At 28.2% G+C, this 72,089-nt stretch overlaps 7 protein-coding genes, 2 long non-coding RNA genes and 1 pseudogene across 16 annotated transcripts; 4 read left to right on the top strand and 6 right to left on the bottom strand.

The window, feature by feature from the left end:
• Positions 1-1,221: 1,221 nt before the first annotated feature.
• LOC107173230 (Zinc/iron regulated transporter-related protein 89B) lies at positions 1,222-6,276 on the top strand. Its single transcript, XM_015523682.2, has 4 exons — positions 1,222-1,937; positions 1,997-2,615; positions 5,127-5,360; positions 5,426-6,276. Exons 1-4 carry the CDS (start codon positions 1,803-1,805, stop codon positions 5,509-5,511), a joined length of 1,074 nt encoding a protein of 357 aa, XP_015379168.2. The 5' UTR covers positions 1,222-1,802; the 3' UTR covers positions 5,512-6,276.
• Positions 6,277-6,994: 718 nt separating this feature from the next.
• Positions 6,995-8,485, top strand: LOC149057525 (uncharacterized). The gene is made up of 2 exons (XR_016190805.1): positions 6,995-7,247; positions 7,343-8,485. It is a non-coding gene; the product is annotated as an uncharacterized LOC149057525 (long non-coding RNA).
• An 85-nt stretch (positions 8,486-8,570) lies between these two features.
• On the bottom strand, positions 8,571-16,902 carry LOC149057524 (uncharacterized; annotated as a pseudogene). Its single transcript, XR_016190804.1, has 3 exons — positions 15,617-16,902; positions 10,519-10,872; positions 8,571-9,919 (listed from the first exon to the last, which is right to left on the bottom strand). The product of XR_016190804.1 is annotated as an uncharacterized LOC149057524 (transcript).
• Positions 16,903-21,036: 4,134 nt separating this feature from the next.
• Positions 21,037-24,138, bottom strand: LOC107173422 (m-AAA protease-interacting protein 1, mitochondrial). The gene is made up of 3 exons (XM_089222557.1): positions 23,618-24,138; positions 21,482-21,680; positions 21,037-21,373 (listed from the first exon to the last, which is right to left on the bottom strand). Exons 1-3 carry the CDS (start codon positions 24,062-24,064, stop codon positions 21,141-21,143), a joined length of 879 nt encoding a protein of 292 aa, XP_089078683.1. The 5' UTR covers positions 24,065-24,138; the 3' UTR covers positions 21,037-21,140.
• A 1,968-nt stretch (positions 24,139-26,106) lies between these two features.
• On the top strand, positions 26,107-28,736 carry LOC107173146 (trafficking protein particle complex subunit 13). 2 transcript variants are annotated; one of them, XM_089222624.1, is made up of 9 exons: positions 26,107-26,400; positions 26,471-26,639; positions 26,701-26,910; positions 26,977-27,082; positions 27,181-27,277; positions 27,336-27,562; positions 27,719-27,819; positions 28,288-28,441; positions 28,496-28,736. In XM_089222624.1, exons 1-9 carry the CDS (start codon positions 26,349-26,351, stop codon positions 28,589-28,591), a joined length of 1,212 nt encoding a protein of 403 aa, XP_089078750.1. In that variant the 5' UTR covers positions 26,107-26,348; the 3' UTR covers positions 28,592-28,736. The 2 variants fall into 2 exon arrangements, with proteins under 2 accessions (XP_089078750.1, XP_089078749.1); XM_089222623.1 differs by having other exon boundaries at positions 26,108-26,400; positions 26,974-27,082; positions 28,496-28,735.
• Positions 28,737-28,823: 87 nt separating this feature from the next.
• On the bottom strand, positions 28,824-39,279 carry Klp31E (kinesin-like protein 31E). 3 transcript variants are annotated; one of them, XM_015524173.2, is made up of 22 exons: positions 38,788-39,279; positions 37,988-38,210; positions 37,664-37,918; positions 37,384-37,602; positions 37,017-37,311; positions 36,744-36,946; positions 36,196-36,670; positions 35,882-36,121; positions 35,256-35,805; positions 34,996-35,200; positions 34,772-34,927; positions 33,870-34,036; positions 33,311-33,457; positions 33,093-33,230; positions 32,763-32,916; positions 32,587-32,692; positions 32,343-32,520; positions 31,609-31,755; positions 31,259-31,547; positions 30,994-31,193; positions 30,752-30,896; positions 28,824-29,449 (listed from the first exon to the last, which is right to left on the bottom strand). In XM_015524173.2, the coding sequence occupies exons 1-21, from the start codon at positions 38,829-38,831 to the stop codon at positions 30,800-30,802; spliced, it is 4,488 nt and encodes a 1,495-aa protein (XP_015379659.2). In that variant the 5' UTR covers positions 38,832-39,279; the 3' UTR covers positions 28,824-29,449; positions 30,752-30,799. The 3 variants fall into 3 exon arrangements, with proteins under 3 accessions (XP_015379659.2, XP_015379668.2, XP_015379684.2); XM_015524182.2 differs by having other exon boundaries at positions 30,775-30,896; XM_015524198.2 differs by lacking the exon at positions 30,752-30,896 and having other exon boundaries at positions 38,788-39,278.
• A 5,472-nt stretch (positions 39,280-44,751) lies between these two features.
• Positions 44,752-45,790, top strand: LOC107173416 (uncharacterized). The gene is made up of 2 exons (XM_089222990.1): positions 44,752-44,910; positions 45,265-45,790. The coding sequence occupies exon 2, from the start codon at positions 45,276-45,278 to the stop codon at positions 45,732-45,734; it is 459 nt and encodes a 152-aa protein (XP_089079116.1). The 5' UTR covers positions 44,752-44,910; positions 45,265-45,275; the 3' UTR covers positions 45,735-45,790.
• Positions 45,791-47,093: 1,303 nt separating this feature from the next.
• On the bottom strand, positions 47,094-53,561 carry Rab3-GAP (Rab3 GTPase activating protein). Of its 3 annotated transcripts, none has more exons than XM_089222987.1 (23): positions 53,260-53,561; positions 53,111-53,200; positions 52,963-53,050; positions 52,688-52,817; positions 52,416-52,620; positions 51,872-52,199; positions 51,735-51,809; positions 51,523-51,651; positions 51,287-51,466; positions 51,081-51,221; positions 50,767-51,005; positions 50,551-50,699; positions 50,288-50,486; positions 50,026-50,226; positions 49,850-49,963; positions 49,549-49,743; positions 49,058-49,444; positions 48,803-48,984; positions 48,510-48,743; positions 48,315-48,455; positions 47,670-47,822; positions 47,444-47,599; positions 47,094-47,389 (listed from the first exon to the last, which is right to left on the bottom strand). In XM_089222987.1, the coding sequence occupies exons 1-23, from the start codon at positions 53,342-53,344 to the stop codon at positions 47,246-47,248; spliced, it is 3,945 nt and encodes a 1,314-aa protein (XP_089079113.1). In that variant the 5' UTR covers positions 53,345-53,561; the 3' UTR covers positions 47,094-47,245. The 3 variants fall into 3 exon arrangements, with proteins under 3 accessions (XP_089079113.1, XP_089079115.1, XP_089079114.1); XM_089222989.1 differs by having other exon boundaries at positions 51,523-51,645; XM_089222988.1 differs by having other exon boundaries at positions 53,111-53,197.
• Positions 53,562-59,198: 5,637 nt separating this feature from the next.
• Positions 59,199-63,032, bottom strand: LOC107173258 (UDP-glycosyltransferase UGT4-like). Of its 2 annotated transcripts, none has more exons than XM_015523730.2 (5): positions 62,641-63,032; positions 61,390-61,976; positions 60,009-60,231; positions 59,555-59,774; positions 59,199-59,470 (listed from the first exon to the last, which is right to left on the bottom strand). In XM_015523730.2, exons 1-5 carry the CDS (start codon positions 62,876-62,878, stop codon positions 59,218-59,220), a joined length of 1,521 nt encoding a protein of 506 aa, XP_015379216.2. In that variant the 5' UTR covers positions 62,879-63,032; the 3' UTR covers positions 59,199-59,217. The 2 variants fall into 2 exon arrangements, with proteins under 2 accessions (XP_015379216.2, XP_089080019.1); XM_089223893.1 differs by lacking the exon at positions 62,641-63,032 and adding an exon at positions 62,141-62,541.
• A 460-nt stretch (positions 63,033-63,492) lies between these two features.
• Positions 63,493-63,916, bottom strand: LOC149057523 (uncharacterized). Its single transcript, XR_016190781.1, has 3 exons — positions 63,899-63,916; positions 63,793-63,826; positions 63,493-63,634 (listed from the first exon to the last, which is right to left on the bottom strand). It is a non-coding gene; the product is annotated as an uncharacterized LOC149057523 (long non-coding RNA).
• Between the last annotated feature and the right edge of the window lie 8,173 nt (positions 63,917-72,089).

Raw genomic sequence — 72,089 nt, 5'->3', positions numbered from 1 at the left:
ATTTTTATTATAAATATTTTAAATAACGACCTGTTGTTGCTACACTGGTATAAATGGTATAATAATACATTTATGTAATTGTAATATAATATGAACATTGCACATATTTTTGATTTTTTTTTATACTGCCAGCCTTCTCATTTTTCACTAGCAAAAAAAGATAATTGTGACGTTATTACTTATAAGTTATAAGCAAGTATCATCTCGTCCTAGCAATTAATTTTAATAATTATCAACTGTACCTACAGACTTAGTCTGTGGCGGACACTGGAGGGTTCAAGGGTAGCGGCTGCTACCCCTGATTTTTTTTTAGGTGGATGAGATAGGTGGGTGTCTCCAGCCCCCCAAAATATCCACAACGTTACAATTCTATTATGTATAAAAAAATTTAAAAAAACTATTAAATACTATAGGCATATAGGCTATAGTCATTAGACTATAAAAGCCAATATGATACACTTGTTTGTTTTTGAGTGTGCGCCACTGTGTAACTATATAGTAAATTTTTAATGCTAAAATAGACCTATTTAGTATTTATGATTTTAAATTTACAATTATATATGAGTATACGACGCATGCAACTATTGGCAATATCAGCACAACATCCTAGTAAATATCGAATTAAATTGTCGAATGCTGATCAATATTTTTTATTTGTACATTGCGTCTTCTCATTTAGTAACCATATGATAAATATTAATATATTGTATGCTCTTCAGTAGGTAGTAGGTACTAGGTAGTCAGTCCCCACAATATACTTAGCTATTCAATATAATATATATACTCGATATAATTTCTATTTGTAACGTAACGCTTAAAATAGTAACATTAAAATCGAAAATTGTTCTTTATTTTAAAACATAAAAAAACGAGTAAGTTTGTTGAATGTAGTTACGTAATATTAATTCAATTGTATGAAGCTACCTATCATCAACTCACATAATGTTATGGTTAAAAAGAAATACTAAAATATTGGCAAGCCTAGCACAACAAAAATAAAAATTCGTTAAATCTTAAATCCCTCCTTATTTATTTTTTTAACTAGGTATAAAATGTTATCACCAATCAGCCCTACTTTGTCCTCTGTACAGTCTGTAGTCTGTACTATGAAGGTATAGGTATCAGTAAATTACTAAAATACTAAACGATCACAACTACTATACTCTCAACTATAAATATGACGTGTCTCTGTTGAAGTCGTCTGTAGTGTTGTAGTCACCGTCCAGTCACGGTCTACTCCTCTACTCGGTCTAGAAGTTATAATTTTATGAGTCGTCCATCCGACCTTATCTTCCAAAACCGCGGTAGTAGTTGTAGTTGTTAATATCACGCACTCACCGCTGAGTGAATCGCGGCTATTTAGTGAAACCTTGCTATCAATCTTTGGGTGTATTGTGTATATTATAATATTTCGACATAACCTCAATCATTGAAAATGCCTTATTACATTTTTAGGAACACTGAATCCCGTATCTAATATCCGTTTGTAAATTGGTTGCATACATGCACTTGGACTGCACATGTACCTATAGTAGTTGTAGGTATACGTTTAGATAACTTTTCCGACACTCGGCAGAGTCGACAGTTCTGATAAATTTATTGCCACCGTTGGTCGGTTACTCGGGTGTGTGTAATTCGTTAATTTTTTTTTTTGTGAGCAATTTATTTGAATTTAGTCTAAATGTAACTAAAACTATTCGTCTGCGATGGTGGTGGCCGCTGGAGTTGGGGCTGTTTCCAAATGATGTCGAAGCTGAACAACAAGTAGAAGAATTTTAGTGACGATACATTAATAGATTAACATGAATCAGTACAGTGCTAAGGCACTGATCATTGCTTTGTCGATAATTTCGAGACTAATTTTTGGTTTCACCCCATTACTTGTATCCAGAAAACTGTTAACAAACAAATCTACAGATTCACTGACATCAAAAACCGTAAATATTCATGAAAATAACTGTAGATCAGTATATTTTATTTGAACTTTATGTTTCAGCTGGAGTATCTAGTTTCATTATGCTTAAGTTTGGGTGGAGGTGTGTTGCTAGCTACCTGTTTTGCTCACTTAATACCAGAAGTGAGGGAGAGCCTCTTTGAAAATTTGCCAGAAAAGTATCATCATTATCCAATTACTGAACTGGTTGTTTGTATGGGTTTTTTTCTTGTCTACTTTGTTGAAGAGTCTGTTAAGCATTTTGTTAAAAAACATAAAAAACGCAGTAAAGCAAAAACTACAAGACAATGTGATAGACTATTACAATGGACCAACAGTCAGTTGACAGCAGTCAAGTCTGCTGATGATGTTAATTCTGTTAGTGTAGATCAAGGAACAGGAACTCCAGATTGCCAAATTGAACAAAATAATAATGAAATGTCACATGTACATAATTTAAGAAGTCTATTAGTTGTACTGGCATTATCATTTCATTCTGTGATGGAAGGACTTGCTATTGGCTTGGAAGAAAATATGGAAAATATGGGTTTCCTGTTTTTAGCAGTTTCTATTCATGAATGTACTATATTATTTTGTATTGGCATTAAATTGGTGACTTCATGTTCGTCCTTGACAAATATTGTTTTAAATATTGTTGTTCTTACTCTGGTATCGCCCTTTGGTAAGTTAAAAAGTATTTATTTACCTATACTTAATTTATTATTAATTATCATCTCGTTTTAATATTTAATTTAAGTTTAAACAATACAATTAGATTGTTTAATATGCAGAATGTAAGTGTTATAACTGAAAATTGTTATTCAATAACTTGTTTCAGATAACATAGAAATATAAAGTATAAATATATTTTATTAATTGTTTTATACTGTGCTGATAATTAATGATTATAGGTAGAAAAAAGGTAGTTAAATAATTATAACCATTTAAGCAAAATCATTCTTTACACTGTTAATATAAATTATATAATTTTGTTACTTAATAGATGAATAAAAATATATTTTTAGATGTTCATTCATTTTTATATATGATAAAGTAATTACAAAGAAATGGAATATAGATGATTTAGTAATATTAATTACATTTTCAAATATTTTAGAGGTGAATTTTCTTAATTAATAGTTTCACTTAGCATAAAAAGAAACTGCTATAATATACATGTAAGCAAAGGTAGGTTAAATTAATTAATCTAAACTCAGGTTTTTTTTATTATTAATATTATTATAAATGAACATATTTTAGTTAATTTTAATTACTAGTAGAATTTTATTAGAAATAACTTATAACATAACATTTTAGATTCTAGCAAAAGCAATACCTTTTGAACTTACTGTGATAGTATTCAGTATTTACTTTTATCCTCTGTATGACTGTATTATAAATTTCATTCAGTCATTGCATCAGCATATATTTACAATTAAAAAGTCATTATTTATAAATACTTCACAAAATTTGATACGTTTGCATAGTATTTTGAAAATGTCCATATTATAATTCAAATATATTTGTACTGATTTAGTTTGTTTGTTTATTTTAAATGAAAAGTTTCTACTTTGTACTAAATTTAATATTTAAAACATAATTTACAACTCGGTTTATTTTATTGGGACATCCCTTTTTGTAGTTATAGTCAAATTGGTGACATTCTTCATATACAATCTTATTTCAAATTATATGTTGTTGTTTTTAGTTGATGTCCAAGTTATGAAATAAAAAGTTCTGTACCATGTTAAAACAATCTTTTAGATTATATATACAGGGTGTCCCATGAGGATTTACCCATTGCAATATCTCCCAAAATAATGGTGATATCGAAATCCTGGTTTTGTAATAAGACTCACAGGGATAAGAATTACAATTATTTCATATTTTAATTGATTTTAATGTTTTGGTAAAATAGTTATTATTTCCAAAAAAAATAAAGATAGCCATTTTGTAGAGTTTATTTTTCTGAAGATATTGACATTTCAAAATTTTATTTTCATTAATTTCCTGATTTTTAATATATTTTTTAGTTTCGAGAAAAATTGCAAATTATTTAACCCCGTAATGTTATCAAACATGTGACCTGCCATGCCGCGCACATTCCCATACAACCGGCTGAATTATACCTTTCGTGTTCCTAATAGTTATAATTTATAATCATATTTTATTTCTTCAAAACTAGAAAAAATATTAAAAATCAGGAAATTAATGAAAATAAAATTTTAAAACATCAATATTATCAGAAAAATAAACTCTACAAAATGGCAATCTTTATTTTTTTTGGAAATAATTAAATAAAAAAATATATCCTCGCGGGGCACCCTGTATATATCAATATTATGCTTAATTGGAATTTCTTGCGATTTTGTTTTTGTTAAATAATAAAAATTACCTCATAAATTAAATTTGTATTCATGCTGGTTGGTGGATTAAATAACTTTCTAAATATATATTTATTTAGTAATGTTGTATGTAATTAATTTTGTATGACCTTGTAAATAGTATTTGTTATGTTTTTATAATTAATCTTGATTTTTTATTTAAGTTTCATCTCAAATTTAATACTAATGCATAAGATGAAATTTTATTAGGAGGCGGCTACTTCACATTATAATATGCAGTGATATTCATATATATTTTAGAATTAGTGATTGTTATACAAATTAATTCTCTTTTAAGCAATACATTTAATAAAAACTTAGCTTCCTATATTCATCAGCGTGATATTTATTAAAATTTAGAATAAAATTAATTTCCCTAAAATTACAAGGCATTAAGTTAGTATTTCTTAAGCATTGACTATTGATTTTTAAATTTTAAAGTACATGCAGTTTATACTCACAGTATACATTTTCATATCTGGCATTAAAAATAAATCACAGATCTCTTATTATTTGATGATTGAAATACTTTTATTTTAACTTGAAACCCACTTATTGAAATATGGAGTAACATTTTTATTTATATTGCTCACAGTAAGATGAATATGATATTAAATATTGATGTAGCATCTTCTTAATCAATTATGTTAATATCTTGACTCCCAATTTATTTGGCTCTGTAATTATTTGTTATTACTTATGACCATGTAACAAATATAAAATTGGCTTAAAAATTATGTAGTTGTTCTCTAATTTGAAATCATTCTATGTATACTTATTTTATATTTAAATTAAATAATACATTTTAGGTATATTGTTGGGATTATTATTAACATTAAAAACAAATGATTCGAACCAAATAGTCCAGAATTATCATACAATTGGAAATGCAACTTTACAAGGCTTAGCTGCTGGTACAATCCTATATGTTACATTTTTTGAAGTATTAGATCGAGAAAGAAAAAAGGACACAGCGCCTGGTTTGCTCAAGTTACTGTTAACTATGATTGGATTTTTTTTTATGGTTTTATTAGACATTTATGGTAAATGAATGATACATTTTTACTTGTCTTAATTTATCAAATGTTAAAATTATTTTCAATTATAGGTGGACATAGCCATAAAGAATTAGAGCATTCAAGCCATGAACACTACAACTGCTCTACTATGTCACCTCACATTCATGGACCTTAACATGTATTATTATTGATCATTTCAGATATATTTGTTACCAAATGTCCAGATATTAAAATAATAATAATTCTGTTCTCCTTAAACATATCCAGTTTGCTTTTGAACTTTATAATAGTCCAAAAAATACTTCTGAAATGAATTTCACTCAATTACTCGCATGGCATTAAGATTAAACTAAGTTATAACACAAATCATTTTTAACGATCTTCCATTATATTAATTTTATGCATAAATAATGAATATAATATATAAAATAATATTCCATTATGGATTATTTATTTTGTTTTGATGAAATGTGAATTCTATACGATTTATCACACATAATATGTATTTGACTTGAAATTAGTTTTAACTCTGTTTTAGTGTTCCTCACAATTAACTAAAACAACCATGAATTTAGTTTATTCCTTTTTTAGTTAGGTAGTTTAGTTTCAATATTTTTATATTATTTGGGTCATGTTACAGCTGTATACTTTTAAATAATTATTTATTTACATTGTAAAAATTATTTATATAAAAAAAAAAAAACTTTTGTCAATTGAAACTAAACAAAATTGATCCTTAAATGGACTCAAAATATTTTGTTATAGCTCTTATACAAGGAATTAACATTTACACTTAAACTTGTTCAGTATTTTTTATTTGAAAAATAAATGTTGTAATTCATAATTCTGTTAAATTATACTATTTATACTTGTAACATTTTGTTATCAGAATCAATGAAATTGTATGGTAGATACCATGCCAATAAATTTTTTTTTTTAACTTGATGTTTTATTAATTAATTGTTAACTCCATGTCCTAAATTAAATTAAAATTTTTGACACATTGTGTCTTAATTATGTCTTTTCAGATAATGTAGATATGGTTTAAATGATAGTAATAATCCAATGTTGTTTTAAAATTTAGCAAAATATTAAAAATATATAACCTTTTACTTGCACATTTATCTTGGAAATGTTCTTTTAATTGTTTTAACTGAGATTTCAAGTTATTTTTTTCAATTCTATTAAAATGAACACGCATAAAAATATTTAATTGAACTTGAAGTAATTTTGAAATTATTTGTAATTTATTTTATAAAATCATAGAATCATTTGATTAGTTTATAATATTTTCTAAATGCTTGAATGTTATTCTAAAAATCGCAAGGTCAAATTTATTCATAGGAAATTGCTCAATATATAGGCAAGGTTGTTAATTTCAAATCTGCTAACAGATATTAAATTAAAACATTTTTCCATAATATTTTTAATGCTCCCAATGTCACTATCATAATTATGAGTGTTAAATTTGGTGTTTATTAAATTTTTTTTTGTAACTATTATTTTAAATAAGCATTGAATATAATATATTTTATGTGTTTATGAGTTAAACTTTTAAATCAATAATTGTGACGTTAATTTGACAACTAAAAATAATAATTTTTCTTGTTAATTATTAACTGTGACTTTGCAGGTGTAAGGTGTATTGCTAACACATATTATGTTATTAGTACTTATTACTAATTGATCTCATTTTTGGGTTATTAGTTTTAATTTTAAAATGAACTAAAATTAATGACAGATTAAATGATAAGCCTCAGCTATTTAATAATTTTACAAACGATTTCTGTTATTTTATTACATCATGAAGTAACAAACTTTAATCTTTAAATAATTTTATATTATTAAGTCAGTTGCGATTTGCTTGCTGAACGAGCAACACGTATGTTTCCGCTCTCGAGTGTCATACACGTACGTAGTGTTATTTTCAGTAATTCATATATCATCAAAAATACTTACCACGCAGACAAGACATTGATAAGTGTTTACATTGTATAATTTAATAGGTCACACGGGCAACGGCGTACCGGTGGTTCCCACCGTCGCGTGTCGTGCACCGTCATGAACTCCACATACAGCCGACGCATGAGCAAATGCAAAATGCAATTTCAGAATTAATGTGAACTAACAATGAACTCCGCCAAGAATTATCTTTAATGCAAATTATAAATTATTACAACTTAATAACGAAGAATTATTATTGGAAGCTAAAAAGTCGCAGTTAAGTAGGTACTACCATTTCTAATGCATCAGTGTCTAATAATGTTAACGTATAGTGAAAAACCTGCACAAAAAACATTAAAAACCAATTAAATGGAGATACTCTTAAAGTATATAAACCTCCGCCAATAACCATCAAAGATGTGAAACATTTTGATAAACTAATAAAATTACTAACGTGCGAGGAACCAGTAGGGCAAGAACAGAAATTCAAAATGTTATCTATAGATTATAATAATGAGACAAAAATACTGACAACAAACGAAAGTCAATTATTCAGAATCACAATAAAGACGTTAGAAGAAAATAATATTGAATACCATCGGTATCAACTGAAAAGTGAAAAACCGTTTCGAGTTGTGTTACGAGGTATAAATCATGACTCAGATCTGGGTCTAATAAAAATGAACTATTTGACCAAGGTCATGAAGTAATCAATTTGACTAATATTATGATAAAGAAAAAATCTGACCCTAAAAATAAAAACAGCGAATGGACTCATATAAATCTACCATTATTTTTCGTAGAATTACAGCCAAAGGAGAATAATAAAGACATATATAACATAAAATTGTCATGCCATCAGATTATAAAAATAGAACGACCGCGTAAAAATAAATAAGTGCCGCAGTGCAAAAATTGCGGGCACACACAAAATTACTGTCACAGAATAATGCGTTAAGTGTAGCGAGGGTCATAAAACCACAGACTGCCCTAAACCTAAAAAGATAAAAGCAAAATGTGCTAACTGAAGTGAAAATCACATGGCTAACTGGAAGGAATGTTCGGCCTATAGAAAGAGCACACCCGAAACAAGTCAATGCTGTGCAAAGGATGCAATAGAAACCAGCTCAGCCAGTCACAAATGTAGGGAAAAAAAGCCAAGAAAAAAAATCCAGGGAAAAATAATCCAGAGAAAAAAAAGCCAAATTACAATAATTAAACATATAACAATTAAAATTAAAGTATTAAATTAGGTATTATTTAAAAATTGTAATACATATATATATAAATAATACAATTTAAAGTATTATTCAAAATGTTTAAACATTGGTTACATTGTATACATAATACACATATATAATATAATTATTAATACACAGGGTATATGTTAATTAATTTAACATTTTTAACACAGTTGGTCTACTGTATTGTCCGTATTCATATTATATAAAAATAAAATTGTTTATATTATAATATTTATAAATTATAAGATTAGGTTATTATTTATTATACAAGTAATACGACATCACGTTTAAGTACAAACTACAAAGTCAAAACATTTTCCACAAACATTATAATATTGTAATGTCAATTTTCGAGTATGTAATAAAAGTATATGAAATATAAGTATAAAAGTATAATATATAGGTCAATAAAAACGTATTGTGTGTGCTATTGCAGTTAAAAATTCTGGTAAGCTTTTTGTTTCCTTCTTTGATTTCCAAACAAAGATTTTTTTAATAAGTTTTGGTTTTTTTCATAATATGGTAATTTTCTTTTGTTGCTTAATAAACCTAGACTTTGATGTGCCAACATCGTTTCATCTGTAGCAACTTCTAACCTCATTTTGGTTATTAAAACCCAAATACTTGGATGCTTGTGGCCGACCATTCTAGAAAAACGGTTATTCCAACCTTCAGTTTGGTTATTTGTACGATCACTATCTGCCAAAGTCAAATCATGAGTATTCCATTTTTCAAGTGAAAATAGTGGTGGACAGTTTCTAAAACGTATATTAGTCTCTCCTGGAATACCTATTTGTCTATAAGTCCCATTTACATAAGTTTTGTCAAAATAATCAACTATAGCTCATTGGCATGATCTGGCATTATGTTTTTTAAATGAGCCATCCCATCTTTAACTATTTCTAAAGGTGAAAATGACAACCCATCCAGTTTTCTACAAAACTCACTAAAACTTTCATCTTCTCTGTATATTTGTTCTAGGCTAAGTTTCTAAATCATTCTGTGTGTACACTTTGTGTAAGATGGTAAAAACAACCATTAATACACACATGGTCTCCCAACACAGATTTCACTGCGTTCATTACAGATTTTTCGAAATCTTTATGAAAGCTCGTTGGATCCGGATATAATTGCCGTTCAGAACATTTTTCTAGAATTTTGGTCATCATTTTTTCATACGTTTTCTGATTTGTATTTGTACTCTTACCACATACAGTTGAAGAAAATCTGTTGGGGCCAAACCAAAGTTCCCATCCATGTACCAACTTGAACCATTCGATAGATGTTGGAGACCTTCATCTGTAGCAAAAATTACCATACGGTCTTCCACATTCACACCGTCATCAAACAATAAAAATCTTTTATTATGGGGCTCACCCGTTTTACACCATTCATCTAAAAATATTGTATTTTAACCTATATGTATCAATATATATTTATGTATAAAATTATTATAGTTAACGATATAATGTTAGACAAAACTAAGTAATACGTATGAACCTATTAAATATTTTATTTTTATAAATACTAGATAAGTTTTCGAACAGTGGAAAAGCTAGATGACTAAAATTAACAATATGATTCAAATAATAATTTATTGTTTAAAAATTTTAAATATAGTTTTTTTATTCACTTATTTTACCTTTATTATTTTTTTGTAACTGATCAGCTCCCCCCCCCAAAAAAAAATAAAAAAAATAAAAAAATAATAATTCCTAGATACGCCACTGTTGTGCGTGTTCATTGTGTGCCGGTTAGGTATAGTGTTGTATTACGATAATAATTATTAATTAATAATAATACATTATGTAATTCATTTTTTTTTATATGTATCAGTAAAATTGTAAAATTCAATAAGTAAAATGCATTTTTATGTGAACCTCCATTAATCCGCCGTTTTCGTTAATCCGATAGTAGCGTGGCCTGATATATGTCGGATTACCGATATTGTACTGTATTTAATAATATATTTAATATACTATATTGATACTTACCCACGATTTCATCAAAGTGTAAGGGATTGTTTTTTGTTCTTTGGTTTCGTAGTGTGCGCTTGACTATGTTTTCGGGTGGCATCTGAATTTTGTCGTCTAATTTTGCAACACATTCTCCAAAAATATGTGCTGGGTTGTTTTTGGTAGTCTTCGCTTGAATTTTCTTTCATTATAACACTTACGTACTTCAACCTCTTTTATGTTTGGTCTACCTATGTGTTATAATATGAGTTGTTCCACTTTTGACATTTTAAGATCTGTATAAATGGTCCCTGGACATTTGAGCATGGTTGCTTTACTACAACGTCATGTAATACTACTTTTGCCGGTATGTTTGAGAACGTACATATAGCCCTGTAACAATTATGTAAGTACTCCGTTATCTAACGCAATTAAGCCGAATTGTGAATTCCAAATGTTTAAAAAGGGTAACACTATACCATCCAACTGTGAGGTTAAGACGATCAAAATGGTCCACGATATTTGGTACCACTTAAAAAATAATAACCAATGGTTATATGCCACTCCTGAACCGATGGAAATAGTAATTAGTTGTAACGGAAAACACGATTATTAATCAAACAGGCCTATTATCCCTAAAAACTAATTGCAAAGCATTTACAAAAAACACTCTCATAATTTCAAAATACAAAAACCAGTCATTTTTCAAAAGACTACTTATCTCCTTTCCATCTACCTAATTTTACCAAAAACTTAAATAAGATAAACCATAAACATGGAACAAAATGTACCACATGATAATGTAGATACGATTGAAATACACAGAAAATTCAATGACTTAAAACTTCATGCTAAATCACTTTCAGTTTTAAATAGAGAAATAGAAAATCTTTTAAGAGGACGCTTCGCCCGCATGTGTTGTCTCCGTCTTACAAGTACGTAACATTGCAAAAACTGTTTAGCGCGGGAAAGAACCGAGAAGGCTACAGTCATAACTAAGAAACGAAATTCTCACCACTGATAAAAGGGAATTTTGACTGTGCAACGTTGTTTTTATTTTTTTGATATTAGAACTGAAAAAAAAATTTATTCGATTTTGAAAAACGCAATAATAATAAATTTTGAAACAATAAGAACTTTTTTTTCTATTTGTGATATCGAAAAATTGAAAACAACGTTGCACAGTAAATGTTCTCCTTATTATGTGGTGAAAATTTCGTTTCTTAGTTATAACTGTAGCCTTCCTGGTTCTTTCCCGCGCGAAACAGTTTTTGCAATGTTACGCACTTGTAAGACGGAGACAACACATGCGGGTGTAGCGTCCTCTTAAGAGACAATGCTAAAGAAAAAACAACAAATATTCACTCTACCGAAATTACAGCATTAATAATAATAACAATAGTGGTAATAACATATAAAATAATTAGATATGTAAAAAATAGGGGTAAAAAAAACTAATATTATTTATTTGCTAAAACTATGTAGCCATTGATAATTTTAGACAATGAAAAACTAACAACCAACCGGGTTGTGATAAGGTACATTATATATTATATTTACTATTTAAGAATAAACAATGGGACTCGATGAAAAAAAATATAATAAAAAATTAAATTTTTCATAATTATTATTTTTATGGTTGAATGGACTCAGGGCCGGATTTAGGGGGGGGGCCCACGGGGCCCAGGCCCCGGGGCCCCCACAAGATTCTATTAATAAGAGGCCCCCACAAAATGATTACCTTTTTTTTTTTTCTAGTAATTTGCAAAACAATATACTATTTTTTTTTAAGTTTGAAAATTGGTGCTATTAGTGTGTGATAAAACGAATCACTAGATTGTGAGGTAATTTTTTCCATTTCTACTTAATTATAAATAGTAAATTATATTATAACTACGCAACTATACTCTGTCCAGAGAGATTGACGGTCGAGCGAGCGCCGAGCTCCTATTTCCCTCTCTTTTGGCATCGTCGTCGGACACGTGCAGCCGGTCGACGGAGCGAGCCGTCGGTCGGTGGGCCGTCGGGGTGGGCATCAAGCTTATCGCTTGTTTAATAATACATATTTTTTCCTAAAACTTGTGTAAAACCGTAGGCATCAAACAATTTTCTATTAAAAAGTCAAGAAAAGTATGTTTATTATAAATAACTTGTACATTATATTTCTTTAGTATTTTATTTTTATATTTGTATATTATAAAATAACGTTGTACCTTGAACTAATGTACTAAATATTATTTAATGTATCAAATTTTTTATTGAAAATAATTTGAAGGATTTATTTTAGTTTACATTAGCATCAAATATATTTTAATAACAACTTATTTAATGGTTTTGATGTACTAATTTAAAAAAATAAAAAGAGATGACTTTAAAGGTTACTTGTACTTACTTATTAATTGTATTAACATTATATAAATCTGTATTAATTATGTTCAATAAGCAAAATTGACGTGATAAGAAATTAATAGCATGATGAGAGAATAACTCATCGGTAATATAATTTTAAAGTTTTAAAGCATGTAGATCAACTAAAAAATCTTATATTTCAATCTTGTATGGGCCCTGGGGCCCCCACAACATTAAATCCGGCCCTGTGAATGGTGATTATTGATTATGACGTATGGGTATCACTTATTTTCGCATGATAAGCTGTTAATTGTTATGGCACTTTGATGTACAAAACCGGTTATTAGATCGACAAGTACATTTATTTGTTTTGCATTTTGTTTTGCAGTGGCACCATTGAAATCCTTGAGTTCCCATAACACTGTTGACCCCAGCCGCTTCACGGAGTGTAATTTCTTTTCCGGCAGCTAACTTTAAAACGTTTTCGAGAAGAATAAATTTTTCTTTACAAGGAAATTTTTAAAGGTCTAACTGGTCTAAGTAAAACGAATTTTGTTAGATGGTCTTGATAGTTCATGATAAATTTAAATTCATTAAAACTTTAACTTTGCATATCAATATAAGATCAACTTGGGCTCGTGAATTGAATGCATTATGAAGTATTGGTTTAGAAACTAGGCCTCGCTTTGGATTTGATGATTTTTTTCACAATGCATACAAAGACTTAAATATATCATAATAGTTTTCTAAATAATATTACAATATTTTGTCTTCAATTCATAAACCATGCGGTCCCGACCACCATGACCTATTGCAATGTGACTATCGTGTAAAATATCAAATAATTCGTCATTTGATACATAATAGTGTAGACTTTCTGAATTATTACTTATAGATTTAATAAGTCGTTCTTGCCCATTGAGTGTTATTATATCATACTTACGAATGTATCTATAATCCTTTGCACTTTTTTTCCCAAGTTTTTCCTTAGCTAATTTAACTTTTGCAATCTTAACATATATTCTTCTTTATTTAAAAATGATTTATTATCTTTCCGTTTATTTTTCAATAAATCAGATAATGTGTTGTAAAATTTTTGACGCATTTCATTTGAATTCATGTTTTTATAAAATATTTCAACACTTTTCGAAACGAAAAGCTATACGAAACTATTAACTTTAAATTATACTATACGAAAGTACAACGTAAACTGTAACAATACTCATGTTAGGTTATTTGCCGTGAGTATTAAAACTATAAAAGATACCTATTATTATTCGTTACAAAACAGATAAGCTTGACGCGGGTTTTTAAAGTTGAAACGATAAAAGATAACATTGACTACAAGACGATAGGAAATGTTATACCTACTAACTAGTCAATCTATCAAATTACGACATAGTCTGATTTATTAAGTCAATGTTACAAATATAATATGTTGATTGTAGATAATGACCAAGTTACCCAGGCATTATATTAATTGGCTAGTCAATATCATCATTACCTGAATTTATGACATTGACGGTAACTAGGGTGACCAGACGTCCTCTTTTACGAGGATTTGTCCTCTTTTTATGAGTGTCCTCTGTTGTCCGGGCTCTTTTAAATAAAAAGTCAAAATGTCCTCTTTTTTATACGTAGTCTCTATTCAGTGGTAAAATGTATTTTAAACGATATTATATTTCCAAAAAATAATTTATAGAATTGGTGATAACATGAGTATTGCACACGATTGTCGATTATAGACAAAATTCTGATTATGGCTTGTTATGGCTGTAGACAGTTGTAAGTTGTCCTGTAGATAGTTATATCACAGATTACATGTAATCTGTGGTTATAAATTGTGTTGATGTGATAAGATATTGTGATAAGATTTACAAGAACTTTTCTATTATTATTACTATCACAGTATGGTTATTTTTAGAACTAACAATGGAATAAGAATATAATATTATGCCATAAAATATAAAAACATTTAAACCAATTGCCTTTCCTAGACAATGATAAGACCAAAAGATAATTAATAAATATTTATTCCGATTAATTAGTTTCCGATCAATGGATTGTACGCCTGCAATCTCTAAGGTTGTTTGAAAAGGTTAAAAATAAATGTTTTGAATTTGCATTTAGTTTTGGTCGATTATTTTTATTTTATTGTTTCTAATAGATATGTTAGATTTTTATTATGCTGTTTATATTGTGCTTCAATCAGCCAACTGAGTATGATAAAATTGTGTTAAATAAATATCACAAGTATGTTTTGTATATTATGAATAATTTTAAAGTACCTATCCATAATATTAGTAAAAAATAAAAATGTCCTCTTTTTTTATAAGAGACATCTGGTCACCCTAACGGTAACATATATATGTACTACACGTCTACACACTAACATTATGTACGATGAACTGCTGACCAATACAATAATATTAACACACACTCATAACTGTAAGACCTATGGTCAATACACACCATGTATGAAGTAAGTTAGTTCACTGTGTACCTTAGACCTCAACACTCAACAAACATCGAACTCCGTATAACTACGATACAGTCAGATAGTTAGATAGAATATAATTTATATAACTTGTGAGTATTATTATTTGTAAGTGTTTAATCTATAATAAAACTTAATGATAACTGAAACGGAATCCTAGTTATTTAAATATATTTAAGATCCTGTTATATATATATATATATATTTACCCCTGGCTACGGTAATTATATCTATAGAGTCCTACGACTCTCACTGGATATCTTATATTTAACTGGTCGATTCCCCGACCACGTTACAGCCCTCAAAACATAATTTAGGCTTATTTTTATTAGAGTTAATGATTTCCATCGTACCTATGTTAAAAATGTAAAATCAAGAGTACTAGAGAAAAAAAATTATGAGCATAGATGGATGGGTGAGACTGAGAGTATAGATGTATGAGACTGAAAGCATAATTTATAAAATTATAAAACAGTTAGGTATATCTTAACAAAAGAAAGGGAATTTCCTTCAGAATAAGATGAAAGCAAGCGCGCATCAAGGGGGTGGCTAACAACGGGCTTTAGCCCCCCCCCCCAAATGGCTAGCCCCAAAATAAAAAACAATCACTATATTATTCATAACTTAATTAATAGGTAAATATTTATGTTTTACATGTATAACATCACCGTTACAGCGCGACTTAAAACCGGAACAAAAAAACAAAATTAGTTAGTAAAAGATTGTAAAGATTGTTTACTAAACAAGCTTTAAGATTTCTGTACATATTTCAAAATAAATACTAGCTATTAATATTAAAATTATTTGAATTTAGGCCCCCCCCCCAAAAAAAAAAAAAAAAAAATCCTGGGTGCGCCCCTGGATGAAAGAAAATGCTATACATTGAATAAAAATAACATAATATTTTGTGGATATTATCTTGAAATCAATTGATTTATGTCTTACACCTTACACCCTAGATAAGTATAAGTATAATGTATATACTTTGTACGGGGTGATTCTTTTTTGAATGTACATGTTTCAATATGAACTATATGCTAGCTTAAAAAAATAAATTTATGTATTTTTAATTTAAACTTTTTGTTTAATAAAATCAATACATTCATTGCTGTTTAGAATCTAAAATATATTCATTACTATGGAATAATAAATAATAACCAATAACCATATAACCTGTGTATTAATAATTAAATACACACACACATATATATATATATATAATGATTATGGATCTCATTAAGTTCATCACAGAATAGATTAATTAGATTAAATAGATCAATTAATGATAGTTGAATTACACTACCGTGGTTATGATAATAATAAATAAATAAATAATAATATGGAACCAAGATCTATATAGATATATAGATATATATTATATATAGAATCTGGTATAAGCCGTAGATACTTGAAAATTTTACCAGTTATATAGATTGACATTTTATTTACATGATTTAATAATAAAAATATATATATATATATATGACCAATAATGTGTAAACAATTTTTAAATAATACCTAATTTAATAGTTTAATTTTAATTGTTATATATTTAATTATTGTTATTTGGCTTTTTTTCCCGTGGATTTTTCCCCTGGATTATTTTTCCCTAGATTTTTTTCTTGGCTTTTTTTCCGTGGATTTTTTTTTAGTGGCTTTTTTTTCTGACTACCGCCAGTCACAACAAACATTTCGTACCCGCAAATGGCTAGTACTTCAAGTGCTTCAAGAGATAAAACCAGTCTGTACCTCAAATGTTAATACAACAACCTAAGGAAAATAACGATCCAAGACTTAATTTTTTTTTAGTTGCGTTAACTAATGTAACACAAACACTAGTAAATATTACAGCGAGAATGGACAAGTTAGAAACAAAACATGCTAAGTCCAAAAACACCAAACAAAAAAAGAAATGAACAATACATTTAGTATCATTACATGCAACGCCAATGGGCTAGTACAGCGTAAACAGGAGCTTAAAAATCTCCTACATAGAGAAAACATTGATATTGCTCTTATATAAGAAATACACTTTACAACGCTGACTTTCTTGAAGATAAGAAACTACCGAACGTATACTACACATCCCAGTGGTAGAGCTCGTGGTGGCTCTGCTGTAATAATAAAAGAGTCCATAAAGCACTATGAACACGAAAAATATTCTGAAAACCACATACAAGCTACCAGCGTTGTCGTAAATGACGGTATTAACAATCTGCAAAAAAACTGCAATTTATTGTCCACCGCAAGGTGGTGCAGATGAAATTAAGTTCACTGAATTTTTCCTTACCTTGGGTGCTAGATTCAGAGCTGGATGAGACTATAATTCTAAACATACTCATTGGGGTTCAAGGCTTATCACCCCCAAAGAACGTGCTCTATTAAAAGCTGCAAGCAATACCAACGCTGAAATAATTTCTACTAGAAAAGCAGCATATTGGCCATCTGACCAGAACAAGATTCCAGATTTACTTGATTTCTTTGTAATGAAAGGTATATCCTCTATAATTATGTCGAAATAAATGAACTGGTGGAATTGACGTCGGATAACATACCAGTGCTTCTCACGTTAAGCTTAAATTTCATAGTAAAACAACGTAAGGTATCGCTTAACAATAAAAAAAACAAACTGGGACCTATTTAGATCTAATCTAGATGAAATGGTAACCCTCTCTGTAAAGCTTAGAACACCAATTGAAATTGATAGCGCTATTGAACAACTAACTAATAATGTTATAAAGGCAGCAAAATTGGCGACACCTGAAATATCAACAAGAAGTAATCATGAAATCACCTACCCTATGGAAATTAGGGAGATAGTAAAGAAAAAACGAAAAGCAAGGAAAAAATTGTATCGTACGAGAGATCCATTGGACAAAACTATCTGGCACAGCACTTGCAGACTTTTACATGATAAAATAAAAGAAGTAAAAAACGAAACGTTTAAATCTTACTTGAGTAATCTTTCCGCAACGAAGACACTAATTATTTGTTGTGGAAGGCTACAAAACAAATGCAAAAGCCCAGAGCCTATGTACCACCAATCCGCAAAGAAGACGGATCATGGGCACGCTGTGACCAAGACAAAGCTGAAACGTAAGCACGTCATCTGGAACGGACATTCCAGCCGAACAATATCGCTTCTGAGCTCGATATAGAGCAGTGCCAACCATTGGACGAAATACGTGAAACGATTAAGTTCTTCACTCCATTCGAAATTGCAAACGAAATCGATACGAATATCAATCTAAAAAAAGCACCTGGGTACGACCAAATAAACCCAAAAATGCTGAAAGAATTGCCCAAAAAGGCTATGATTAATTATTTAACATACATATACAATGCCATACTGCGTACAGAATACGTTCCTAAACAATGGAAACGAGCTCAAGTAATCATGCTACTTAAACCAGGGAAACCCCCGAACACGTAACTTCATACAGACCGATATCGCTTCTTCCGAGCTTATCAAAATTATTTGAAAAACTGCTTTTAAAGCGATTAAAACCAATAATAGAAGCAAGACGGCTTATTCCTGAACACCAGTTCGGATTTCGGAATAAACACTCAACTATTGAACAGGTTCATCGTGTCACAAATGTGATAAACAATGCACTAGAGGAAAACAAATATTGTTGTGGAGTATTCCTTGATGTTGCGCAAGCTTTTGATAAAGTTTGCCACGGAGGATTACATATTAAGCTACGTGAACAGCTGCCACACACCTGGTGCGCACTCATTATTGAATCCTATCTGACTGAACGTCAGTTCAGTCTTACAAGATGAAGCATTAACTGACTGGAAAAACATATCAGCTGGAGTACCACGAGGCAGTGTCCTCGGACCTCTTTTTTGTATTTAGTATTTACTTTACACAGCTGACATTCCAACTACCAACTACTCAATGACAGCTATGTTTGCCGATGATACAGCAATACTGGCAACTGATGAAGACCAGCAGACTGCGACTGATCAACTTCAACGAACACTTAACAACGTCTCCGTTTGGACTAAGCGTTGGAAAATCAAAATTAACAGTGACAAATCGGTACACGTAAATTATACTTTGCGTAAAAGTGTATACTACCCAGTATGGTTGGACCAGCAGATTATCCCCCAGAACGATTCTGCAAAATACCTAGGAATGCACCTTGACTCACGATTAAATTGGAAACATCATGTTCGCCAGCAAAAACTGCAAATGAAACTGAAATTGAGAAAACTTTATTGGCTGATCGGTAGACACTCCGAATTAGATCTCACATACAGACGTATTTTGTATGTAGCGATAATTAAACCAATATGGACCTATGGAATACAGCTGTGGGGCTGTGCCAGTAAGTCCAATATTGAGATTATCCAACGTTGCCAAAACATTGCTCTCCGTACTATTGTCGCAGCATACCGGTACGATAGAAATGACATTATTCACCGAGATTTGATGATGACCTCCGTCCAGGACGAGATTACCAAGTTTGCCATAAAACACTAGATAAACACACCAATCCAACAGCAATTCAACTACTTGATAATTCTCAAGACATTAGACGTCTCAAACGCCGAATACCATATGACTTGGTATAAACTATTAGACTAAGGCTGGGACCTCTCCATTGAGAGTGATAACCCAAACATGTTTTTTGTATATATTTACTAAATATTTATTCATTAATTTATTAATATTAATATTTAATATTTATGTACACTTCTTAAATGTATTGTTAAAGATCATTGATTGTTATAATAAAAAAGCCTTTGGGCGGTTTAAAAAAAAAAATAAAAATATTATTAAGTGTATAAACTAAGAGTCAAAGAGGAACTGATATATTTGACTGGTTTTAAAATTGATGTAAAACTAATGCATTCATTACATCACTCAAAACTATCGATAATAATGAGTGTTCGCTGCTATGATATAAATAAAAATAACATGACATTTTGCTGCAAGTCTAATGACTGATAAAGCTTGTTAAATATTAATTTAAAATTATTATATAGTAGTTCAGTAAATAGTCTTAGTCTAGCATGATATATTGAGGTGTTGAGTGATTTTAAAAGATGTTTTATTAAAATTTATCCAAAAATAAATAAATAATTTGTAGATTTCAAACTATAATGGATAATTAATAAATTATTGTATGAAAATATTTCATAAATAATATTGATTCAACTCGCTTAGCTCGGTTTTCTAACCTCTCATAAACTTGATTTGTTTAAGTAACACTCGCTTTACTTGGATTTTTGTGATGTAGGTAATGTTACATATTTCATAAAAATACTTCCTTAATTTTTTCTCTTGATAAAAGTGTATGTACTGTTTTCATTTCATCAATGTAATATATTGATCATAACATTACAATATTAATGTGCCTAAAATTGTTTTTAATGAAGAGATTTTTAAGATGTTATCATACAAATTAAAAGTAATATATTAATATGCAAATAATTGCTCACGAAAATTAAAAAAATAGTATCTAACTACAAAAATAACCATCGGCAAAATAATTCAATTATTTATTGGTTTAAAGAATATAGTTTAAAACCTATAATAAGCCGGAAGCCCCCTAGTAATTCTTGTTTAAAATAATAATTATTATATTTTAAATTTAAAAATAACTACAAATAAATAGGTATAAAGAAACTATATGTATGATTGTCTCAAATTTTTGAAAAAATTAAATTGTGGTATTTAAAAACAAACTCAATTCCACTTTGTCTTCAAATGGTTAATAAAAATGATTTAATTATTTAACATTATATAGTATGACATCTAAATTTAAAGGTACTTAGTTACAAGAATATGGTATAATTCCATTTACAAAATTGTTTTATCATGTTCTTCGGCTTTTATATGATTAATTGCATTTATAGTCCATGCATCTTTGACCCCTTCTGTATACTCTCTAATAAACCTATAATTCAACACAAATATATTACTCTTTAATTCTTTTTGTATATCTACAATTTCTTCAGATCTTTTTTTTATTTCTTCTAAATTGTGAATAGCGTGATAGACCATTGTTATTTCAACAAATTTCCGATCTTTAACTAGAAAATTAAATTCAAATTTATTAGTATAATACAGTATAATATTATGATCTTATTTAAATAGCATAAATAAATTAGTCCAATTACTATAGACATATGCATACTTACGTTTTGTGTCATTTATAATATCCAACTGTACTGGTAAAAATAAATACATGTCATCATTATCAAATGCCAAGTCTTTTATTTCATTGTCACTGAGATCTGATACAATCAATTTCACCTGTTCCAGTACGTCGTTAGTGACCAGCCCCTGTAGTGAGGTAAAGTCACGTTTGGAAATGCAATTAGAAACTACCTCAACAGCCTGAAAAAGCAACAAACAACTTCATGACTGCTTCTATGCTGGTTTCATAAATCATTCAAATTAAATTGGTTTCATAAGTTATAGAGATTTGAATAACCCGTTTGATTTAAAAGTACTTTGGTGTCACTTTGTAAGGTCCATATTTAATTATTGTTTTATTTTGTAAAAACCACATACTGTTGGTACTATAAGTAGATTTTAATTGGTCAATACCTCATTCGTTATATGAGCATATTATATTATAATTTTCATTTTTTAAAGACTTGAATCGTTAGATAAAAAAACACAAAAATATTGAATGATTTATTTATAAATTAAAAACTTTAAATATCAGACACTCTCAATCACTGAAATTTGCCAGCAATTCATAGAGTTCAATTTGTTCCCAAACCAGGGCTGTAGCTACGAGGAGGGTTTATGAGGTTCAATTATTTTTTAACTGAATAAATACTTTATATATTATTATATTTTATAGTAAATTTATAGTATAGTACTCAAGGTGTATTGATAGTGTCTGTAGTGCATTGTGATAATATAAAGATATAGATAAAGAGTTTAAATAATTAAATAAAATAGAAACAAATTAATTTCAATCATTGAATGCATTTTACTATGTGGTGAACAGGAAATTTTTTTAAGAGGCAGTATAAAAGAGGTATGGATCCTCTCCATAGACAATTCCTAACTAAGGCTCTGTCTCAAATTAAGGTAATGGAAGCGTATTATAAGGTAAGGTTTTACTGTATTAACTACCTAGAATTATTTGCCAAATTAAACTTTTATGATCCTAGTTTTACAACCAGACAATTGAAACCAGTTTTAATGTGCCATATCAGTATTAAAATTATAATTAAGTATCAATATATTGATGCAGCTAATTAAAAATATTAACATAAATTTGTTTTCTTATACCTCTAACGATTTAATTTTTATCCAAATAATTTAATTTATCTATGTTAATTATCAATTTATATAATTTATTATTAATTATGAAAGTAATATACAATATACTTTAATAAGTTACCAATTACGTCTCTAGACAGTTATCAAAGAAGGGGTACAAATTTTATAAATTAAAAATTTCTATAGCCATATTATCGAGCATATTATTCATAAGTTTGGGAAAACAAGTCAATTTTACAGACTTATTTTTTTTTATAATGAGACTACATCATAAATAGGCGAGCTAACCTAAGAAAGTACTGTTTCATACATTTGCATTTAATTAATATTTACGTTTAATCTTAATTTGAATCGTTTTAGAAATATTCATAATTTAAAATACTTAAGAGGTCACTACACCCACATGTGTTGTCTTACAAATGTGAAATATAGCAAAACTGTTTTAATCGGAAAAGAACCAAAAAGACTACATTCATAAGAAAGAAAAATATTTTTATCACATAAAAAGAAGAACTTTGGTAATGAAAAATATTGTTTTTATTTTTTCGGTATCATAACTACAAACAAAGTAATTCAAGTTTGAAAAACACAAAATTAATGAATTTTGAAACAATAAAAACTTTTTTTGTATACCTAAGTGATATCAAAAAAATAAATTTGATATTTCAGAGTAGGTATAGAAGAGTATTAGTTATGGTTATCCGTAAATAATAATAATTTTCTATATGGTCATTGTATTTTCTGCTCATAACAGTAAGTTAAAGTTTTGATCATTATTACATATTTTGTTGACAATAAGACTATAAGAGTAATTTGTATACATTGAAAACTATATATTTTGGGAATGTCAAATGCTACTTTGCCTTTTGTCTATCGGAAAGTGCCTGCTATGTTATGCACATAAATTAATGAAGTTTGAATAATAATTTATTGTATTTTTTAAATACTAGTCTTACACAATAATTTTAATTGGGCATAGCTCGTTTAATATAAATAAATAAATGGTATTAAAAACATATAAATGTGAAACAAACCTTCCTGGAGTTTTTGGCAAACTCTCCGAGACTGAAGTCTTTGTCCAGTTGTGGTTTGATTATTAGATACGAATACAGCAGAGCTTTGAGTGACTTGAAAACGTTGGGCCAAACGATTGGTGGAAATTCCGGAACTTCTGGGAACGGTCTGTAGTTCTTGTTGCAATAGTGGCGGCGTACATCGATTGACGTCGTGCAAGTAATACTGTTAGGTCCAGAACGCAGAAACGACGGTTGTTGTGATTGAACTCCAATGCTGGTCGTGTTGTGGCTGAACAACTTTGCACCTAGAAAACTATTGTTTAGTGCACTGATTGAGTCAACGTTCAGCGATCTACTCAGGTCATGTAAAAGTGAACCGGACAAGAACTTTTTACATAAACTTGTCGAATACATTGTTAGTATACTCATTGTACATATATATTTTTTATGTCGTAAGAGTAACATAAAATTTCGAAAATTTTTAAAAAGATACAAAACAACAAAACGAAAACATTCAGGATTACATTTCAATATTTCACACATTGATAACGTTTAACGCATATCACCTTCGACCATATTATGTGGCAAAGCATATCAACACAATTATTATTATCACAAACCAATAATGAATAAATAATAAAGCTATATATAAGATATAACTATTATTCTTAGATCTCAGCTCAGGTAATGGATTATGGATCTCAGTAAGTTCATCACAGAATAGATTAATTAGATTAAATAGATCAATTAATGATAGTTGAATTACACTACCGTGGTTATGATAATAATAAATAAATAAATAATAATATGGAACCAAGATCTATATAGATATATAGATATATATAGAATCTGGTATAAGCCGTAGATACTTGAAAATTTTACCAGTTAAATAGATTGACATTTTATTTACATGATTTAATTTTCAAAATATTTTGACTTTTTTTGAGATATTTATAGACAATTTAAATTTTAAATTTTTCTAAAAATTTGTTTTGAAGTGTCGATAAAATTTGTATGGCCCTATCAAAATACTTGAAAATTTAATACAAAAGTTCCTCATAAGTTATTCATATAGTGACTAAAAAATTATAAAAATACATAGGCACGATTTTTTTTTATTAGTATTTGAAGTTCAAATAATGACTTAATACGTAAAAATTACGGCAATTTTCAAATTATCTTAGATCGAAATTCATAAAAGTTTTTCTTTTTAATTCTAAGATTTGAGAATTTAATACAAGGCTCCTAAAATATTTTTACAATAGTAGTTGAAAAATATAAGAAATGGATAGTCACATTTTTTTTTTACAAGCATTTAAATTTAAATTTTGACAACATACGTATGAATCACGAAAATTCGCAAATTATTATAAGCTAGAAATTCATAAAAAATGTTCTTTTTAAATCTAAGATTTGAAAATTTAATACAAGATTCCTTACAAATTAGTCAATCTTTATCACAAAAAAAATGTCCACCGGAAATTCAAATTAAATTTTTATTAGCATTTGAATTTCAAATATTGACAAAAATTCGTCAAAATGAATATTTGCAAATTATTTTGTAGTTCAAAATTCATAATATTGTTTGTATTTATATCTAAGGTTATAAAATTTAACACTAAGTTTTCCATAAGTTTTGCTTCAAATAGCTATAGAGAAAATTTGAAGCGTCATTATAGGAAAAATGTTTTGAGCGTTTGAGTTCTAAATTTTTATGAAGTCGTGTAATGATAACGATTTATTGTCAAACCAGGTATATCTATGATAATATAAGGTATTATGAATTATGATAACTACATGCAATGTTTTTGGAAAAATTAATTAACCATGCCTTATGCAAAATGCGTTCTAATTGAAAAATAAAATATTTGTTTCAAAATAGAATATATGACAATATTTAAGTATAATATATCCTAGACTGACAATTAATCATCTCCGTTCAGAATCGTTTTTCGTATACAATGATACAATGATACCTATCATTGCATTCAAATTTAATCCCATCCATTACAGTAACCTACTGTACAGCAGAGCGACATCCACGACTTACCCGCTTTTTTTTTTTTTATGGTTAAGGCTTCGACAACTGAGGTCATTAGCCTGGGGAACTGTAGGGGAAGGAACTGTAAGGTTTTTAACTCGTGGGTTTTTGGCAGAATTTTGAATGGGCACCCGTGGGTTTCTGCCATGCCCGGTTGGGGGCCCGCGGGCTCTCTCTCCAGACATCGCGAAATGCTCAAAGAGCAATGTCGCCAGTGACCGAGATTCGAACCGGCGACTGCGTGCGTCGCAACCGACGCCTTAGTCCGCTCGGCCATTCCACCCCCAATATATTATTATTTCCCCTACAAGTCGACTTGTATCCTGAAAAATATTTTTACTTAAACTCCTTGGAAGATATCTATAGGCAATAGAAAGTGTCCCTTCGGATTTAATCTATTCTGTATTTACTATTCAGTAATGCGATAACGGGCCTTATCAGAATTGATAAGTGCCAAGTGATAAATGGCAATGATTTTAGATTAACGGGAGCTCCACCACGAACTAAGATCTTAGCATGACAAAATCTTAGTTCGTGCTCTCCTCAGGCATCTTCTGACCCTGTGCGTTTTGTAAATTGCAAATTGTAAGTAAAAAATTGTTATCGTTGCAGTCGAAACCTCGAAACTCGAAAGTTGTCAACTCATTTTCATGCGTCATTAATTATCTGCGTTCGGTATTTCTGTTGAAATAATCATTTTACTTCATCATGACTTCATTAGAAGTGAAGGAAGTTGTCGAACATCCCATAAAATTGAGAGGTACTTAAGACGTTTATATCAAAGCATTTTCAAACGATTTTATGAACATTTTTTAAATATTTTATCTTAGTAATGCGGCTTGGTAAGCCAGTCATGTTTAACTCGAAGATAGTCACTTGTGATTCAAAAGATTTACCAGGAAGTGCCTTGAATGCACATTTAAAAAAAGATGTGACTACATTGGCTGATGCAGAAACATTGGCGGCTGGGTCGTTTCTCATGGTTCCTAATGTCCTAGAGTAAATAAATTTTAAAAAGTGATGATTAATCTATTAATGCATTTATATTAACGTTTCCTAGAAATTTGTATCTGGGTGAAACATTTCTGTGTTATGTTTACTTGAAGAATGAAAGTTCTCAAACAGTGTATGATATTATTTTAAAAGCAGAAATAGATACTGCAACGTCTCATATACCGATTTTGGGACCAAAAGCTTTTCCCAAGTTGGATCCATATGCTTCTATTGATGTTATTGTTAAGCACGAAGTCAAAGAACACGGTAGTGTCAAGTATGAACTGTGCTAAAATTAATTTACTATATCATTAATATACAATAATTTATGTTTTTTTAGTAGATTGATTTGTCAAGTGGAATATGATAGAAAACATTCATTTGAAACAATTTTCAGTTATAGAGTTCCAAAACCTTTAGATCTAAAAACAAAATTTTACAATACTGTTGTAAGCATTTTAGCGGTTAATATGTTTCAATAAATTACAAATGCATAAAATATAAACGTAATACTTACCTTAGATGTTCATTATTATACTCATTTCAGACTGATGAAGTTTACCTTGAAGTTCAAGTCCAAAATATTATGTCGACTCCGATCTCATTAGAAAAATTTATCTTAGAATCATCAATTGGATATAATGGTAATTTTGATATTTTTATCATTACTATTAATAATAATCGTGTATTTTTTTAATATAGTTAATTCAATGAATCACTTACTTGAAAGCTCAGAGGATAAATCTGTTTTTGGAGATATGGACATACTGGATGTGAAAGAAACACGGCAATATATGTATAGATTAAGCTTAGATCAAACTTCTGAAAAAAATCCAACTAGGACAAATAATCTTGGCAAGTTGGATATTTTATGGCGGTCTAATATGGGTACTAAAGGTCAAATACAATCCAGTCCATTAGTGAGACAGGTAATTATTTGTTTATATCCATTATTTTACCTAATTCAATGTTGAGGATTAAATTGAATATGGTTGTAAGAAAGAACTATCAAATTAATATATGTATACACTGATCGTAGTACTATTTAAAAAATTGAATTGTACCTCATTAAAATATGTTGATAGATTCCAGAATTAGATGATATAACGTTTTCCATAACATACTTACCTGATATGGTGTTTTGTGAAGAACAATTTGACTTCACTTGCTCGATAAAAAATAACAGGTAAGTTTAAACTTATATAATTTAAAAAAAAAAATTAAGTATTGTATTGATAAAGAATTAGATATGATATTTGAAATGTAATTTGTGTTAAAAAATAGTATAATGTACAAAACTATCAGTCTCAATAATAAAATGTACTGATTATTAAATCTACAAAACTTATACATTTTAAGCTTATTCCACAACTTAGTATCATAATTGACATGGGGGTCAACATTATAAGTTTTACGTTATTTTATTAAAAATATGTAACTAAAGTAAATATTTTTTTTAAATTTATCTATACTTATTAGTTTTCATAAAATATTCACTTGAATCGACAAATTTAATAGAATGTGACAATTTGTGAATTACAATATTGTCAGATTATTTAAAAAAAAAAATAGAAATATATTCAATCAATGGTTTTTTTTTAGTAAAGATCATCTAATAACTTTTTATTGGATAATTTACACATATTATTTTCAGAAACCGTGACATGCAGCTTGTTGTTGAAGTGAGTGATGAAGAAGATAGTAATCTTGCTTGGACTATGATTTCTGGCATACAGTTAAGACTTTTACCTCCATACGCAACAATCAAAACAGTATTCTCAATGGTAGCACTAAATCATGGCTTACAAGTATGATTTTACTAAGAATAAATTTTTTAAAATATTCATAATATTTTTTTCTAGGTTATATCTGGAATTAAACTAAAGGAATTAATTCTGAACCGTACATACTCATACAATAACTTTGGTCACGTATTTGTCACTCAAAATGTTAGTTAACTCTTCAATGCTATTTTATTGCTAGTTTCTGTGATATTTTTAAATTATAAAACAATTAACTAATATAGACCTATCTTGGTAAATATTAAGTAATTATTTATTTGTTTATTTATTTTTGTAAATTTATGTATAGGTACCTAATGGTTATTTTCCATATTATTTTATTATATTTTAATCACTAGCAATAAGTATTCTTAAATATTAATTATGTTTTAAAATAATAAAAAAAACATTTGTAGTACAATATTTTATTTATAAATAAATTATATTATACTTAACATTATTTTGATCAGATCTATTTTAAAATAAATAATAAAAATAAAAAAACATCATGTTTTGATTTTTAAAATTGATTAATTAACATATTATATTGTATAAAAAATAAATTTTATATGGTCAATACACATAAAATTGTAATTAATAATCAGTACAAAATACCATAATAATAATACTAGATGGTTATTTGATAAATATTGAGCGTTTTCATTTCTTAAATATAAGCATGCAATTAGTCATATTCTTTTTGTGTTCAAAATAATAAAAATAATACCCAACCCATAATAAATATGTTAAATAATATGCATCTTTGGAACCAATTTATAAGGAACACTGAAATACACTTTCAGCAGAAAGAGATTATCAAAATAAGTAAATATCACAGATTACAATATAGATTTAGTTTGCTTCGGTTTATGGCAGAATATGGCATGCACCGAAGATATCAGGTGGCTAATCAATACGATTATGGTCAACACAAGTATACCAATGTACTGGAGATTTGTCGCAATGCTAATGATTATCCGTCAAGCCATCGCATCTAAGCGATATTTGACACGCCATAACTTCACTGTTCCATCACTGTAAATATCAAATAATGACTAGTTACAACTAAGTTCAATACACCAAATAACAAACACACAAATCATGCAAAGCATCATGCAAAATGTATAATGGATAAAAGATTTTCAAACAAATCAATAAAATTACAACATAATGAATATATAAAAATTTTTAATCTATAATTACATTTAATAGGTAAGTTTATTATTTCTTTAAAATCATTGATTTATCTTTGGTGGTTATCAATCCAAGTTAGAACACAAAATGCTAACACATACATCAGTAGTGTCTTACAAACCAACTTAAAATTTTTATGGGGACTTGGAACACTTAATATAAAAAGGAATAATAATTTTTATTTTATTCTTGATCAACAACTTAATTAACAAAAAGGTTTCAATACAATGAAAATATTTAAGCAAGTCTTTTAATTATATATATTTATATATTTAGTCAATATAGCCATTTACTTGGAATAAACGAAAAATCATATACTAGCAGTGTGATAAAGCCAACTGTTACTAAATTATTTATGTTATAAGTACACACTTGTTGATGATTGACATGAGAAGATAACTATACTAATTATTTGTAGCGAAATAAAAAAAAGAATAAATATCCAGTTTTTAAGTGAACATTATTTTAATATTATATTATTTGGATTAAATAATAGAACTACAGCAAATATAATTTAATATATTAGACAAAATATCTACTACGTTTAAGGAAGAAATAACTACAAAGAAAAAAAAATTAAAATACTATGTACGTAAAAGACGAGTGAACACATAAAATATCAGGTGGTTAGGTGTAGGTAAGTACCTTAAATAACAACAATGCTTATGAGTGGTGTGACGAGCCTTAAATTTATGTTATAATTATCAATCACCTATTAACTTAAGTCCTTTTAAAACCAGTTAGTCATGTTTTTTTTAAAAAATATATACACATTTTAACATGATTTATTATTGATCTTCTTCCACCAAAGTTAGATAAATTAAAAGAAAAAAGGAATATTTAATAACAATAATTATAATTACTTAACAAACAATACCAAATCCTTAATTAGGTTCAAAAAATAATAATTTTTAACAATAAATAAAAATATTGAATAATTAGCTAGTAACAACAATTATAAATAAAATGAAAAATAAAATTCATGCAAAATAAAAATAAATAGTGCAAAAATTAACTAGTCAAATACATTTTAATTTAATAATAATCAAAACAAATAAATTGTTGAGCAAATAAAAAAATAAAATAAATAAATAATAAAAAAATTAAAATTAAAAATAATTAACTATAAAATAATGTTATAACCGAGTAGATAGATGAACCCATACATAATGTTCCCAAGAGTTAAAATATTCACATGTCCAGGTTGAATATACGTCCTGTTGACATTGTCATGGCCGATGGAAACGAGATATTTTGAGCCACTCGCCACATCTTCACTTCTCCACGGCTGAAATCATTGCATACACACACCACATGCAAAACTGTCCCTCCACCATACCACCGCTACATATGTATACACTAATATAATGAGAATTAACACATACTGAGCTGCAGTAAAGACATGCGTAGAATTTGTGGCAATGGCGTTAATTGGAGAATCATGTGCTTTCATCTCTCCAAGAAGTGAGCAAGTTGATTCTGACCACATTTTCAAAGATCCACTACGACACACACTCAATAGTATTGGATGATCAGGAACAACAGCCAATCCGCAGATCCAATCTTTGTGAGCATTATTTATTGACTAAATAAAATAAAGATTCTTTATTAGTAAATGATAATAATAACAATGGTGAAAAAATGACTAACAGTAACTAATTCTTGTTTATCCAGGTCCCATTTTTTAATAGCATAATCTCTTGAACCAGAAAATAGTATTTCATTATGTATTGCAAGTGTTTGTATTCCATCATAATGAGGGGGTTCTAGATTAACTGTAGGATTATACGTTCCAACAGCTTCTTCATCAACTTCAAACATCTTTATGTAATGGTCTTTAGATCCAGTGACTATAATATCTTTGTTGTCGAACCGACCCACTGCTAAACACATAACAGCAGCCGTATGGCCACTACTCAATTTTCCTCGAACTGTAAATCTTAAAATCAAAATGATTTATTGTATTAAATTTCTCAAATGAGTTTTATGAATAAAATTACTTTCTCATATCCCAAATTTTCACTTTATCACCAGATGCCATATACAATGTCCGTCCATAATTATTTAGTGCAATATCGTTCAACAAAATTTCTCCAACTGGAATTTGTGATGACATAACTGATCCATTGTTTACAATACCAGATGAGCTACAACATCATAAAATTTACAATTTCAGCATAGAAGAAACTTTTTTCTTAAGTGGTTAGATAGCAAAAATCAAAATACATAGTTAGGGATTAAATATTTTTTAATTCAGTTTACATACCTATTATCCCAGTCAAACTAGATCAAAAATAAACTCCAGCAAAGAAAAATTACTACATTTTTGCATACACCTTTAGGCTTTATTATACTGTTATGAACTACATGTGAAAAGTAATATGAGCTTTAAAGGTCATGAGAGGTTAAATGTAACGAAAACAACCTTTTCATAAATATCTTGCCTTCTATTAGAATAAAAATAAATGTTTCAAATAAAAATAATAGAAGGAGACCTTTTCATAAATAACTTGCTTTTTATTGATTAAATGTTAAAAGAAATAAAAATTTTAGAAGTAAAAGTCCAGATATTGTGTATTTTGTAAATATAACCTATCTTTTTAAATATTTAACATTGTAATAACTAGACAATTAGAACATCAACAAACTAGAATATTAAAAACTTTCATAAGCAATAGCTGATCTGTGAACATATTTAACTAAATTAAAGTATAGTGTATACTAAATATATTACCTGAGTGTCTTAATGCATTTAGATAATCGCATGTCCCAAACTCTTACATATGAAGAAGTCACACTAAATACAAGTTGAGCATATTCATCATATTTTATAGCAACAACACTATTTGGATGACCGGCTAGTGTTTGAATTTCTTTACCACTATTAAGATCCCAAATTTTTACAGTCTTATCTAATAATAGTAAAATAAATGTTAATTGTATACTAATGATTTCCATAAATAATTTAAAATATTAACCTTTTGAGGCACTAAATAACATGTCGTCAGTAGCATAAACCGCAAGAACTGCTCTAGAATGACCATCTGTGATATGTGTACATACCAAAGGAGTCTTTATTGAAGTCTAAAATTAAAATTAAGACAATTCTCAGATATATATATATATATATGGTTATACTACAATCAATACTTACTTTTCCTTGGTATGGTTGTATTACACCTTTAGATCGCTGTTGTTCAATTGGCTGAGTGGTACTGGATGTAAGGCGAGAAAAAACATTTTCATCGCGACTGATTGCTCGGCGATAGGCCGGTGGAGAATTTGGAGGGCTTTTGTTAAGTCGATCCCTGTTAGATTGAAAAATAAGCACCAACACCATTGAGTTAGTACAGTTAATTTATTCATGGGGATTATAAAGCATAATAAATAATTTTAGTTAATTTAACTCTAACTTAAATAGAAAAAAATATTGGTAAAATGATAGATTAGGATTAAAAAGTTAATAGTTAGTAGGAGCACTCACATGGAACCAGGTTTGCCTAGTAAATTTGTGTTGGGAGAAATTATAAAAGTTCCTCGTCTAATGGGACGAGGCGACACAGATTCTTGTCTTTCAATTTGTTTTCGTCCCATCACTGGTGATGGCTTAAACTTGTCAGGTCTGAAATAATGTTCAGTTTAGTTAACATAAACATCTCTAAGTTAGGTATTAGAATATTAGATATATCATATACAATATACCTTAAGAAAGAAGAAGCACTTGGCACACGCACGAGAGGTACTCGTTGTTGGTCCACATTCTTGGAGGCATAAAGAAGTTCTTGTGCTTGAGCTGGTCTGCGTCTATGTTTACTTGCCCCAAAATCATTTTTGGAATGTGTACTGCTTCTGAAATAATAATTAAATAAAACAATTTTAAATTGTTGTAAAAAAAAGTTATACTTCATACTATATTTACAACTACAAAACAAATACAATACATATAAACATCATTATAATTGGTCTTATCAATTAACTTTAAATAATTGTGAAAGAAATTAAAATCGGTGAGTATTAATTATTGAAATATTGAATATTCATTAAAATAATAAATTAGTAGGATAAAATAATATTTATTTATTGCATAATGTTGTTAAATCTGGAAAATTTTTTAAATTCCATATCTCTTAGTGTAACTAATATACTAACTAATTGTATTACTTTAAACATAAAAAAGTATACATGACTTTATGAAATAATTATAAGAATCAACACATTTTTAATATTAACCCATCCAGAATAGTAATGATTAGTTACTTACGCCATATCTGAAGGAGAAGTAGATCGTGATGAAGATGAAGAACTTACTACAGATCTCATATCTCTGTCACTACTGGTAGTCATACTTGTAGGCATTTCATTAATACGTTCTCGACTGGATAACATGTGTTCAATTAGTTGTCTTTGAATTTCGTTTTCTTTTTCAAGCTGAGAATAATACAAATCAGAAATAATTAAAATAATTGAAATATAAGTTTTGATTAATATAAAAGAGAAATAGTAAAACATAAATATTTTTAATAAGTATTAATTAAATCTAAAAATAGTATTAGAATTACATAAACACACTAATGTTTGTACCAAATACCATTCATGTATTTTTTTCAAATGTAATATTATTAGGTTTAGATAATTAGATTATATCTTGATACAAAAAAGTGTGTAATTAATAATTATTAATTGCACAAATTTAAATATGTACTATCATTATAAATATTTATGGCATATTCCCAACCTCTGCGATATACACAGTTTATCTTGGCAGATCATTGGATAATATTATGTTTTTGCTTAAGTGATAGCGTATAATCAATCTTGACCAGCTAATAATATTACATTTTTCTATGATGGTACTATAATGTAACTGAAAATAAAATATTATTATAAATTGACTATTATTATTTTTTACCCAAATCTCAAGTTGATCACGTTAAGCAGATTACACTGTATTAAGAATTAAAAATAAATATTAACAAATCTAGTTAATTTTATATTTAAGCTGCATTAAATATTTGTTAATTATTTTATTTGTAAGCAAAAATTGAGAACAATATTATTAGCTAATGGATATGGCAACAGATTTAATCCAATGTTAAATAGTAATCTTATCAATAATATTATTTTAAATAATACAAAATAATAAATATATTATACAATCATTACTTGTTGCATTTTAGTTTCTAACTCTTTTACGTTTATATCTCTCTGGGCTGCCAGGCAAGAATTATGCAAAGACATTTGAAAAAGTTTGTCCAATACATATATAGCATCAGGTAGATTATTTATATGGCCATTTAACTCCAAACTTTCAGTTACAGACTGAAATAAACAACAATATAAGAACAACATAATTTATTTTGATTAAAAGTAACCATGAAAGAAAAAACCTTAGAATCTTCAATTTGCAATATATTTTCTTGTAGTTCTTTTATACTTTCATCTACATAATCTAAATTAGCTCTGATTGCTTCAATTTCATCTTCAAAATCACGATGTAAATTACTATCACGAGGTTGTTGCACTTGAGCTTCAGCTAATTTTTTTAGTTTGAAATCTAAATCTGAATGTAGTTTTTTTCGCTCTTGCAATAATCTAAAATTAAAATGTAACTATAGTATAAAATTAAAATAATGAATAAGTAATTTACCTTTCCATATTTTTTTCTAAAGAATATAAGGTCTGTTTGTTAAGCGTTAAAGCAGATATATTCTTTTCTAAATTTAACCACGTCTGTTTGGAATTTTTGCGATTAGCTTGAGAGCCAATAGCACCTTTCCGATTATTGTTTATAACTCTTGCCGCACGACGAAGTGCAGTTACTTCTTCTTGTTTCCTTTTTAATACCGCATCACGAACACGAGACTTTGATTCAAGATTTCTCATCCTAATTTCTGCTCTTCTAGACTCTTTTCTCAGTTGAGCTATTTCTTTAGCCTTTTTCATTTCTGCTTCATGATGTCTAGTCGTTTCTTCTTTTATTTTATTCATTAATTTTACTTTAGTACGTTTCATATCATTTACCTCATATTTAAGTGTTCGTACTTGATTTTCATACTGAGATTGATCTCTTAGAAGTTTTGCATGTTCTTTTTTAGCAGATTGTAATGATTTTAGTTCTTTCTGCATTGTACTAAGTCTGCGTTCATAATCATCCTTTACTTTTTTTACTTTCTCAGAAGGGTTATTATTATTATTACCTATATATTAAAATAAACATACATCATAAGAAAAAGTGATATTGATTAGAATAATATGAAAAAAATATATAATTACCAAGAGAAGAAAGAACTGTATCCCTCTCATCTTGAGTCAATTTTATTTTTGTTTGTAACTGTTGAAGTTTGTCTTCATAATGTTGTCGTAAGTTGGCTAATCTACGCTGGGACAACTCTAACTCTTCAATAAGCTTTTGCTTTAAATTAATTTCAGATGTCAAATTTGCTAATTCTTGACTGTATTGGCTGTCTACACTAGCTCTCTCGTTTTCATCATCAGATGAGTTGTCTTCACTATCTGAATAAATAATAAATAAGTTAAAAAGAACTAATAAAATATGATTTTATTGTAAATTAAAATAATAATAATACCATCAGAAACTGATGGTTCACTTTCTGTTTCTTGAGACTTCACAGATATTAATCGTTGTAGCGCCTGTTTTTCATTTTCCAACTCCTGTTTTGCTTTTACAATTAATTCTTTTGAACTGTATTCATCACTAGGAAAACTCCCATGATGAGGTTTTATAGCTGAAGAAGTATTCTTACGTAATTGACCACACATGTGTTCAGATTCTAATAATTTTGCTCGTAACTCTTCAATTTCTTTTAAATAACCTTGTATAACATCAGTCATATTAGATTCGATACCAGCATCAGTATTTAACCAGGCTCCAGTAGCCTTTTCAGCTAATAACTGTGTATTTTTAGTGATTAGAACATCAATAGTTTCTTGCATGGCTTTTATACGAGTTCTCATATTAGTTAATTCAGTTTGTAACATTGTATTCTCAAGATATGTGTCATTAACACATTCTTCACCATTTTCATTTATAGTTCTTTTACCCTAAATAATTTTACATAAAATTAACAAAGATAGTAATTAAATTAATAAAAGTAACTAGAATTGGGTAGTTTACCTGCTTATATTCCATAATTTCAAGTTGCAGTTGTTGTATTTCTAGTCGTAAAAGTTGAATTGTTCTTGATGATTTATCTTGGTTAATTACGACCTTGTTTTGAATGTTACGTGCTCGATTGGCATATTTTAATGTGTTAAGTGTTTCCATAAAATCTCTGTCACTTGGAGAAACACATGCAATCATTACAGTACGACTATTACCTGTGCACAATCATAATGTTATAATAAATTTAATTGTTTTTTTTTTTAATATAAAAGTTAGGATTGTTACCTCCCAAAGAATCTTGAAGTAATCTTGTTAGTTTTGAGTCTCTATAAGGTACATGTAGAGCTTTTCTAGATCTATCTCCTAATGCTGATATAACATTTCCTAACGCTAATAAGCCACAGTTAATTGATATCCCTTCTTTGGCTCTATCTCCAGTAGCACCAGTTCGTTTTAATCTTTCTGAACCAGCCAAGTCAACAAAATGAAATTTAGCAGTAAGAGTTTCAAATTCACCAGGATTTTGATTACTAGTAGAGTTTGTACCACAATCTTCTAGAGTAGATTCAGTCCCTTCATCCTGAAAATAATTTATGTTTAAACATTTTGAATAAATGCTAGCTATTTGCCTATATATCATTATAGAATATACCTCGTGTTTAACAAATCGTTTTTGTTGAATGTTAATAGTGAAGACTGCATGACTTCTAGATGATTGTGAATTCATTGCGGTTGCTGCAGTTGTACGAGATAAAGCTCCTTGACGTAAATTAGACAATGCCTCAGAAGCTGAGTTTATAGGTTTCCAAGATACACCAGTTACATAAATATTATGTTGCATGTCTTCATGAATACGAATACCACTTTTATTCTAAATAAAATATAAAATTAATAAAATAGTTATTATAATTGATTGATTACATTTACTATACTTTAGCTATGGAATAATCATTGGCGGTATCAAATAAATCAATTATTTCTTCATTATATAGTTCTAAAAACTGTGCAGTAACAGTAAAATGAGGTGAAGGATCTCCAGCATTCAATGACTGTTGTTTTATTGATTGTATTCCATCAAAAAGTTGATGTATAGCTCGTGGAATTATGCCTACGGTGGTTGGGTCTGTGTCATCAATGTTTTCCAAGTCGAAACCCGTGCCCATAGTATATGTTTTACCAGATCCAGTCTAAATAAAATAACAATATGATTAAAAATTTGAAATATATTAACTTATGCAAGTTAATAAATTGTTTACTTGGCCATATGCAAGAACTGTTGCATTATATCCTTGTAGAGCACCAGCAACCAGGCTAGATGCACACTTTTCAAACACAGTTTGTTGGTTCTCATGTGTATCAAACACAAAATCGTAGGTAAATGATTTATCAGAACCTAAAGTCACTTGTGGTTCGTCAGGAGTTACATTTGTACAAATACGACAGCCATCAATCACCTCACGTGCAATTTGTGGACGTATTCTACAAAATATTACCTAATCAGTATACAAGATATGAAAGATGTATCATAAAGGGAAAGTTCAAACAAAGCTAGTGTCACAAAATCTATACAATGAATACCTATTGTACCTTTACAATATATTCAATGTAAACTAATTAAATGAAGACTATTGTTATTTGATCTAGTTTTAACAAAATAATGACCTCTGTTGATGTAAAAACAGAATATAAACAAAACAGAAATTAACTATCTAGCTTTTACCATATATGGGAAAACCACTTGTTCCCCCACATGAAAAATTAATTTTTTTGCCACTCCTTGTCATTCATAGTGATGGGATTTATCGGCTTTTGTCATAAATTATGAAGGCCATGTGGCCCATTATGGATTTATTATATACCATATTATAAATATCATAGAAATTATATACAGTGAACGAAGGTCAATATATAGTTACAACACTTGCAATGTTGTAGATATCACATTACCTTTAATCAATTAAACAATTGAACATAGATGACAGATGTACATCGAGACTAATTTATATAATATCCAAGTATGAATGGAAGTAAAATGTTAACAAAATTTATTTCTCACCTGACAGCTACTTTCACAGACAAATCGTCCTCTGAAAACGACATGATAACCGAAAATTTTTTTTAAAAAAAACCCACGCACTGGAACGTCAAAAACGACGAAAATAATTATTATAGTTAGGTATGACAATAATATATGAGGCACATTCGGCTGGCCATCTGGATATAAACTACGATAATTTTAAATGTACGATGTACGGCCGAAATTGGTCAGCAATAATTGATTCCGGTCCATTATTGAAACACATTTTCAAGTAATAATATCAAAAATTAGTCACACTGGTGAAACTGGCGACAATAGCGTGTTGTAGTGATAAATATAACAAAAAAAAAATACTCTGTTTACTAGACGGTAGAACAGAGCCTATAACAATAGATACAACGATAATAACATTAAAATATAATAATATACCTATATAATAATAATAATAAAATAAAATATAATGTAAAGCGGACGATCGCAAAGTACGGTGCGCGCCTATCAGACGACTGCCGTAGCCCATTCCCGTTGTCGGTCACGGGCTCACGGCACGCTGATAACGGAAAAAACAATAACAAACCTAACCGTGCCAAGTAGTGGAACGACGGGGTGGGCAGTTGGCATTTCGGGAACAAATTGGTGACAGGCTTTACGGTCATCTGTCCTGGTGGGAGCCGCGAGGTTACAGTGGGATTTCTCTTCGTATTTTAGTATTGATGTACCTATGTATATTGGTTTTACAATATTGTGTTATTTTTTTTTTACACGATAACAAATAATTTTTCAATCTTCAACTTCAGTACCTGTTATGAGTGTTATGACTGAAAGGCAAATCTAGTTGGTACTTTGTAGGTCAAAACTAAAAATGTCCTAGTACTTTTAATTTTTATCAACAATTGGAAAAAAAAAATAGAAATAACGGTGAAATGGTAAAACCAGTTCTCGTCAAAACTGATGATGTTGTAATTAAAAAATGAATCCCTAATATTAATACAATAGAATAGATATAATATTATATCATTATGGACATTGTAATATTTACCAAATATTTATTTTTTCATTTTGTAAAGTTAACATTTTCAAAATACTTTGTCTATGAGCTATTTTCGATTCTTTATAATTTTATTATCAATAATAATTCTTATCGATAAATAATGTTTTACAGCGTCAAAAACTTGATAATTGTATATAAGATTCCTTATAAGTTTTTCTATCTACAACAAAAAATAGTTTAACAAAAAGTTCAAGTCCTTTCCTGTCTCATCAATATCGTGCTTGTGTCACCGTCAGTCCATAATCGCGCGTTCACTCATGATCATTTAACACAAGTGCCATTGTATAATGGTATTATTAAACGCGTGTTTGAATACTTAACACGGAATACAGACAGTCAGGAAGCAGTGGCGGCTCAAGAGTTTGATTATGGCGGAGGCCAAAAACATCACACTTTTTTTTTAATATTTCATAATATATTTATTAAAATTAGTGCCACAAATTACCCACATTAGTCATTAAAATACATAAATTTGAAAATATTATACATATAAACATATAAAAATTACATAAAAAAGCGGGAAAGAGGTATCGCTCTACAGTACATTAGGGGTGGAGGTGGACCTCTGACTAGGCTAGGATAGATTTGAATGCAATGATAGGCATCAATCGCATCATTGTATACGAAAAACGATTCTGAACGGAGATGATTAATTGTCAGTCTAGGATATATTATACTTAAATATTGTCATATATTCTATTTTGAAACAAATATTTTATTTTTCAATTAGAACGCATTTTGCATAAGGCATGGTTAATTAATTTTTCCAAAAACATTGCATGTAGTTATCATAATTCATAATACCTTATATTATCATAGATATACCTGGTTTGACGATAAATCGTTATCATTACGCGATTTCATAAAAATTTAAAACTCTAACGCTCAAAACATTTTTCCTATAATGACGCTTCAAATTTTCTCTATAGCTATTTGAAGCAAAACTTATGGAAAACTTAGTGTTGAATTTTATAACCTTAGATAAAAATTCAAACAATATTATGAATTTTGAATTACAAAATAATTTGCAAATATTCATGGTTTTGACGAATTTTTGTCAATATTTGAAATTCAAATGCTAATAAAATTTAATTTGCATTTCCGGTGGACATTTTTTTTGTGATAAAGATTGACTAATTTGTAAGGAATCTTATATTAAATTTTTAAATCTTAGTTTAAAAAAGAAATTTTTTTATGAATTTCTTGCTTAAAATAATTTGTGATTTTTACGTATTTTGTCAAAATTCAAAATTTTAATGCTTATAAAAAAAAATTGTGACTATAAATTTCTTTTAATTTTCAATTGCTATTGTAACAATATGTTAAGAGTCTTGTATTAAATTTTCAAGATTTTCTACCCAAAAAATAAATTTTTATCGATATTAATTAGAAAAAAACTAATAATGATCGAAAATTGCATATACCTATGAATAGTTTAACATAAGTTAAAAATTTTTGAAAATTTCATGATGGTTAGAATATACTTATATAAACATTTGGTGAAAATTGCATGTATCAATGGTCATTCATTTTAAAGTTACAACAAAAATCAAGATCGATTTTGTCGAAAACTGATTGTACGGACAATTTCCTGTTTTTCCCTTAATTTTTAGTTTGTTTATCCTGATTATTTAGAAAAATATTAAGAACATTTTACTTTTGATCCCCTAAAGTATCAACTAGATTCACTTTCTGATCGAATAAGGTACTGAAGTCAAAAATCACTTTAAAAAAAAACACTTTTACTGCCCCAAAACGAGATGACAGACACAAAAAATAAATATATTCATGGTTTTGACGAATTTTTGTCAATATTTGAACTTCAAATGCTAATAAAAAAAATTGTGCCTATGTATTCTTATAATTTTTTAATCACTATAAGAATAACATATGAGGAACTTTGTATTAAAATTTCAAGTATTTTGATAGGGCCAAAAAATTTATCGACACTTCAAAAAAAAATTCTCAAAAAAATCGAAAATTTCAGTGGTCTAAAAATGACTCAAAAAAGTCGAAAATTTTTGAAAATTAAATTGTATATAGATATCACTAACATTAACATTTGGTGAAAATTTCAAGTATTTACAGTGATTAGTTTTTGAATTACAACCATATAAAAAAATCGATTTGGTCGAAAACTGGTTTTGCGTAAAAATTCCCATTTTTCTGTCATTTTTTTTTGTTTTTCTCGATTTTTTGAAAACTGTTGGAAAATGTTAACTTTTAACCTCTATAATGCACCAAGGATATTCACTTTTACATCGGAAATCACCCCCAAAGTTTGAAATTGAAGCATTATTTCGACAAGTTATGCTGTACACCGACACAAAAAAAAACACATCATTGTAAAATCAATACATTCATCACTTCGTTCAGAATCTAAAATTACATTACATTTTATAAAACAAAATCTAATTTCTGATTTTGATTTTTAGCAAATCTATCTATAACTTGCTCTATATCTATAGATATATCTCGGTGAATGTGGATTAGAGCGAGACCATTGAGTCTGTCCTCAATCATTCGTGTACGTAACCAGGTTTTCAGCCGTCGTTACACTGACTGGCAAAGTTGCTTAAATATGAATTAATAAAAAGTATGAATTGCGCCTTGCGGAAAACATATCAACATCACAAACATCAAGTATCAAGTACTTCTAAAGCTGTTTCTAGAATTCTGCCGTTATTCATTTTCATGGGGTTGGTAAATTGAGTCCCAAATGACCCTAACTCGGTAAATTGAGTCCCGGGGAAAAATAGGTAGTAGGTAAGTTGAGTCCCAGAAAAAATAAGGTAGTAGGTAATTTGAGTCCCATGGAAAAACGATTTATATGCATTTAAAATTTAAAAATATGCACTATAAAATTGTTATTTGTGATTTGTGGACTGCATTTATTGACTGCATGTATATGATTTTGAAAATACCAACATGCATTTTTATTAATTTTATAATAAATTTTATGCAATCAAAATGCATGTTGCTATTTTCAAAATCATATACATGCAGTCAATGAATTGTTCACAAATCATAAGTACAAATTTTATAGTGCACATTTTTAAATTTTAAATGCATATAAATCGTTTTTACTTAAGACTCAAATTACCTACTGCCTTATTTTTTCCGGAACTCAACTTACCTACTACCTATTTTTCCCCGGTACTCAATTTACCGCTTTCAAAATGTACCAAACTTATCTCGGACTCAATTTACCTAGCCCCCATTTTCACACGATTTCACTTTGATAGCCACACATCATACTCAGCTTCTATACAAATCGCATTATTCTTCAAAATATCACCGTAAATCTCTGACAATTTCATTATTTTTAGTTTGGTTTTATTTGCTTCTTCTGATTTTTTTAATGCTTCAAAGTCTATTGTGACTGACATCAAAAGTCGTAGGTCAAAGCCCAAAGGAGTTTAAGACATTTTCCGAAAAGCGGTTTTGTTTCCACGCGGTGGCCTGGAAGCTAAATGGCCCGTTTACCTAAAGTATAGATAGAAAAAAAATAATGTAGAGTAATGAAAGGGTTTATATTATTTATATATTATATACGAAGTGAAATCGAATTTAATTGATTATTTCTTAATTATTTTGATATTTTAAATTATGATAAAGCCATTATTATAATTATATCTAAAGCTAAAATAGTTTATTCTTTATAACTTATAAATTGTAAGTTGCTAATTTGCTATATTTATTTTAATTTCATTAGAACATATTATGATTTATTATTATTTTGGTTTGTGTAATTTTATTTCGGTTTTATAGTTTTGTTAATAGTTTTATCTGTAAAATACATACACTACCTATTATATATAATTTTAGTACCTATTTGTTGTCCTGAATTTTTTTCCCACTCTACCTCAATGTCTGTGCCATAAACACAAAATTTGCCACGAGTATCACCGAGTGGGACATTATACAGATATTAGGATTAGGAATAGGTAGGTAACCTATACTATTATACTGTATAATCATAAGTATAGGTCATAAAATAAAATATATAATATTTTTATTACCTTTCTGCATTTAGATTCTAAACTTTAGAACCTACTAAGAACCTACCTATCATAATTTAGCTTTCAGAAACGAACACTTTTGTAGTGCCTACATATTATATTAAATATTAATTATCTGTTATAACCAATATGGCAAAATGTAATGCATATACACCCGCAGAAATTTTTCTAGTGTTCTCGTGTTTTAAAATAATAACCTTTTTGATTAGAATCTATATGATACCTATTTGTATACATCAGATTTTGGATTTCAAATAATTACCTACTATATAGATACCCATTATTACCCAAACATTAGGTACTCGGATTACCAGATATATCCAAAAATTCCTAAACTGATTATAAATAACTATATGAAATGTTTATCCTAGTATTAAGATATTATACTTGCTAGTAGCTGTACTTATACGACAATTTCATAGTTTCATTTATTTAACTAATATTAATTAGTCCAACTTCTCATAGATTAGGTTATCTGCCATCTGGTTAACATTATTTCAGAAACTATGAGGCCTTTTTAAGTTTGGTGGTCGAATGAAGAATTTTATCGGCTTTTTGAATATGCGTGTTATATACTATAGCAACTTACGGAATATCTGCGAAGAAAATAAACTGATTGCATGTCAGAAACTCGTTTAATTGAAACGCAGTGTAAAAAATGGAAAATTAGGAAACCGTATACATTTTTAGATGAATTTTATGGTGCCATCTTGTAAATTGTACCCAGAAAGTAATATAATAATACTCGTACTCTATTATGATTGTACCACAGAATATGACATTGTAATATAATTCTATGTATGTACTGTGTAATGTGTTGGTCGGCACCTGATATATTTTTCAATGCAACCATGCGTACAAGATTTCTTATCACTAGCTGAGCAAAAATGGGCATACATGAAGATAGTATGTTATCTTAAATCGTGATACATTCATAAACAAACCATGTTTTTAAATCAGTTTTTAAAATTAATTATGAAAGAACTGAAAGAAGTATATTCTTAAATAATAAATCAAAAATTGAATCGTCGCACAACTTCTATAAAAATACACAAATATAGATTCAAAGTAAGTATATTTAATGAATATTTATTAAATAATAGGATATATACTTAGAGACTGGCGATTAGAATGTATAGTTCACTATGAGTTAATATGCAGGAATTTAAATGATTACGTCTTACATATGTCCTATAGGCCATACTTTTCTAGGATTTAATTAAATTTGCTATTTCTGAGTTTTTCTGATTAATATAATTTTTGTTTTATACTTAAAAATGAAAATAAGGTTTTGTAATTTATCAACACTCGCATTACTTATAAAGTTATAACAATAGCATGCAGGTAGGTAATTACTAATTTATTATAATAATATAAAAATGACAAGTTACTTGCTTATAATTCAATATTTTTTTGTTTTAGAAAGATATATCATGGAAGTTGAAACATTGTCCTCTAAGTTAAAAGGTGATCGTCCACCTGTTCAGATAATCCAACATAAATCAAGAAAACGAATAAGCCAAATTCAAAAAACCAATTATCTGAAGTCTGATACTTCAATAATAATTGATGAAAAAGTTAATTTAAGGAAATTACAAAATGAAATATTTAAATTTACAACTCACTTTGATGCAAGGAATACCAAAGCAAAGGAACAACTTGCTATTAAATTGGGGGCAAAACCTAGAAAAAAAGAAAATTTAAATTATAAACAATTAAAAGAAAAATTAAAACAAGATGCTGAAGTGAAAAAAAATCAAGAAGAACTTTTTAAATTGCCTAAAACAATGGTGAGGACATCAAAAAATAATAACAAAAGATCAAACATAAAGAAAATGAAACAATCTACTGATATAATTAAAAATTATGGAACTATAAAAAATAAAAAATAAGATGTTAATGTATTAAATTTTTGCATACTATTAAATAAATATTGCTGTACAGTAAACATTTGTTTTTTTTTTAAATTTCAAAACTAAAAACAAAATTTTCATATTATAATGTGAGTTGTTGTAAATTTTGATTGATTATAAGAGTTTATGATATGGATATATTAGATTATATCTACATAAAGCCTTGTAGTAGGACTGTCATAACTTGTTTAATTTAAATTATTTACATCATTCGAATGGTTGGACCACAGATGGTAGGTCATATAATATTGGCATCTTAATAACTTGATTTATTAAGTGTTTCTAAATATTGTCAATGCAGAATATATTTAAATAATATACTTGTATCAAACAATAATAATAATATGAAACTTAACAAAAGATCATCAAATATTGAATAGATAAATATAATATAATATAAAGGGTTGCGCCAAGCTGCAGCTTGCGTATTAACATTTTTTTCTAATACTGTATAATAATAGGCATAGTTGAAGCTATGGACAGGGCTAGTCAGGCAATGGCTTTACCTAACATTGACCTTACAGTATTTAAAATAAACATTTTTTTGTACTTAAATTTTTTTTTCAAATAAATCATTAGGTATGTCCTAATTAAGTTTTCTAGTTCTGCTTATGATAATAAATTTCACTTTTTTGCTCTTCGTATGAATTTTCATTCAATTCTGTTGAGTCATTTATCGCTAGACACTTGTGTAACATGCCTATTACCTTGTATGTTTAGTTAATAGTTTATTTAGAACAGAATTACTCATGTGGCAAAGGCTATGCATGAAGTTTTTTTTCGATACAAAGTTTGAATTAGGTACCAAACAGAATAGATTTTAAACTTTTATTTAGAAATTTACAATTTTTTAGTTCTTTTATAGCCTTCAATTGTTTTCTTTCAAGTTTTTGTAAATTTAAATTGTTTACACACATTTTATCAAACATTTTTGTTTTGTCATATAAAATATTTTACACATGCCTTATAGATATACATCATACTTAAAAATGTTATCTATATTTTAGAACATTTTTTATTATCGTTTTATGTTAAGTGCTTATTTAATAATTTAAGTTAAATACACAATTTATTATTTAAAAGTACCTATTTAAATAAATACAATTTTTTTCATTTTTTTGTAAACTATATTAAGTATTAATATAATTTCTTTTCAAAAAAATTTGATTTATGATTAAATTTTTCAAATGTTGATACTTGAGTGCAACAAATTCACAAATAGTATACTTTTTGTAATAAGTTTTAATCTCTTCTATTCTGCATATTTTTACTGCATTAGGTAACTTTGTTGGAAAAATAGGTAATAGAATAATTTGTCAGTATATAAAACTAAAACAATTTTGTTGTTTTCTATTATTGCTTAAATTTTTATTTTTTAGGTAAAACATATTACATGATATTATGGTGATATTATTTATTGTATTATTAAATATTCATTGGTAAACTTTGAAATATAACATTTACAATATTTACATGTATATGTTTTGCTGTCAACTATTAATTAAGGATATCAAACTATCCATTAGACTGGTAACAAATTCATGTTGACTATCGTTTTCTGGTAATAAAGTTATTACAGTTTGTACTAATTCTAAAGTTTCTCTTAATAATGACTTTTCAACATCAATGGTCACCTGAAATTAAAAACTTTATAGTAAATAATTTAATATTTGTTATGTAAAACTCACCGGACTATTAAGCCAAGAAACGATTTCTGGACTAAAGTGTACAATTTTATCATGAAAGTCTAAATTACTAATGCATACTTCAAATTGCAATCTATGTTTGATTACATTCATTAAATGCTTTACAAGGTTTTCTTTATTGTGGACAACTGGTATGATCTATTCAAAATATAAACTATATAATAAGAATGTGTTTCTTATCAAATAAAATAAAATATTGATTCTTTACTTCTTCAGCTAAACGATCGTGTCCTTTACTATATAGTGAAACAACTTGACATATTCTAAGATCATCTAAATTTAATTGCCAATCAAAAGCCAATTGAAATATTTTATTTATCCAAAACATACATTCCTTGCTTTCAAACTCATATTGACCATCCTAAAAAAGTTTCAATGAAAAAAAAACAGTTTTGTCTTGTTTGCTCGTATCCCCACTATTATATATACAAAACCATTGCTCATAGTTCTTCGCATTTCATTGGTTGGCAATGTTAACAGAATATAATAAAAGCGGAGAACCACACTTTAGACAAGGCAAGGATGGTATGCATATCACAAAGTTGTGATCATACCTAGTTATTAAGTCATGCAATATTTATAATTAAAATTGCATCAAATGAGGAAAACCTTGATTAATTATTTTAATGTTATATTATTATGTTTGAATTTATGTATTATTTAGCTCATAATTATTTGTTATTATTTTTATAAGTTATCACTAATTAGATATATATTTTTAAAAACTAAACTTTAATTTTAATTGTTTTTATTGATTAGGTACTTAAAATTAAAAATAATATTCTGCTTATAACAGAATACCATTTTCCATTATTTAAACAGTAAATGGTGAAAAAGGTTATCACATTTATACCTCACAATCTTTTTGTATAAGGCCGACTGCTGAATTAATAGAATTGATGATGAAATTAGTTTTTGATTTCTTAACTTTAGTCCTTGTCATTTCTTGATTGAAGGTGTTTTGGTTCAAATTAGAAATATCAATTTCATGTATCTATAAAAATAATTTTATTATTAGGAAAACAATATTTGTTGAATACCAACTTACATTACAGTCAAATAGACTATTCAGTGGTTTATTTATGTGTATTGAAAATTTGGCTAATATATGAAATGTTCTAACAAATTGATGAGACAAAAAAAGAGTTTCTTGATCAGGATTAGGTCTATTTAAAGCTATTTGAACAAGAGTAAGTTTATGTTGGTTATTGGTTTTCCAATTTTCCCAGAAAAAATCATGTTTTATTTCAGCAAGTTCAACTTCTTCGGCTAATAAAGTTGCCTGGAATATTATAATTTGATTACTACCAAAAGAAGTTATATTCTTATTATTATATCGACCTTAATAATAATATCAAAAAAACGTTCGCATAAATCAAAAAATTTGACTATATATTGATCTGGCATCCCAATATCTTGAATGCACAACTTGTCTTTAGGAACTTTTCCAACACGATCAATAAGTCTCACAGCTGATAAAAAAATGGGCGATATATGTAAAGACCATATTAAAGAACACATACCTAAAAGTAATAATAAAACGCTCACAAGTTATAATACCAATCATAATATTACATAATAAAATATTATACTTGCTTTGTCGGGTATGCAAACATGGTATTGTATCAGCAACATTTAATGCTGTTTTAAGTGGTCTAAGATCAGCCACACAATTCTTCCAAGCAAATGAATATTCCCAAAAAATATTACTTAATAATGTATTGCCATCCAAACTGTAAGGGAAAAAACTTTTGAGACGTTTTAATGTGTCTAATATTTCTTTCTCTGCCATATTCAATGCTTTGACTTCAATTGCTGTCTCTGTATTTATAACGAGACCTTCTTGAATACCCATAATTCCTTTATTTTTATTTAATGGTTTAGTTTTTTTTTTATCGAAATCTATTAAATGCTCATCAATCACTAAAGTAGGATCAAAGCCTATACCAGCCAACCATTTACCAACAAGTGTAGACACTCCACCTAAAATCAATTTTTTAGTTATATAATGTAATTAAGTAACTATTTATTATAATGTATTATTATAATGTATTATTATAATAAATGTAATTTGTTAATGATATTACCACGTCCAAGTTGCAGTAAATCTATTAGTGTAATCGATGAGTATTCATATTTTAAACAGTGAAGTGTTCCAACTGGTTGTGTTGAACAATATTTTAATGTTGCATTGAGATGGCACAACTGCTCAAGTCTTTCAATTAATATATTCCATTGATAGTCATTTCCAGAGATACATTCCCATTCATTGCTAACATTGACTAAAAACATGAATTATACAAATAACAAAAGTATTAATATATTAAAAATCCACTTTTAATCACCTCTCAAATAACTAACATACTACATATTAATATGATAACCAACCTGTTGTTCTACTAGATGCAATTGTTTTACAAATTATAGCTCCAGTAAAACAAGCAAAGGTATTTGAACTACACGAAAACTGATCTTGTATTACTTCCCAATCAAATTTTACACCTGATTACAATATATATAAATATATACAATACATGCTATGGAATTATAATTTCAACTCATACCATTAGAATTACAGATTGTGTCAATTACTCTGTGAAAATTTAACATTTCTGTTACTACTGTTAAGGTGAGAGGTTTTGATAGCCAATATTTAACAGCTAAATAAACCATATCTGATGATTGAATACCACTAGCTATCCATGCAGAATTCCATTCTCCGATATCATTATCAAAAAGCATAATAGGTTCAAATATATGTTTACCTAAAAATATTTTTATTAATATACAATATTACAAATACATATAAATATGGATAAATCTTACATAATTCATCTACATTTTTATCAATGTTTATAGATACATTTTCACCAGTTGTATTAAAATAAGATAGTAATTCAACTAAATTTATCGATTTCACGTCTTCACTGAACATCACTACAGTTTTTTTTTTTGGTTCAATAGGTAGTAGAGAAATAATTTTATCCATATCCTGATCGCTTAAACGAAGTGTTTTACACAATTCCTTTAAAAAAAGTGAATATGAATAAATATAATAATATATTCAACATAGTGTTATACTTGTATACTTGAATTTTATCTTCAGCTGATAAAGGTAATGCTTGAAAACGATGCTTTTTTTGGAAATTGGATAAAAATTTGAAAAACATTATAAGCTTTAAATGGTTATTAGTATTTTTCAATAAATTTTCATCATAATTTTGAGGGTCACCTAGTTCTAAAGTTAAATCAAAATTATTATGTATTTTAATTTTTAGTACATTAATTACTTGTCAAGATTTTACTTTTTTCTTTTAAATTTGTTTGAAAGTTTTTCAAAAATGCGACCAAAACGTTTTGTGTTATGCGTTTACTGGTTGTAATATAATCAAATGCTTGTTGCCTTACTTTATCAGTCATTAAATTATTGACTAACTTCACTACTTCTTCACAGAGGATTTCATTATCTAAATTTTCACTTTTACATAATGACTTGAATGTTTTAAATGTATACATATCTTGAGAAAGTTGACTGTTAGAGCAACTAAGTAAAGATTTTATAAAAATAAAAATTATTAATACGATAAATACATTAAATATTTTAATAAATCATATATACTTTTCTATACAGTGATAAGGTACATTTATTTCTGTAATATTTTCTGTTTCATCTATAAAATAACAATGATAATTAGCATTGTATATGTTCATTCTTGATGTACTTAGAGCTCCAAACAAACCAAAATTTGTGTAAAAAAGCCTAAAATACAAATAGAAGTAATACAGATTGCATTAGTGACCCATAAAGTTTGTAATACAACATACTTTCCAGTTTTAGACACTTTAGACATAGATATTTTTTCATAGTTATGCATAGACCAAACTTCTAGTACTTCTCTAGATGGTATAAACATTATTAAAAATAAGGCTTGCTTAGAAGTAGAACTCTTATTTTCATTTACTACTAGCCATCCAAATTGGACGTCATTATATCCGTCCCATGTTCTAAATATTCATAAGAATTATTATTGTAATAAAAATAAACCATAAACTTAAATTACCGTATTATTCCTCCCGCATTGACCTCAAAAAGTGTCACTTTTCCCAAATTATCAGAAATCACTCCAATGGATAATTGGGGGCTTAATTCAATTTTCAAAGCTTCACATTCATTTTCATTAAGACTAAAACTAATTATTTTTTAGATATTTTATTATTTTTATTATTAATATTAAGCATAATAATTTATATTTTATTTTAGTAAAGTTATTACCGACATCCAAGCTGTTCAGGTTGTTCAAGTGTATCAGGAGTTTCATTTAATGATAAACTATAAGACAACCAATGTCTAAAATTGCAAACAACTTATTAATTTATCTACATTGTATTATGAAATAATTAAATTCTTACGGTAATGTTTGTATAAAAGAAGATTTCAATTGATTAGTAACTGCTTTAGTTATATTTCCAAAAGTAGGTTGAGCATGTCCTCCAATTGTGTAATGAATGGCCAAATATGGTTCAACACCAGCAGCTATAATTTGAGTCATTTGTGGTATACAATTTTGTTTATCACCACTAATACCTTTGCAAATATTTGTTGCTACTATGTGTTGAAAACTAGTGATGTCATATCTGGGACCAATAGCAGCGTCATTTATCTTTTTCTGAACATCAAAAGCCCACTTTTTATATGTTAATGGAGGGATACTTATATCACCCATACATTTTGCTTGAACTAAAATATAAATAATACCCAATGCATTTGTACAAGTATTTGATAATAATAATATAGTTCTATAATTGCTTAAATTATTTCTATTAACCAAAGTTGTATATACATATTTTACTCATAAATTTCACAATATCCAATTTTTTAATTCAATTTAATTTCTATTAAAAAAAAATAATAATAAAATAATTTACTATTATTACCATTTGTTTTTATGCTTACTTTTAGCCAATTGATTTTTACAAGACCTTAAAATATTAATGAAAATTGAGCCAACAACTGTACACATAACTTTACTATATAATATAGCAATTTCTTCAGGTTGTTCTACAGCTGGGGGATTAGTTTTAGCAGGCTGATGACTTTGACACCGTAATTTCAAAACAGCACTATTATGGAATAATTGTGATAGTAGCAGATCTCCATCCTTATAAATAAAATAAGTAGTTTATTATTTGTAACAAATCAATGAAAAATATAAAATCCAGAATAACTTCAGTGTAAAATTTGACAAATCCACTAGAAAATCCAATAGCAATACAAAACCATTCAGGACTACAATGAGTAGATAGCTTTGTATCGATTGCTGCAATCGGAAGACATACAACTGATGTAATTTTTTCACTGGAATAACACAAAATATACTATATTATTATTGTATTAAAATATATAAATGAATAATAACTATCAACTATCAATATTCTTAAAAAATAATTGTATACAAAAGATATTAATGGTTTTACAAATATAAATATTTTAACATAGGTACTTGTTTTCTTGGTCAATGGGATTACTTAAAAATGTTTGAAAACTCTGGCATATAATATCATCATCAGTAGAATTGGAAAACCACTTGACTATAAAATTAAAAATAGTAAATTTTATGTAATTCAACCGAAACATACAAATATACTTACTTGTAAAGGTAATTATTTTGTTGCCATGTCCAAATACTATGATTTCACCTCCAGGTGATACACAATTCACAGTGTCATTGAAAACATCTACTAAAAAAAAAAAAATAATTTTTTTGTACAGTAAATATTCATTTTTATCTATTTATTACCGATTGTATCATCAGATCCAAATAAGTAAGATTTAATTTTTAACAGATCGATAGCTTTGGCAAACGCTTTAAGTTGAACAGACATGTTTAAAAGGTTAATGAAGAAATCGTTAAAATACCTACATTCACATAGTTAACTCTTTTTTAAAGTATATATAGTTTATGTAAAAATAGAATGCATTTATAAATAATGTATAAGTAAGTTACGAAATTGAAAACATAAAACAAATCTTTGCTATATTGGCATATTGCTATAATAAGAGGCCTGCCTATTACATCGAAATCTCCATTGTAAATATTATTGTTTGGTATTTATTTTGATTTGATAACTATTATCTAGTATCTACTATCACAATAATACAGAACAAAAAAAAAAAAAACTACTACGCAGTATGAATAAAATGTTTCGCTTTGTCCTGCTGACCCACGGTCAGTGTAGAATCCAGGTATACTTTAGGGGGGGGGGGCGAATGCCCCCTGAAATTCCCCCCCCCCCGACAAATACAACTTTCTGACTTTCAACAAAATGTACCTATTTATTAAATGCACAATACTAATTTAAAAATAAATAATTAATAGATTTCTAATTAATTTTGTAATTTTTTCAATATTTATAATATCTGAATTGTAATAAATTATAATAATACAATTTATAATATAAGACGACCTTAGATTAACCTTAAATTGATTTAAAAATTTAAAAATTAATAATTTGTTTTATAACTTTTTAAATATTTATAATTTCTGAATTGCAATAAATAATAATAATAGGTAATATGATTAATAATGTGTGACAATCTTAGATTAATTAAAAAAAAAAAAAATAATAATTTGTTTTTAATTTGTTTTGTAGTTTTATATAAATTTGAAATGTCTAAATTATAAATTGTAATAAGAATAACTACCTATTAATAGATATAATTCATAAAACTAAAATGACGTATCACCATTCACCAATGAAAAAAAGTGAGCTTCCACCAGAAAAATTGTCTGGATTCAACACTGCTCACGGTTATTTATTACAGATAATAGTGATAATACCTAATATTATATATATTTTAGGCTGATACAGTCAGTAACTATACAATGACTTCTGTAGCAGGCAGCAGCACAGAGTAGCAGTATTGCACCAGTTCTACGACTGTAGAATAAAGATAATATATCTATATATTATAACATAAGCTATAATATAATATATTTGATTAATAGGTTATAGTCGTGTTCTGTGTACTGATTTATGCAGTGGCGCACCCAAGGGGGGATTTGGGGCTTAAGCCCCCCGAACAAAAAATTCTGGGTGTGCACCTGGATATATGATCATAAGCTTTGTTTTTACAGAACATGAAAAATGTGAAAAACTATGAAAAATGGTCGCCATTGGTTTATTGATTCTTTGACAGGACTTTACTTTATGATTTTATAGAGCGAATTAAATTTAAGAAATTCACTGATACACTGATCTTTATAAATTATTATAATATTCTAATTATTACCATCAAGCCATCGAGGTTTTAATAATTATAGTGGTAAAACAATGCTAATTTTGGTTACACAGCTTACCACGCTAACTGTACATGTCTAACGTGCATTTATTTCGCCGCATAACTTCAAAATATTTTATATCAGGCCCCATTTTTATATGCACCACGAATGTACAAGTGTGCACTGCGATTTGAACGTGTGTGCACTACGCCCTACAAAACAAAATTACATAATATGCCAGCTAATAGGAAATATGAGTAATTTTGTTGTTTGATTTGATTGCATTGTTAAATTATTATACTTATATTATACATTTATATATATTATATATGTCATACATTGATTTTTCTAAGATAGTAGTGCATACAATTTTTGTTTAAAGCAGTAAAATTAAGTGTGCTTGTGTGCAGTCAAAATTTTACAAATAATAGGGCCTGCAGGTTTATATTATTGAAAACCTATATTTCTATTTATTAATTATTCATAAGTAAATAATAATAATAATAATTTAATTGTAATAACTCATACATTTCCTTAATACTGTTCTTTAAAATTTTCATTTGTTGGTATTCTCACTAGATTCTATTATTTATATATATATATATATATATATATATAAAGAATTGTCCTAGGTGATTCATCAACGCCCAGACCAAACCGCTGGGTCTAGGGACTTGAAATTTTGTACAGAGGTTCCTTAAGCAATCTAAAGGCGCACTTAGAAAGGATTTTTTAAAATTCGCATTTTAAAGGGTTGCTCAAACGGGGATTTTGAGATTTACGATGGAAATTTTGTTTATAAATGGTTGCTATAACAACCTGATTTATGTGTTGACACATTTATTACTTTATTATTATTATTATTATTATTTTTATTAATATTATTATTATTATTATTAAATAACGCGTCTTCGTATACGTACACTTACAAAGTTTATGTACGGTAGCTACGGTTTGTTCTAAATATCGAAATGTAGTAAAATAACAAGGTATTTTATTTATTATTTTCAAATATTAATGCGTCTTTGCAGTATACGCACCCCAGTTTATGTACGGTTATTTATGTGTATTAAAATAAAATTGTTTACATTCTTACAAATCAATAACAATATAATTAATAATATGGTTTGTTGAATTATTGAACATAAATGGCACAATTATCCCCTACACTATAATTCAAATTATTGGTGACGGAGCTTGCCTGTTTAGGGCAATATCTTTTATATTATATGACATTTGTAATATAATATTTTACAGTTAAAACCTGAAATCCGTTAAACCAAGATTTATCTAAACAACAATATTAATTTTAACAACCCTCTTTCGTCAAAACTGATATGACTATAGTTAAAACTAGAATAAACCGGAACCCTCAACGTTGGAGCTATTTTTATTTAAAAACTATAAGAATTTAATGAAAATAAATATAAGAAATATTTATATATGTTATAGTTTACTAGTTTTAATAAGAGAAAAACAAGGAAATAATTACATATATAGATAAGTCATAGAAATTTATTGATTTTTGAAACAAATAATTGAACTTAATGATTTGTTTCGCAGGAAAAACTATCATGGATATTAGAGTAACACTATTTTTTTTACGTGCTGTTTTGCATGCAAACAAAGTTCTTTCCTAAATCTGAAGTCTTATTTTTGCATATTTTCGATAAATATTATAGAACTAAACTAATATTTACACGTCATAATCTATCTTATTAGATTTTTTTTTACTTTCTTTTTTAAATAAGGAATTTTCAAAAAAAAAAAAAAATAATAACAATGATATAAACGTTTATTCATAAATCATAACAATTGAATTAAAAAAACTATAATTTCTATATTGTGACATATATTGCAATATTGCATGATTTTTACTGAATGCGGTTTTGTATGTCTTGTCACCGTGACGTTTTTTTGTTTTAATGAAAAAGTAATTGATATTTTTAATGGATAGTTGGTGCACAGTTCTAAATGTGTATTGTCTTTAGAGACGATAATATATAAGTCCCAAAGTCTAGTTAGCACATGGTAAGATATTATTAGTTTATTAAAAATGTATTTTTATTTAAATGTGTACGCTATCAAACTAAAGAATTGTGAAATCGGAAGTGCATATAAATTATAATAATACGAGAACACCTACTCACAAGCACCGAAATAATTTGTCTGTTTTCTTGTTAAAATAACTTTTCCTTAACGATTACTATAATTGACAAACTACAACTTAACTACTGTTCTATCTTTTCATACATTTCTTTTGGTTTTTCCGTTAGATTGATAATTTTTACCATTTTACCAAGAATTTCAATAGAATATTAAAAATAATTATATATTACGATCAAACGGCGTCCTACCTAGGCAATTTAGCTACATAATATCCGCAGATAAATATTGCTATTGAATAATATATTTTGATCATGATTCATGATCATATTAGAAAGTGGAAGGTTAACCTAGGTATAACGAAATAAATAAATTAACATTAGAAGTCTAGAAAAGTAGAAAACTATCATTGATGAATATATTGTAAAAATTAAAGCAACAAAAATAAAGTTCAAATATTACCTGTATAATTTTAATACAATATTTATATAAATTGTAAATATATAAAAATATATTTATAATGTAATAATAAAATTGTATTGTGTGTTTAGTTATATTTTATACATATGGTTTGTCTACCTGGTATAGAGTGCTAAATATATTTCATATATCTCGTATAATTGATGTTCGCAAGCCCGGATCCATAGAATAATATTATAATAACCTTTCCCTGGGCCTCCAAAACGATTTTTTCTCAATGATACCCCTAGTAAGCTTTTGATATTATTCAAAAAGCATAAATATATATATAATTTTAAACGAGCCGCTAAACCACTGATATACAGCTGGGTTGTTAAATATGATCTAAAAAATAAACATAATATTTCAATATGCTGGCTTCAGTTAGTTGACATGACAGCGAATATAAACTAACAACTGTATAATTAAAATAATTTGCCTTAAATTATCTAAAGTTATTGGTCATTATATATTCGACAAGCTTACATTGCAGACGTCCGTTATTCATTACCACAAACTTATTATAACTTCAAAAAATGATCGTTCTTTTGTATGCGTTATTCAATATTAAAGAACTAATCCACATATATACTCCGATAATGAGCTGCGGAAAAACCAGTGTTGAAATAGAAAATAAATTTGTTTATTAATAAAATTATAATTTAGGTAATAGTTAAAAATTTTAATTGGTATACTATCACTTTATAGATGCTTTTAGTTCAAATAGTACAATATTTACCAAACCATTGATACAGTCACATCAGTGGCGTATCTAGGATTTTTTTCTAGGGGTTGATATGACCAAAATTATTTAGCACATTAGGGACAGACTGCGAGGGGGACAAATATCTAGGATCACATTATGTTATCTTACCTTTCGTTAAAGTACACTATATAGGCCATGTCACCATGATGTTACTTAAAACTATTCCAATATTTATAATATTATACCTACATTTATTTTCATAAAAAAATCACAAAATAATATTCATTCGTCTTGGTTTTTGAGACATTTCATTTAACACTAGACATTAATGCCAATATCGCGATGAATGCTTAACATTGCTAAACCATTTAGCCTCTTCTAAATTGAAAAAATAAAACATTACAAAATGCATAGGTTAATATAATATTATTTTGTAATTACTTCACAATATTGTGTTGCGTAGATATGATTTAATCCTTTTTAATCTTGAAAATGACTGTTCCGGACAAGCTGTAGAATAGGTAATGCGGGGTAAAATAAATCCTAAAAAAAAAATGCGCTGGGGGTGATATATCACCCATATCACCCCCCGTAAATACGCCACTGAGTTACATGAACTAAGTCATGAGCTGATGGGCCCTAAAGATTTAGGAGTTATGTACAAAATTCCTTTAACTATCATAGTTTCAATTATATTTTAAGAAAATGTAACTTAAAATAATACTTAATAATACGCTAATATTTTAACCTCAATATCACTTTGTTTATTATTTGTTTTATAATATATAATAATAAAATATGATATCAATTATCAATTGACATTTATATTACATTTATAATCAATTAATGTAATATGTTTGAGGGTGTGAGGGCAGATCCACCCCCACTCAATTTACCTATTATAAAAATTATAGGGCTGAAGTTTCCCCTCCCCTAACTTTAAGGTCTAGTTACGCCTATGGCGTAAACTTGAAGAGCGTTATTATGCTAAATTTATAAGTGATAAAAATCATTTGAACTTCATTTTCATAACATTTAGAATATTTTTCAATTTATCTAATGATTCTAATGTCTATATCACTAACAGTCTATTTGGAATTCATTCAATCCCTTCTGTTTTAATGGCTTATGCCAACTGAGCACGAGACATTAGGTATTTAGGTACCTTAAGTGAGTTTCAAAATAATTATGAGCAGTGTAATTTTTTAATATAGTTTAGATGTAATTTTTGCCACAAATAAATAACTTGACCAAATTATACATACAACTGGTATTAGTAAAACAAATACTATGTCAAACAAAAAATACTGCATATCGTTTAATCCCATCGAGTCACTTTTTAGATGTTCAGCTCTTCCATTTCGAATAATATACTCGATCCAGTAAACAGCTCGTTCCAAAGGTTTCATCGGTTGATCTCTGTAGACACGACTCTGGATTTCTACATTATTTTTAAACCTTATACAAGAACATTCAAAATTGTACGTATTATATATTGTGTTCAGGTATAATATATTAATAAAATAAATTATTTGGGCTTACTTTGGATTAGATAATACTTCTTTGATGGCATTTCCAAATGATTCTTCAGTAATTTTAAAAATATCGACTAGTTTACCATACCCTTTTTTTTCTACTAATTTCATGTTTAAATACTGATCAGCAAAAAATGGTATAGCAACTACAGGTTTTGCATGATAAACAGTTTCCTCTAAACTATGTAATCCTCCATGAGTTATGAAAAGCCTAACATTTGGATGAGCTGTATAATATACATAAAAGTTACAATAATTGAAAAATAAATCCTAATAGTCTCTAGCTAGGTAGGACAAGAGAGTCTTTAGAACATAATTCAGAGAAATCAGTGATTTTAAAAACCATTGCTTACAAAATTATAAGAAAAAAATAAAAAACATAAGTAAATAAAAAAAAGCTTGATCAGATCACTCACCCTCTCAATATGTTCCAAAATCACAGCTTACAGACATATATTTACCTAAAATATCACTTTGAGGAAACCACGAACCAATCATTATATTTTGAGATAACTTTACACTAGTATTTGGTATCCATTTTAGTATCACTTTTTGTTTTAATTTTTCAATAGTTCGAAGAAAAATATTCAATTTTTCTTGTGGTAAATTATTTAGGTTAATCATTGAACCGAAACTAAAATAAATCACTCCATGTTCTGCTGAATCTACAAAAGTTTGAAGATCCTAAAATAAAAAATAACACAATACATTTTGTATAATTTTTTTTCATAAAGATGATATATTTTATTTTAATAGCTCAATGTCTAGTTTGTAGATTGTAGATATAGTTATAGGTACTGTTTTCATGTACTATATACTCTGCACAAATTAAAAAAAGGGATTAAGTGGATGTCGCTCTACTTTACAGTTGGTAACAAGTGGGTTACTGTGATGAATGGTATTCAATTTGAATTCAATGATATAAAATTGTGTATAAAAAACGATTCTTAGTGGAGACGGTTTATCACTCTAGAATATGTTATACTATATTAATTTATTAAATTGTTATGTATCATTTTATCATAATATTGTTATTTTTTGTTATCAAAACGTGAACAATTTGAGTTTCGTTTTTTAAAATGTTTTCATCGAATTTTATTCAAAGTTACATATTTTAAGGTCCATATAAATTAAGTTTTCTTGTGTATAATTTAGTAGTATACACAATTGTTTATCTTAAATATTCATTTGAAAATGATAAAAATCTGCAAAATAATAGATCGGTATACAGTGAGACAAATAAATACCGTTGTCTCACTGTACATGTTATTACTTTTCTATTATTCATTTAACTATTTACCTATAACTTAACTTTAATTCCAAAATGAGAATGTTGAAATAAGTTGTGATCGTAATAAAGTGATATAGGTTATGATTTTTTTTTAAATTTTAAAAGTTTAACATAAAACTGTTGAAATAAACTAATTGAATACCTACATTTTTTTAATTATATACAAAAACACAATTAATTATTTTAAAATTTACTATAAAAATACCTTTAATTGTTTTATCATATTATATAAGTGTTGAGAAATGAAAAGTTTAAGTATAAAAGATAAACTAAAAATTAAAAATGTTTTATATTATGTACCATATAGTGCCCTGTGACGTGTCTCATTGTGTATAAGGCTGGGTCACAGTGAGACAATTGTTTTAAAAAAGGTTCTCTGAGTTGGAATGTTACATTTTAGAATGTATTAATCTGTTTATTAACGCTCACTAATATTTAGAATAAAACCATAACCCTATTAAATGATTATCGTTGAAAACAAAAAAAATAATTTATAGCGTCTCACTTTGGCCACCTCTCTCCTATCTACACTAAATTAATATTATACGTACCCCAGACAGAGGCTTGGGCTCTTTGATATGCATACCACCTACTTCAATAACACCTGGGAGATATGGCCTGGATATACCGATCGCATGATGAGTGTTTATTAATGTTAATGACACATTATTTAACATATCTTCAAGCGAAGGTCTAGATTCCCATCCTTTGTATGTGAAGTGTGTATCCATAACTTCCTTCATTTTAGGTAAATATACGTAATTTTCTACATATAATTGCAACATTCCAATGATGGTGTTTTTTAAACGTTGTATGAAACTCATATCGCTTGTTGTTTCCAAAAGGGTATTTGGTATGTACGAGAAAGTGGAAGGGACGTGTATCCATTTGCTCATGCTACTCCAGAGCATGGCTGGTACCAGGTTGATAACGGGTGCGTTAAATTTATGGCCCAAAACCACACTATATTCTTGACAACATGATTCTATTATTACTAAATCAAACGAGTAGGAATTCGTTTGGAGGAAGTTTACCATTGATTTATGTGTTAATACTTTAGTAAATTTTATGCCAATGCTCCATACTGTCAAAGCCGACGTCACAAAGTTCAATTCCATCATTTCCATAGCATTTCTTTCTAAAACAAATAAGTAAAATTAGTTACACATATCATTAGGTGCTGTCATTGTAATGTGAAGCCTTGAGAAAAAACCAGACAATTCAATTTTTTGCCAATAATAAGTATTCAATAAATAGTAATCAGTACAGAAAAATAGAATTTGAGTCAACTTTAATATTTACTTGACAACAGAGTTATGTTTTTTAATCTGTTTTTTAATAATTTCACAAATTGAAAAAACATAACAAATCTTAGCAGAAAAGAAGAAGTATTACTAACACGTCTAAGAATAGGACACATTCGCTACACACACGGTTGCCTAATGAGCAGAGAATAAAAGCCCAGGTGCGTAACATGCGGAGTTCATTTGACTTTCAAACATATATACTCGTCGAACGCAAACAAACAGAAGCTGCAAGAGCCGAACACAACATCCTAGAATTTCTATACTAATCACTAGGTCGAAACATATCAGCCATCAAACAGACACTAAACTTCATAAAAGAAACTGAAATCGAAAATTTATAGTAAAAAAGTAATGTAAAATAATATGTAAAAACAAAACTACCTTTATGTAAAAAAATATGTAAAAACAATGTAATCAATTCAGCCAGTGGCCACCGCTGCCGAGGCTTATTTCTAATAAAAAAAAAACTTGCTTATACTTTTACGGTTAACAAACCATGTTCATTTTTGGAAAAAAATGGTCCTATTTCTGTGTAGTTGGCAATCTGACGATTTTGGGGATACGAACTGACTACGGTCACGTTGTGTCCTCTACGGGATAGCTCTTCAAACAATGGTTGAAATCCACGAAAATGACTTGGAAACGGCATCGGTATAAACACTAAAATATTCGATGCCCTTGCAACGGCGATCGCAGCACACGCAATTGTACAAAATAACATGCTTGGCAACATTATGTATGTAAAAATTTAAAAACGTAATTTTAAACGAGTAATAATATATGATTAATAATACTACAATTAATGGAAAGAAAAATTTTAGTTTATTTTTATATAGGTATTTACACATTTGCCATCTGTGAGCTATATGTGTATAATGAATAATATGTTATAAGTATATCATCTTTTTTTAAATGTATTTACAATAAGGCATTCCTAGCCTATACGGCTATCTATATCTAAGGATAATTATTAATATTAAGCTATTTTAACATGATAATAGTATAAGTATATCGTCTAAATAATATGAATATAATATGATATCAGTAATCAGCTCAATTCTCAACTACGAGATTAATATTATATAAGCACATTTATGTTTTATAAATATGATGACTTATGATTCAATAAAAGATTACATTGGAAGTACCTATAGAAATTATTATGAAATGGTTCAAAATTCATACTATTTGATAGATTTTAGTAGACCTATAACCTATTATAAATATTTTAATACACATTTTAAATTTAAAAGAGATATGATGGCTCAGGCGCACATCATTACACCATGTACACTATATAGTGATACTCGTTCAATAATATTACGTTTATATGTTATCTTAATCACAACTACATGTTATCATCCTCACATAGGTAACCTACCTATTTAGTGGAACACATCTCCATTCCTATTCGTAATCCGTATAGCACTAGACAATAAAATATTTTGTATGTGCCATTTTCAGTATACGAACTACACCTAAAATGCCCCTGTAAATAAATGTATGATACTACTAAATAAGTATAATTATTTTGATATTTTTTATGTATCTGCAACTATAGATACCTACCTATTTATAATTCATATTTAAATTGTTTACTTTCTTAAATTACCAATCATAATTTGATATAGGTACCTAAATACTTACGATATTGGTAAATATGTACACTGTCAATGTATATCTATGTTAAAAATATTAATATTCAATATGTAAATGTATTTAAATTTTGCTTTTTTTTTAAAGAACGTGATACCTGCATGTGTTGTCTCCGTCTAACAAGTGCGTAACATAGCAAAAACTGTTTCGCACGGTAATTAACCAAAGGATATTGGTTTAGTTGACGTCAGCCACTTATATTTCTCGTATTTTCTATAAAATTAGGAACTAAATATTTAAAAATAATAATTATTATAACACAATAAATACAAAAGAGTGAAAAATTATATTAAATATTTTATCTACGAATCCTTATCTTTATATCTTTATATTATATTTATTTTTATATTTTATTTACCTATTATTTAAAGAACAGGACTTTTTTATGTACCAATTTTGTGACTACGCTATTTAAATTTTTTCACAAAGTTGTTCCAAATGCCTTCCCGATGTCACCACGTCGCCCGATTTTCAATTTTTTGATTTTAAATGGTTGAAATCGGCAAAAATACATTTTCCCGTGTAACTTGTATATCTATACCTATTCACATAATAATAATAACATCAGTTATTATCAATCGATAACAGGAAATACGGTACAGCACAGCAGACGGGGGTTTCCTGTACTCTAACCTTTTTTTCGGCGCATCCGAGTTGGGTCCCGAGTACTAGGGGCTAATTGCAGGTGTTATACTAGTTGGGTCCTAGATTTTTAAAGGTACTATATTAGTTGGGTCCCGGATTTTCAGGCTGCATACTAGTTGCGTCCCGAAAATATTTACGAAAAAAGGTCTACTCCGAATTGCGACCCGAGTTTATTTTGGGTACAGGCGAGTTGCGGCCCGGGTTTTTTCAATTCTAGATAATTTAATCTTAACCGAAAGACCTATCATGCAGTGACTTGGTATACCTTATATGTACGCCCTGATATCTTCAACGGATGTAGAACGAAGTTTTTCTCGATTTTAGAGTATATTTACTGAAAATTTAAGTCTTTAGTAGTCAACTGTAACTCTTCAGGTAACTTGGAAATATTAAAAATATACTTAATTTATTTTAATTTATTATTGTTCATGACTTTTTATTTAGATGAGTGAATGTTCAAAATGCAACATCCTACTTTATACAAAATACATAGCTTAATATCTACATTAGGTATACATCAATTATTTCAAATAGATATATATTTAATACATTTTTTGTCCATATTACTCATTTAATGAATTATATATATTTGTCATTTTTAAATTTAATAAATTTAATTAACATGCATTTTTGTTAGCATATTTTTGCATATTTGAATGAAAATCAATGCATATTATAACATAATAAAATATAATTACATACATATAATTAATTTAATTTTAAATTCCGGGACGCAATTCATAGGTAACTCAAAAAAACTCGGGCCGCAATTCGTATGCATCCCAAAAAAACTCGGGCCGCAATTCGGAAGAAATTTTTACCGCGAGACGCAACTAGTAGCCACCCGATTTTTATAGGTACTATACAAGTTGGGTCCCGAATTATTTTAGGTATTCCAACTAGTTCCTGAATATTTTTTGGTAAGTACTACACTATACTAACATTTGCATTCCCATTTTAACAGACTGTCTATGATCTATTTAGACCACAGGTATGGTTAAAAATGTGTTTTACAGTTTTTTTTTTTAAATATTAAAAATGTTAAAAACCAAGTATAAAAATACATATTATTTAATTTAAATATAGCCATATAATAGGTATAATAGGTATATGAAGAATTATAAAATTTTTAATATTTTTTCACTTACGCCTATATATGGCTATATTTATATTATATAATATGTATTTTTATACTTGGTTTTTAAAATTTTTAATATTTTTATCAACACAAAAGTGATTTATTTTTTATAAAATTATAATAAATTATATTTTAATGGAAAAGCAAAAAAACATTTTTAACCATATCTGTGGTCTAAATAGATTATAGACAGTTCTAAGTTTGTTAAAATGGGAAGGAAAATGTTAGTATGTATAGTGTAGTACTTACCAAAACATATTCAAGAACTAATGTTGTAGCTAAAATAATTCAGGACCCAATACTAGTGTAGTAACTATAAAAATCCGGGACCCAACTAGTGTAGTACCTAAAATAATTCGGGACCCAACTCGGATGCAGCCCTTTTTCGTGTGTGTATTTTATCTGGTGAAATTCGTTTGCGCACAGTACACAACTTTTTTACCTGTAAGCTGACAACCCGTTTGCATACATCGAAAAACGTGAAAACCGGTTAATTCTAATTTTGACCTGAAAATGACAACTCGTTTGCGTACAGCTATTAAATTAGACTTAAATTGTTACTTGTAGAGCAAAATTTCAATAATCTACATGAAATGACGAAATTGATTAACTAATGTGAGATTCTAAACGATAATGTGATTTTAGATAAATGTGTTTGTTATTGATGACCGCTGGATGTTACTATATGCCTATTATTTAGTCGAACGTGTAATGCATACGAATGTATGTAGATAGCATAGTCATTATATTTCGTGTAGTACTATGGTCTATGGACATTCAAATATCAAATGTTTTTGAAACGCGCAGAGGAAAACGTTGTTTTAATATTGAAAACTATAAGTATAGTGAGTTTCGTGTTTTAAAATCAAATGATCTGTTGTTAAGATGCAAGGAAAACGTTGAAAACAATCTTAAATATTATTTTTGTTAAGGGTTTTAGTAGACTTTTGCTTTAGTTTATCGAGTTGTACATTTGTACGCAAACAAGTCGCAAAAAAGGTTAAATGTACGCAAACGGGTATCGTCAGTTTAGATATGAATTGTTCCAAGGCTATTTGTTTAATTGTATAGTTGTATAAAAAACACCGACTAGCTCTACAAATTGCGTTATCTAAAAAGAAATAAGAATAATACATTTCTTATCGATATGCGAAAACGTGTTACGATCCACCAGACGCCAAACGCGCGCCGATTGTTGGCTGATCAATGTGATGCGCTTCTGATCAGTGAACTGTGCCCGTTAGTTTTAATTCTCTAAATTTATCGTTGAATTATTCAAAATACACCTGAATAGCTGATATTCAATGTTTTAAAAATTGTAAAAGAAAAATATGTATTTTAATTCGAATTAATACATAAATGCCAAATGGTCAGTCTTATAATACCTATAATGGCTATACATTTTTTTTTATTAATTACGGCCCTTAAGACCATCCTGGCTATATATATATACAGGCCCCGTGAGGATTTACCCATTGCGATATCTCCCGAAATAATGGTGACATCGAAATTCAGGTTTTGTAATAAGACTCACAGAGATAAGAACCACAATTATTTCATATTTTAATGTTTTGGTAAAAAAGTTAAAGAATATATTTTTTTATTTAATTATTTCAAAAAAAAATTAAAGATAGCCATTTTTTATTTTTCTGAAAATATTGACGTTTCAAAATTTTATTTTCATTAATTTCCTGATTTTTAATATTTTTTTTAGTTTCGAGAAAAATTGTGAATTATTTAACACCGTAATAATGTTATCAAACATGTGACCCGCCGCGCCACCCGCATTCCCTTACGGCCGGCCGAATACTTTCTGTGTTCCTAATAGTTATACATTTATAATCATATTTTATTTCTTCAAAACTAAAAAATATTAAAAATCAGGAAATTAATGAAAATAAAATTTTGAAACGTCAATATTTTCAGTAAAATAAACTCAACAAAATGGCTATCTTTAATTTTTTTTTTGAAATAATTAAATAAAAAAATATATTTTTTAATTTTTTTACAAAAACATTAAAATAAATTAAAAAATGAAATAATTGTATTTCTTATCCCTGTGAATCTTATTATAAAACCAGAATTTTGATATCTCCATTAGTATGTGAGATATCGCAATGGGAAAATTCTCGCGGGACAACCCGTATATATATAATTATATAATATAATATATAATGGCTATATTGTTATGACTTATGAGTTATGACATAGTATAGAATTCCAGAATGTAAAAACAAATGTTTTACAACGTGCAGAGTTTCCAATTGGAGGGTCAGTTTTAATATTTCGTATTTCGTTTTAATAAAATTTATGATTTTAAATAATATTAATTTGAATGAATGCAATGGATCCATGAGCTTAAGTTTCGCTCTAAATGTTAGTCCTAATTTTAAAATCACATAGAGCTGCTCCTGCTATTGTCTGTTTATAATAATTATTTATTTTTGGTTACTTTTTGAACATTTTTACGTATTTTTTTTTTAAAGTGTTACAAGTAAGAATAACATAATATGGGTATAAAATAAAAATTATTTATTAAAAATATTCAAAAAGTAACAAATAATAAATAATTATAAATGCACGGACCGCAATGATGTGTGCGGTATGGGGGCGTCTTGCAAGTTTTGAAAACGGACTTGCTATTACTTGCAATTGCTGGGGTATGTTTTGGTACAGGCTTGGGGTCGATAGGGTAAATCGGTAGGGCCAACTTCCCGTGTTGGGAATGGATAACTAAAATATTATCTAGATAAAAATAGTAGATTATTGAGAGGAACTTATTTTGATAAAGATAATAGATGAAAATTCCTATACTATACCTAGATAACGATAATAGATAAATAACATTTTCTATATATAACATAGATAAATGTATCTAGATAAACAGTTAACACTGCCAACTTCACGGCAAAAAACCACCCCTGTGGGAAAGGGAAACGACTTATAAATATTGAAAACAGACTTGATTTTACTTGCAATTGCTAGGGGATGTTTTGGTACAGGTTTGGAGTCGATAGGGCTACGTGAAGTTGGCCCTTACTTTCATGTTTTTTTTGTTTTTGGACGAAACTGCTAACTTGCAATTACTTGCTAATAACTTGCTAAATATTAATCTATATTTGAAGTCTTTAGAATTTGCTTGGAGGACCAACTTCACCCACGTGGACGTGCGTATCATTAAAACTTGGAGTACTTACCTAACGGTATTGTAGCGATAATTTATAAATAATGGATGGATAAGTATAACATACAACGATAACCAACTGTGTGACGGAGAGGACCTGTTGGCCGTTTCACCATCATCTCACAGGAAGGCACATGCCAACCTTCGCAACGAGTCCTCATCCCTCCGGAAATTCGTACACGGGCGCCCTGGCGCCAAACGGATAGCGGCTCCCCGGCAACTCATTTAAGGCCGGTAATTGGGTTTCAAGCGACTCTCCAGACTCCCACGGGATGGGATTTTGAGAGCCGTTCTTTCAGGTACCCACAACAACCTCTTTCCCGCTGGTTAGGTTAGGTTAATTTCAAAAAATATTTAATCATTGTTAATATATTACATAAAAACTACTTTACTTCACAAAATATTTAACAATACTTATATAAAAACAAAGTCATTTAACCATTATTTTATATAACAAACTATTTAACCACTTTAATTACATTATTTACCCATTATATTTAATTAATTACATTTACTCCATAAAATATATTTAATCAAAATTATATAACTATTAATCATATGAAACAAATACAAACAATGATGTCAATATTAAATAACTTTTTCTCACTATCAAAATTTAATAATTTGTACCGATTACCTATTTCATATTAGAAGGACATAATATAAAAAAAGCAATGGAAATGTGGATTTGGAGAAAAATGCACAATACATCATGGGTTGAAAGGAAAACAAATAAGCAAGTGTTAAAAGATGTAAGCGAAAAAAGGAATATAATAAAACGCACATTAAAAAGGAAAATGAAATTAATAGGGCACCTATTCAGACATAACACATTTATGAAAAATATCTTCGAAGGAAAAACCTTGGGGAAAATATCTAGAGGACGCCCAAGAACATCATATTTCCAAGACCTCAAACATCTCATGTAAGTCACAACATATTCAAAATTGAAAAACATTGCATATGACAGAGACTTATGGCTATCACGACAAGGCGAGGCCTTTAGATGATGAATGAATGAATATAAAAAAATCGAAGTGGATGTAATGATATCTACATCACTGCACAACACAGCTTCATGATTCAATATCATCATAATAATATTTAATATGTTATTACCAAAAAACCACAATAAATATCTGTACCCATGTACCCATTGTATTACCCAAAATTATACACAACACAACACTTAAAGTCATTATGAAATCAAACAACAATACAATTTATAATAAGCACTATCAAAACATAATAAATATATATTATGTAGATGTTATTCAAAAATGTACAAAAATTAAGCAATAATCATCCAGCGACACGGTAGTGTCGCGAGCTAAGTAAAAAAAAAAGGAAGGCGAAGCACTCGACCGTGTATATATACAGAAACCTAAACATTCCCATTTAATACGTGTTAATATTTTGGTATTCTTTATTAAAGGCTGTAGGTCTAATAAATGAACCAAATAGTTAGAATGAGATATCAATCGATCGAGAAAATCATAGGCTACGTGCTTTTATAATTTTAAATAGAATCGGTTGAATAGTATTTTAGTTATGATCAAAAAACTGTGGATATTTAAGTGATCATTTTATATTACTTTCGCCGCCGGCTGCCGTATTAAACGCGTCATGTTGACGGGACGAGTGAGAGGATTCTTGCGACGGCGGCGTGTGTCTCCCACTACTATTGCTTCCCCCCACCGCTAGACACATACAACATACTAACACGCGAACATGGTCCACAATCGCTTATCAGTTATCGGTATCGGTGCATTCTGTTTTCGTAATTTGAAATTTCGTTCTTTCGTCTCGCGTCCTGCGTACGAGCTTGTTGTCGGCGTTATTGTCTCGTGTCCATAATATTATTATTCAATGCACGTGGTATCACCAAACCTAACCGTATCGACTATCTATCATTTTCCATTGAGCATTTTATTGTTAAATAATATATAGTCGTTATAATAATAATTATTATTATAACAGTCTTTATTATAATTTATAATACTTTATTGTGACTGTCTTCATATTTGTGTCGAATTGTGTCTACATTAAAAATGGTAACTTAACTCCAAAAGGCGCGAGATATGAGGAAAAAAAATATCAGGAGTCTACTCAATCTAAAATCGTAGTTGAAAGTTATAATAGTACTACTATTAAACAGTGCAGTATTAACACGGTACATGAAGTACCACTAAAAAGAAAGAATCCAAAATCCAAACAGTTATTTCCATTTTATTAAATATTGAAAAATGTACCAATAGATCAATTGGTAAATTTAAAATGCCTCTGGTTCAAGGTAGGTGTACTGCAGATAGAGTATTAAAATGGGTGCTGAAGTATAGGAAACAAAATGTACTTTTGTACAGAACGATATGTTTAAACATCTTAAAAAAATTATAAATAAGACATTACATCATAATAATGGAAAAAAAAAATAAAAAATATCTTGACCCTAATAAAAACTAATGATATCTCAACAAAAACACTACGTCAACTCCGTGTAAAAAAACGCTAAGTAAAAAAAAAAAAATAAATAAATGCAATAAAATGTGTGATATAAGGTGGAATCTAAGTAAATAGTTTAATGAATAAAATGTATGTATAAATAATTAATTCAAATTTAATAAAAATTGGTTATTTATATTAATTTATAATATGAATTATTTTAACTCAAATTGATCCAATTTTGGTTTACTTGGCCGGAAGATTCAGTCTAAAAAATGTATAGCCAAGTACTAATAGTTTATGTAATAAATAATGAAAGCACCATTACAATAAATAAATTGTTTCCGGCTAAGTAAACCAAAATTGGATCAATTTGAGTTAAAATAATTCATATTATAAATTAATATAAATAACCAATTTTTATTAAATTTGAATTAATTATTTATACATACATTTTATTCATTAAACTATTTACTTAGATTCCACCTTATATCACACATTTTATTGCATTTATTTATTTTTTTTTTTTTACTTAGCGTTTTTTTACACGGAGTTGACGTAGTGTTTTTGTTGAGATAATATATACCTACATACACGAATTTCACTAATCTCATAAAAACATATTTTGATTATAACCATGCACTTATGCAAAATAAACAACAACAATTTAATACTAATGTAGGAATAGAAGTAGCAAATAGGGCTGGTCCCAACGTGCCCACATGGCCACATTAAACGGAATCCACTGTATGTATGGAATATTATTAATTAGATTATGATATATTAACTTTATTAAACGGTAGGTAGTGTTTTTTTTTTTTTTTTGAGGTATGATAGCATTTCGTGGGAAAGTTCAGATTGCATAGTATAAATTAGTTG

Source organism: Diuraphis noxia, unplaced genomic scaffold, assembly GCF_037042655.1.
Source record: "Diuraphis noxia isolate RWA-SAM2 unplaced genomic scaffold, SU_Dnox_SAM2 contig0003, whole genome shotgun sequence".
Taxonomy (NCBI): Eukaryota; Metazoa; Arthropoda; class Insecta; order Hemiptera; family Aphididae; genus Diuraphis; species Diuraphis noxia.
This window is presented reverse-complemented; position numbering and strand designations above follow the sequence as displayed.

Bases quoted from the DNA above. Each gene is read 5' to 3' on its own strand.
- LOC107173230 (XM_015523682.2), top strand. From the start codon at position 1,803: ATGAATCAGTACAGTGCTAAGGCACTGATCATTGCTTTGTCGATAATT. The intron at 2,616-5,126 runs GTAAGTTAAAAA...AATACATTTTAG, and splicing joins TACTCTGGTATCGCCCTTTG to GTATATTGTTGGGATTATTA. The intron at 5,361-5,425 runs GTAAATGAATGA...TTTCAATTATAG, and splicing joins GGTTTTATTAGACATTTATG to GTGGACATAGCCATAAAGAA.
- LOC107173422 (XM_089222557.1), bottom strand. From the start codon at position 24,064: ATGTTACTCTTACGACATAAAAAATATATATGTACAATGAGTATACTA. The intron at 21,681-23,617 runs GTTTGTTTCACA...TTGCTTTTTCAG, and splicing joins TTGCCAAAAACTCCAGGAAG to GCTGTTGAGGTAGTTTCTAA. The intron at 21,374-21,481 runs GTAAGTATGCAT...TTAATTTTCTAG, and splicing joins TATTATAAATGACACAAAAC to TTAAAGATCGGAAATTTGTT.
- LOC107173146 (XM_089222623.1), top strand. From the start codon at position 26,349: ATGACTTCATTAGAAGTGAAGGAAGTTGTCGAACATCCCATAAAATTG. The intron at 26,911-26,973 runs GTATGAACTGTG...ATGTTTTTTTAG, and splicing joins AAAGAACACGGTAGTGTCAA to TAGATTGATTTGTCAAGTGG. The intron at 28,442-28,495 runs GTATGATTTTAC...ATTTTTTTCTAG, and splicing joins CACTAAATCATGGCTTACAA to GTTATATCTGGAATTAAACT.
- Klp31E (XM_015524173.2), bottom strand. From the start codon at position 38,831: ATGTCGTTTTCAGAGGACGATTTGTCTGTGAAAGTAGCTGTCAG. The intron at 33,231-33,310 runs GTATATTGTATA...ACATTATTTCAG, and splicing joins AGTGCTTCTTCTTTCTTAAG to ACCTGACAAGTTTAAGCCAT. The intron at 31,756-32,342 runs GTAATATATTTA...ATGATGTTGTAG, and splicing joins AAATGCATTAAGACACTCAG to CTCATCTGGTATTGTAAACA.
- LOC107173416 (XM_089222990.1), top strand. From the start codon at position 45,276: ATGGAAGTTGAAACATTGTCCTCTAAGTTAAAAGGTGATCGTCCACCT.
- Rab3-GAP (XM_089222987.1), bottom strand. From the start codon at position 53,344: ATGTCTGTTCAACTTAAAGCGTTTGCCAAAGCTATCGATCTGTTAAAA. The intron at 50,700-50,766 runs GTAAAATCTTGA...ATTTAACTTTAG, and splicing joins AACAAATTTAAAAGAAAAAA to AACTAGGTGACCCTCAAAAT. The intron at 49,445-49,548 runs GTAATATCATTA...AATTGATTTTAG, and splicing joins TTTACTGCAACTTGGACGTG to GTGGAGTGTCTACACTTGTT.
- LOC107173258 (XM_015523730.2), bottom strand. From the start codon at position 62,878: ATGTTGCCAAGCATGTTATTTTGTACAATTGCGTGTGCTGCGATCGCC. The intron at 61,977-62,640 runs GTTTGTTAACCG...TATTTGTTTTAG, and splicing joins TTTTTCCAAAAATGAACATG to AAAGAAATGCTATGGAAATG. The intron at 59,471-59,554 runs GTAAGCCCAAAT...TTCTTGTATAAG, and splicing joins GAAGTATTATCTAATCCAAA to GTTTAAAAATAATGTAGAAA.